General features: G+C 41.1%; 2 protein-coding genes across 4 annotated transcripts; one reads left to right on the top strand and one right to left on the bottom strand.

Annotated features, from left to right (window-relative positions):
- Window positions 1-4677: 4677 nt before the first annotated feature.
- coro2ba (coronin, actin binding protein, 2Ba) lies at window positions 4678-42142 on the top strand. 3 transcript variants are annotated; one of them, XM_035154100.2, is made up of 13 exons: window positions 4703-4748; window positions 4981-5096; window positions 29030-29230; window positions 34536-34652; window positions 35662-35811; window positions 36102-36266; window positions 36804-36920; window positions 37031-37135; window positions 37994-38090; window positions 38175-38287; window positions 38903-38993; window positions 39070-39209; window positions 39847-42142. In XM_035154100.2, exons 2-13 carry the CDS (start codon window positions 5082-5084, stop codon window positions 39979-39981), a joined length of 1446 nt encoding a protein of 481 aa, XP_035009991.1. In that variant the 5' UTR covers window positions 4703-4748; window positions 4981-5081; the 3' UTR covers window positions 39982-42142. The 3 variants fall into 3 exon arrangements, with proteins under 3 accessions (XP_047195578.1, XP_035009991.1, XP_035010000.1); XM_047339622.1 differs by having other exon boundaries at window positions 4678-5096; XM_035154109.2 differs by lacking the exons at window positions 4703-4748; window positions 4981-5096 and adding an exon at window positions 26499-26634.
- A 1438-nt stretch (window positions 42143-43580) lies between these two features.
- Window positions 43581-48420, bottom strand: anp32a (acidic (leucine-rich) nuclear phosphoprotein 32 family, member A). The gene is made up of 7 exons (XM_035154121.2): window positions 48230-48420; window positions 45966-46115; window positions 45750-45872; window positions 45448-45646; window positions 45249-45355; window positions 45087-45150; window positions 43581-44293 (listed from the first exon to the last, which is right to left on the bottom strand). Exons 1-7 carry the CDS (start codon window positions 48281-48283, stop codon window positions 44220-44222), a joined length of 771 nt encoding a protein of 256 aa, XP_035010012.1. The 5' UTR covers window positions 48284-48420; the 3' UTR covers window positions 43581-44219.
- Window positions 48421-58568: the final 10148 nt, after the last annotated feature.

Genomic DNA, 58568 nt, shown 5'->3' on the forward strand with positions numbered 1-58568 from the left:
CCCTCAGGTCATCTAAAGGCAGGTTTTCTCAGTGACACTAGAATCAAAAATGAAGTGAAGTGAAGCAGATTTTTAGTTTCTTTGGTCCCCACCTGTGAAAACTTGTTTTATTGAATCATCTTGTACGATTAATAAAACAATGAAGTGAATCCTTGAACTAAAATATTCGAAAATATGAGGCCTGGAGGCAATTTTAGGCTTTTAGAAATTTAACTGCATATCGTATTGCTGCAAATTGTTGCTGGAGGTGGTGTAGCTCTAGGGTGGTTCATCTATGGAAAACTTAACTGAATCTGAAATATCTAAATCTCTCAGATATCATATACAAATAGAGATTTAAATGTATCTATTATGGCAGATAAATGATCAGAGTACAGGGAGAAAGATGGAATATGGCAAAAGTCCCCTGCAGCCCCCTTTGCCACCAGCTCTCCATCAGAACATGTAGACTAGCTGTCATCATCATTGTCATCAGACAAATGGGTAAATCTTTTGATGAGATCATACATGCTCGACAACATGCCATACTGTTACTGTCAGCTCATTTTCTTTTGACTCAACACATCTGTCTGGAAACCTCACAGTCTGCAGCCAAACAGAACCCGTCAAAGAAGCCAGGCTCCTCGTCCAAAACGGAAAACATCTCAATACAGCCAACACATATAAGCTATTTTTGTTCACAGAAAATGAAAATGGAAACTAGAGAGATTTATTGTCACCATTACATGTAACGTTACATATTGCCAGTATATTGGGTTGTCGTGTGTGCGTGTGTGTGCGTGTGTACATAAAACTAAATGATTTCCACTTTGGAACTTGTAAAGGTTCCTGTGGCCATTCAATGACACAACTTTGTGATCGGGGATAAAAGCTGATGGAAAATGTAAAAAGCTCAAGTGGAAGACATTCAACCTAACCTAATCTTCAATATAAAAGAATAAACAAACATTTTAGTAGACAGTGCATCTAAAATATGAAATAGCTGAAATATGTTGACTTGTTTCTCTCGAGTTCACAGTTACTAAGTTGTCACCAATTACAGTATATTTGACATTCAAGTTCAACACTAAGGCATATATACCATATATGATTCTTATATATGGTGACACAATTAATCATATTTAAAGTCTACGAACCTGTGAATATGTGGGTCTGGTCAATTCACACAGGTGTCACCCAGAAAACTGACCTCGGTCAAGCTCTAACTAGAAGCCGAGTTAATACTGGAGCATTTTAAATTCACCATGAAACAGCTGGTCTTTGAAGCTAAGTGGCTAATTGTCCTTTAGCTAGGTGTCTAGTTGACTTTTAGCTAGGTGGCTAGTTTTATTTTAGCTAGGTGGCTAATGTTCCTTTACCTAGGTGTCTAGTTGACTTTTAGCTAGGTGGCTAGTTGTCTTTAAGCTAAGTGGCTAGTTGACTTTTAGCTAGGTGTCTAGTTGACTTTTAGCTAGGTGTCTAGTTGACTTTTAGCTAGGTGTCTAGTTGACCTTTAGCTAGGTGGCTAGTTTTATTTTAGCTAGGTGGCTAATGTTCCTTTACCTAGGTGTCTAGTTGACTTTTAGCTAGGTGGCTAGTTGTCTTTAAGCTAAGTGGCTAGTTGACTTTTAGCTAGGTGTCTAGTTGACTTTTAGCTAGGTGTCTAGTTGACTTTTAGCTAGGTGGCTAGTTGACTTTTAGCTAGGTGTCTAGTTGACTTTTAGCTAGGTGGCTAGTTTTATTTTAGCTAGGTGGCTAATGTTCCTTTACCTAGGTGTCTAGTTGACTTTTAGCTAGGTGGCTAGTTGTCTTTTAGCTAAGTGGCTAGTTGACTTTTAGCTAGGTGTCTAGTTGACTTTTAGCTAGGTGTCTAGTTGACTTTTAGCTAGGTGGCTAGTTGACTTTTAGCTAGGTGTCTAGTTGACCTTTAGCTAGGTGGCTAGTTTTATTTTAGCTAGGTGGCTAATGTTCCTTTACCTAGGTGTCTAGTTGACTTTTAGCTAGGTGGCTAGTTGTCTTTTAGCTAAGTGGCTAGTTGACTTTTAGCTAAGTGGCTAGTTGTCTTTTAGCTAGGTGGCTAGTTGTGGCTAGTTCTCAGAGCGAACAGGAACCAAACAGCAGTGTCACAGTTCTTCATTACTCCGAACTTCTCCTGAGGCTGATACATGATGGTTTTTAATCTCCTCCATGATGTTCTGATGTCTCTCATCCATTCTATAAGGTAAGAGATGCATAAACTTACACCTGCATCAATGAAAAAGGAATTTCCACAAACAGGGTTGTATTTTTGCACCAAGAAAGCAATTTAATATCAAATAATAAACATTCAACAACTGTAAATTAGGTGACTTAATACATTTTTACAGTTTTATTTCCAAAAGTCATTCTTCAGCCCACATTTCTAAAGACATGTAAAATCATTTTTAACAAAGAATGGATTTCCCTCTGATTCTTGAATAACTTGATATTTGTCTCTCAGTAGAAAGAAAAATAAACTGTGCAATGATGATAGTTCATTGTTTCTTTAATATAATATCCATCATACTCTGCTTGGGTTCCATAGAGGGGTGACTTTGTTTGTCTTCATTGTGTAGAATTGACACTTACTGATCATTAGTAAGAAATAAGTTCAAAATATCACAAGTGTAGATAATTTAACCGGTTAGTTTACAAGCCCTGTTAAAAAGATATAAGCATTTTTAGTAAGTTCAAATACATTGGCAATATACTGTTAGTCAAACAACATGGAGGTAACAATAGGATGTTGCCACTAGAGGGCAGCAAACTACTAATTATAATGGACTCCCCCAAGTACCTGAGATTTTGAAACGTAAACAAGTAAATTATATTCTTAATGCAAAACATAAATTACTATAGTAAACAGGAGCAGAAAGGAATCATGGCTGTTAAGCACACAGATAAAAACCAGACAGTGACCACTGTTGTTTATTGATCCGTTTATCAACCTTAATGTTGTCACCACTGACTTTCACATGAAAATTAACCAAACATCTCCTCTCCTCCCTCCTCCATGTTCTGTAAATAGGAGCATTTACTCATGGAACATTTGTGACTGTGTCTGCAGGTCTCTGGTTTGCCACCTCCACCCAGTGGAGGATGTCTGGTCCCCTCATGCCCTTTACAAGGTGTGGAATGGAAAGATTACGTACCTCCAATGTTCTGAAAACTTTAACTTAGATCATTCTCCTTCCATTTTGTAGAAATGACTAATTTGCTTATGTTCTCTTCATTTCAAGGCGCTGAAACAACATGTCTTGCCACATCTGTTAAGATAAAGGTAATTCCTTTATTTTATTTAAACATTAAACCCTCATGACATGAGTTTCTCATGATAAACTACAACCTATGATGATGATTTAAGATTTTATTAGCAATGAGGCCTGTCCAATGGACTGATGGGTTTTACCTTTTCCTAGCTTTTAGCATCAGTTGTGTATTTCAGACATCCTCGCATAGAATTTGAAGACCCTCTTCCCCATAATAAGCACAAAGGAAATCCTATTGTTCTAGACAGGAAATACTGAGAGTGGGGCCTCAGATGACTGAGGAGCAAAGTGGCCACTGAATGACAATATGGGTGTGTGTGATAAATCCACATAACTGCACTGACCTGCCAGCAGTGGATCATTTCTATCGAAGAAGAACCTCACTGTCTTTGTTGCCTTTATCAGCATGTAGAGACACACACACACACACACACACACACCCAGTATGCACCCGTGGACGCACAAAACAAAGCCAGTATTGTGGGTTGCAGCCTCTCACTCAGACACTTGACGTTACGACATTTTAACTGAGTTGGAATCTTGGTCTGTCTCCAGTAGTATGACAGAGAGATGTGAGTGTGTGACTATACTATACTATACTATACTATACTATACTATACTATACTATACTATACTATACGATACTATACGATACTATACGATACTGTACTATGAATAGATAAAGAGATTATACCTATTCAAGAGGTTTAAGGTCTAGGAACAGCATTTGCTTTTAAAATTGGAAGGTAAGTGCACAACAACAATTGTTAATACATTGAAAACATTATTTTGCGATGTACATATACAAATTGGCTAATGTGTGCACCCAATTAGACTCATATTCACCGCATTTAGTTGTGTCCCACTCATACATGTAAAGCAAAAGTCTGACCAATTTTATTAAAGCATCCATTTTATAGGTTTATTTATTGATAATTTGGCAAATTAACAACACAACTCATCACAGTTTTACTCCACTGAACGATTTATAGCATCTGTGCTAGTTTTGTCCAAGGTCAATAAAGGATATAATGAAGATTAGGGGGAAGGATAAGGAGATTAATCATCTGTATCATCGTAAATGCAGGTTTACAACTTTTACCTTTTTCTTATGTATACACATGTTTGTATCTGGGTTTCTAGATTCTGTGTAGTTTTGATGTACATTTCTAAAATCTGTCCTCCTCCCATCAATGCTTGTGTCCCTCACACAGACACACATGCATTCACACACACTGGAGGTCGTGCAGTCAGCTCAGTGCCTGAGTAGCAGACTGCGACACAGCGTCCTACTCCCTCCCTCCCTCCCTCTCTCTGGTTCTGCAGTCCTCTCCCCTCCTGTCCCAGGCAGCGCTGCTCCTCCCGCCTCCTCCTGCAGCCCTGCCTCGCTGCTCATCAATAAGCTGAATTCACTAATCATATTGCGAGAGACAGAAGCGGACAGAGAGCAGGGCAGCCAGACCTCGCGTGCATCATCAGTGTGTGAGTGTGTGTGTTTTGCGTGTGTGCAGCTGGTGAGCGAGGAGGGAGGGGTGTATCCTTGCAGGGAGCTCTTCCCTGTTGTAGTAACTGACTACGAGCCATTACTTCACTGCAGCAGCAATCACCCTCTCGGCATTAGTGAGCCAGACACACCAACCTGTCTGTCCCCTCCTCTTTTCTCTCTCTCTCTCTCTCTCTCACTCTCTCTCTCTCTCTCTCTCTGCATATTCAGCAGAGCTGTGTCCTCCTCTCCTCCTCATCACTCTGCCACTCCTGCGGCACTGCTCTCTGCTTGAAGGGGACACTGGCCTGCTCCTCACCCACTGATTCTGCATGACTGTCACAAAGGTAAGACCACTTCGGATGGAGGGGAGTGGGGGGGGCAACTTTCAGTCACGTCACCAGGGATTTGAGCCTGGAGGGGGTTATTTAAGGGCGTTATTCTCTTTTGTGTGTTTTTGTCTGTGGAGGATCAGTTTTTTGAGGGGTGTGTTGGAGTTGCCGGGTTGTCAGGATGCTGCTGCCTCAGGATGTGTGAGAATGTGTGTTGCGGTGACTGTTCCTGTTAGAAACGCAATCAGGTTCTGATGAAAATCTGTCAAATTCTGTGTTTACATGCTCTGTTTTTCGTACTTTCTGGGTATAAGGAAGTTATTTTATATTTGTAGAAGCTACATGAACTTTATTTAGATGAGACTCTGTGTTCGGAGAAGAAATTAAATGTCAGATTTGGTTTTAAAAGACCTGTTTCTTTCAAATGGCTTGACTCCATTTCAAACTCAGTTATCACATCACATGTGCAGGATTTAAACCTTGTTGTGACCTACTGTGACTTTAGCATCACTTTTTTTTGGATTTGGGATTTTGATAGTTCGCTCTAGTCATCGTAGCTTCTCCTTGATCTAAAATCAATTGGTAAAAACGCATTTGCATCTGTAACTACAGTAACATTATGGGGACTCATCGCCCATTAAAGGATGTAAAGCTTGGGTTAAAACTTGGTATTGTTATGACTATAATACATTTTCTGGGAAATGATTGAAGTCAATGCATGGTCCCCCAAATGTGGGTGTGGGTGTGGGTGTGTGGATGTGTGCGCGTGCATGTGTGTGGGTGCGTGTGCGTGTGCGTGTGCGTGCATGTGTGTGTAGAAGTCTTAAGCTGATCTTAAAATACTCATTGACCGGGTGAGTGTTTACATGAACCCATGTTTCTATTGGTGGTCGCAGTCTGTGCTTAACACTGCAGCATCCAGTTAAATCCTCTTATTCAATTAACAGAGAGAGAGAGAGAGAGAGAGAGAGAGAGAGAGAGAGAGAGAGAGAGAGAGAGAGAGAGAGAAACAGGAAGAGACAGAGGAAATTAGCACACCTGCTCCCATGTAGAGAATTAACCTGGACCAAAATAGATGACCGACTGTAGACACAGGACAAGGGCCTGTTTACTCCCAGTCACACACCTGCGACTTCCACACTAAAGTTCTGTGAATGCAGAAATGTGTAGTTTGCGTTTCTGGCCTGAACTCTTTAAAAACACTACACAATAGCACAGACAGCTGCTCTCAAAGTGCAGTTTCCCTGCCTGTGGGAGGAGTGTGCAGCTGTGTAGGTGGATGTTCTCCACTATGAGAACTGAGAGAGGGAAAGGTCAGGCGCTACCGAGCTGGCTTCGAGCCCAAGTCTAAATCTAACTGTAGACAAGGGCAGATGCACTGGAGAGAATTTCAATGAATTTGCCCATTTTTCTTTTTTTCTTTTAATTCCTACCTGCAATCATGGTAATGAGGTGAGGGGGGGAAGGAGTGAAGAAAAAAGGGGAAAGACATAAACATCCTTTGACATCTTTGCAAAAAAAAAAAAGGTATGAAAGCACATTACCCAATTGGATGTAAAAGATGATGGGTGTGTGTGTGTGTGGGGGAGAGGGTCTGGGGAACTGTTTCCGTAGCTCTGCCTGCCAACAGCAGTGAAGTCACCTTGGGGAGGGATACAGGACAAGAGGCTGCTGTGCTGACAGGGCTAAACAGCCTTCTACCCTCAGCTCACACATTCAATAGGCTGCAACAAGATTCAACAGAGACAGTCTCTACTGTGCCTACATAAAAGATCTGTATTGTCCGGTCTGACCATTTAATATTACAGTTTGGATTTACAAAAGCATATCATGTGTGTTGTGTATGTAGTTTTGGCTTATGAGCACCAACGCGTCAATTAAACGCAGAATTCTAAGAAGTCAAATCACACATCACATCAATTTTTCTGCAAATCTTCCTGGTACATTTTGTATTAATGAGTTATTTGATCCTATTAAAAAACGGGTGAAACATCGTGATTGACCATTACCCGATGCTATCGATCTTTATATAGAGTCCATAGGCTGTTGTTTGCTGTATTTCACTACATTTACACTTCTAGGGTTAACGCGTGAATATGATGTATAGCAGGTGTAGTCACGATTTGGACTTATCATGACATCTACTGAAAAACAAGAGATTCTACCACTGTAAATAAAACATTCTATTGATCAAGCAAACCTCACATTGGTGGTGGTCCTTGAAATTTGAATATTACTTTAATTTTACAACAGATTCTAATGTTTTTACAGCAGCAGTTTTCTTCTACATAAAGTATTTATTGACTTTTCTAGTCAAACAGCTCTCATGTCTGTGTTTTTATGTCTCTGGGGAAAAGTATTGCTTTTTCCCCCTTCCACCATTTCACATTTTTCAAGATACCGTAGCTGTAAAGCGTTATATTGTTTTTTGCTCATCCCTGAAGTGAATCCAGGATTAATTTTCCATTTCAGACGTTTGTTGTTGATTCATGTAAAGCTGCATATACATATAGAAGTCGTCCGTACTAACTAAAATAGATCTGGACATACAGCGGCTAATATTCTGTGAAATGTATTTGTTTCTCGCTGCAGTGGACAGATCAAGAAGAAACTTTCACTGCTGTCACAAAATGCTGTCAGAGAAAATGGGTCAGTGCCTGTTTAAACCCACGGCCTTTGCTTTCAAACATGACCCGGCAGGGCTGAGTCCTCTGTGAGATGGGACCATAAGCTGTTTAGCTTCTTAAGACCAACACTTCAGTCTACTGGCATTCATTTCTTTGGGCCTGGAGGTGTATCGCTTAAATTGCTACCAAATATCATAATACCTCAAATTGAAAGTCATAATGTGATTTGTAAGATACCAGAGGGCACTGCATCTCTAAATTTCTGGATGATGTTTTTATGAGCAGAATCTACCTCCTGTGTAACATGGAGGAGGGAGGAGAGGACGTTAAACACGGCCATAAGAAAGTGGAAGGACACTTTGTAGAGTGCATAAAAAAACAAGGCCTATTGGTCCCTTAAATTCGATCAAGCTGCACCAAATTGCAAACAGAAACCAATCTCCTAAATATGCCTGATTTAAAAATATAATCAAGATCTATTAATTATTTCCTGGGCAATCAGTGAAAATAAAAAAGGCCCAATGTCACAATATAAAAAAAAGTAAAAAATATTCCTGGATCTGCTCCCTGATTCAGATCTGCTCCAATATTATTAAAGGGTTCTTCCATCATCATTTGTTTGTCTGACAGAACATCATAGATGAAAAAAGAAAAACAAGTTGGAGAGAACGAGGATGTCATGCAACACAAGCTCTCGACTCAGTGATATTACATTGTTCACATGTTAGTACCCTCCATGACCCACATTAATACTAAATAAACCTACTGACAGTCAACAGAAAAACCTTCTTGACCTCATTTTTAAGTGCCAAACTGGTGTAATGGCCTATTTTACAACAAAAAATGACATAATGTTTATGCACTGCTTTTTGCAGCTTTGTTATATTTCCATTGACATTTAAATGTTAATTTCCACTGAAAATCAGCTTCCAGATACAGAACTTGCAGCTTGTTTGAGCTTCAGTCTAACACAGAGAATACTGTATATCTTGTGTCATTTGTACCTTATCGTGTGAATATGCAGCCTATCTACGAATGATTGATGCTTGATATCCTACGGCTGTGGCCTGGAAATAAGTAGAATATTGAACAGAAAATAAAAGACTATATTGAGACATGCAGTAGTGCTACATACAGTATGCTGTAGTGGTGTAGCAGAGAACTGCCAACACAGCGAGCACACCGGGGCACTGCGTGAGATTAATATAACTATATCTGGACACTCTGTTCCCATCTGCTTTGTGATTGCGTGTTTGTCTGTGTGTGCATGAGTGTGTGCACATGGGTGGGAGGGCACAAGTGTGAGTTGGCAGACACATTGCGTGTAGGTGGGTGGATAACTTCCATTACTACTAAATCGGCAGCGAGTAGTCGAGATCCTGTGGAACCATCAAAATAGCAAACGTGTTTATCGGCTGCCTTTTGACCTTAAACTGTGTGAATGTGTGCATAGGAAATAAATCCTGCACAAACAACAAAGCTATACAGTAAAGCTACTCAGCGTTCAGTTTGTTACATAAAAGGCCACCTCAGCATCCTCCAACAACGCAGGGGGGGGGGCAAAAGAGGCTGAGCTCTGGCATTGATCGTTGCCCTGAGTTACCTTCCTGCCAGTTTCAGCTTTGCTCTCAGTCCACAGGGCTCAGGGGAGAGGCATAATGGCCACGGCGGGATTTCTCTGTGAAAGAAACTGACCTCTCCAAAAGACGGAGGTCACGCAGCCCTCCGTCTGCCAAACAACCTTCAGCCACGGACTTAAAGCAATAAAAGCACTAAGGGGCTGAGTCCTGTTCCATAGTCAAAGCAATTTCGGAGCATTTAGCAAACTATTCAAATGTGCCATAAAGCATAACGGCAACTCGCTGGCATGGAGAGAGCTGCACAGAGCGTTTATGTGGACGGTTCTGTCGAATTAGAAAGCTGTGATTTGCGTGGCGACCCCTTAAATGGTCCAATTGTTTTTAGTTGGATTCCACAGAAAGAGCAGTGTGCCAGGTCTGGGAAGGGAGGGGGTGGGAAGAGGGACGCTGAGGGAGGAGGAGAGCGACCAAAGGGAGGAGGGGGGGGGGGACTCTGACCTTTGGAGTATCCCTTTGTTGTTTCTTTGGACACCAGCAGAAACTCCCCAGCGAACGTTAAAGGGAGTCCATACGGTGATAAATGGTGTTCCCAGAGGACACACACACACACACACACACACACACACACACACACACACACACACACACACACACACACACACACACACACACACACACACACACACACACACACACACCCTTACTTATGTCCATATGACTGCTCCTGCAAGCAACTTGTAAGGCTTAATTAATTTTCTGGCTCATAACCTTAACCTTAACCATCTGCCCTGCAACCCTAACCTCACCCTCATCCAATTTTAACTCTAAACCCCAAATTAAAAGCTCAAATAATCTGTGGAAGATGGCAGGAGCACCCAGATGTACGCCCGTTATAAAGGAATAACTCTGTAGATCTAAAACTCAGCCATCACACATGTACGTGGATGTTTTACTCCAGCAAAAAGTTTATATTTAACCCGCTTACGTGAAATCTGTATAATTCAAAGTAACCTTCCAGCTGTGTTAAGTGTGTTTGCAATTACATATCTGCAAACAACCCAATTATAAAGGACACCCATGCTGCTCTGATGTCAGGCACACATGTGGTTGGAAAAACATCTGAAAGCCATTTCAGTGTGTTTATGATATAGCTTCTGCTGTTAACTGTAAGGCCGTTAAGGCTCTTGTAGCATGAAACGATTCGGGATTCATTTTAAAGATAGGAAAGCTTTTGCAAATCTAATTTTTAAATGCTTTTAATACTGATTTTACTAGTCCAGTCAAAATAGAAAATAAAGTTTGCCGTGAAAAGGCTGCGCCCACGTACACACACAAATCTAAGCACATTTAGACACAAACTGTTCAAATCCTTTACTCGGGGCATCTTGCCCACCATAAATCCTAATTGAGTCTGATTTAGACCACTGGCCATTTGTCAAGCTTAATGTTTACCCGCACGCTCTCTCACACACAGTGACACGCAGACTGGCACATTAAACCCAGAGCTAAATCGCTAGCCTAGCAACCTAAAAACCCCACTATTCCTGGAGCAAGAGAAACAGGCCTAACACAACACTTTAGCAGATTAAGAATACTAAATCCTGGAAGAAGCTTTTTTTCTGTTTCTTATATACAGTTTAAAGGGAGCGGTGTGTGTGTTTGTATGTGTTTGTGTGTGTGTGAGAGAGAGAGAGAGAGAGTGTGAGAAAGACAGAGGGAAAAAGGGGAATAGTTGTAAGAAAGCCACAGAAAAGCATTCACCACAGGAAGACATTCAGATCTCATGAGCTCATTGCCTGTCAGAAAGCTTCCTTATGATCGCTATGTGTGTGTGTGTGTGTGTGTGTGTGTGTGTGTGTGTGTGTGTGTGTGTGTGTGTGTGTGTGTCTGCCATTTCAAATCTGTGTGAAAACCCTGAGGTCTCTTTCCAAAAGAGTTGGGAAACTCTTCTTTCCTTGTGTCACTGCATAAAATCCTCCACTGCAAAAGCATTTGCACAATCCAGACTCTTGTGTAGTAGATGACTTTCTCAACAAAGTATGTCTTCAGAATTCCCTGTGAAAAGTGCAGAGGGCAAAGATTTCTTTGTGGATTTTACTTTGGGGGAGGGAGCTGAAATTATTTGTTAACATCCTGCAGCAGAAATACAGACACAGGAGAGAGTGACAATTACCAGCATCCACTTTCCCCTCCAGCTGAGCTTAGGTACACAACCCATGGAATGTGTGTGTGTGTGTGTGGCCCAGGTATTACTCATGTTGTGGGGACATGGTCACATTGTGGAGACTTGTCTTCCTTATGGGGACAAAAAGCAAGTTCCCATAATTTAAATCCTTAATTGTTAATGTGAAGACCTGTTAGGTTAGGTTTAAATTTAGGTTAGGCTCAGGTCTAAGCAAATAGTAACTATGGTGTGTGTGTGTGTGTGTGTGTGTGTGTGTGTGTGTGTGTGTGTGTGTGTGTGTGTGTGTGTGTGTGTGTGTGTGTGTGTGTGTGTGTGTGTGTGTGTGTGTGTGTGTGCGTGCGAGCCTGTGTAAGTTGAATCAGGACATAGGATGTGCTTCCTGTTAGTGAGCCTGGGGACAAGACAATAAGTGCACTGAGACAGACTGTGTACATGCATGTGTGTATGATTGTGTGTAAGAGATGGATGCGTGGTAAAAAACTAAACCGTGTACACTGTAAAATAATCATAGTCTCGAGTAAGATTAGATAATAATTCAAGTTTCGGTTTCTTCAGGAACTTTTATTTGTATGAATTTAATTTAGCGTAAATCGTTCTAAGAAACAGAGACTGAATGATTTGTTGAGTTTCTAGTTCAATCAAACACTCGTCTGTCCTCTTTCCCTCATTGTTTGATCATTTCTTTTAATCCTTTCACCCACTCCACTGCAGTTACACATATCAGTGGGAAATCTCCAATTTGCTCTTGTCACTTGTCTCCTCTTGTTGTGTCCTTTTGGTTTTCTATCTCTATTATACCTCAAAGCTATCTGCCTTTATCTGAGTCTTTATTTTTCTCTCTCCTCTGGTCATTACGACAGCATTATAGTGACATAAGCTGCTCTATTCTCAGATTGGCTCTGGCGCCTTGAAACAGACTGAATAGCTTGAAGCAGCTGTAAAGATGAACATTAGAAATAAACAATGGCAACAGAATATTCTTCTCGTGAATTTTATTTTTATAGTTCGAGAGGTAATTACCACAATTTTAGTTTATGGACCTCGTCAGAGCAGCATTTATGACATGAGTTCACTTTAGTGGAAGATGTGTATATATGAGGTATATATGTACAGAATACAACATGTAAACATAGTTGGCAACTAAATTGTGTAATACTCAGAGATTTTTATATTATTTTCCACTCTTTACATCAATGAAACTTTTAAAGTTTAAATGCCAGAGAAGTTTCTCACTCCTGCAACACAACTCAGCAGCAACACAAACTACATTAACACAATTGTTATAAAGTTGAATAAACACCTTCTTGTTCAGTTTCAACATTATAATCTTCACGAAGTAATAAGTTACTGCAGGACTGTTGTATTAGCCTGCATTAGTTATAACTAGTGACACCTAATGAACTTTCAACTTGGTGTTTACTAACTCTCTATTCACCAAAATTATTTCTGAGGTATGGGTTCACTATTAAGTTGTAAAAAAACTAACAAGAATCGTGACTGACCATCAAACAAACCTGCAGATTAGAGAAAACGAAGGAAAATTATAAACATGGCATAAACATCCACAACAGTTTACAGACCAACTTCCCTGTTTTGTCTGCTGTAGTTTCCTTAGTTTTGACCAACTCATTGTTATCTTTTATAATTTCAGCTTTGGAATTTGAACTAAATATATCTAATATCGGACTGTTTGCGTTTCATCGTTAATGGCCCTGGTTTGGTGACGTTGACGTGACCACAGAAATTTCTCGAACACAAATTATTCATAACAGACTGGAGAAACTTAATATCCTCAGAAACCAGTCAGGCAATCAGGCTCGTGTCAGGCAGGTAAACTAAAAGTCCAAACCCCAAAAAATCCCAAAAGTTGAAACAAAAAGAACAAACCAGGAAACTGAAGCTCAGAGAAATGCAGGGATGTGAACAGACGAACTGATAAAGGAGAGTGGAGAGAACACAGGTGTGACACATTCAGGCAGGACAATCACAAAGGAGGGAAACCAAACAAAGACTGGAAGCAACGTAAGAGAGAGACACACGAGAAAAGAAGCTTTAAAATAAAACAGGAAGTAACAAAACCAAAATGTAAACAGCTAGATGAATTCAAACAAACAAATCCAAAGTCCAAACATGAGGAGGTTACTGGTCCAAAGGGAAATATCAAAATTTCACCAATTTAAAAAATGAGTCCAACACAAAGTTTAACCAAAATAAATAAAAAGACAGAAGATAGATTGATAGATGACTTTATTGATCCCCAGAAGAAGATATTGAGTCGTCATAGCAGCAAAGATATATCTAAAATCTCTAAGGCAGTCTCTCTACGGGGTCAGAATCATGACAGTAACCAGAACTGGTCGGTACAGTGCCGCTGCAGCAGAGTCTTCATTGGTTGACTCACTGAAACAGTAGCTGCCTGGTTTGGAGGATTGATGACGTGGTGTCATGGAATCTACTTGTGTAATTTGATCCCACATCACAATCACAGACTGACAGTAGCAGTGCTGTGTTGGGTTTAAATGCATATATGTATTTAAACACAACACACTATACGGCACTAATACTTTGGATTAGTATATTAATGCATTTAACTCTCTAACATACAGATGATTATATTGTCTTTGCACATATCAGGTGATACTGCAGGAAGAACTGTATTCTACACTGAACGAGACAGTGCTGAGGACCTGAGTGAACATAAGTGAGCAGTGAGTGGGGGAGTGGGGCAACGAGAGAAATCACATCCAGGGAGGAAGATACTACCACCCACTCTAACACACACACACACACACACATCGGAGTTCATCAAGGTCACATCCAGCTCTGTATTTCGCCTATGGGCACCGATAGCAGTGTAAATATAGATGTCAGTCTCTGTAGCACAAAATACTTTCCCTCCGTCGTGTGTCTTCATTCTTAGCTCTTGTCTCTACTGCTCCATGTCTTTCTTTATATTGGACATGTGTTTTAATAACCATGCAACAATTTCAAATGGAGTGAATTCAGTTCTGCTAAAAAATTCGAACAAGTTAGTCACGGTGGTTTGTTGCTCTTTAACAATCTGATGAGCCCATGATCACATAAACCATTAATACATAAGCCTCTTATAAAAGGATGCAGCATAAAGTGTGAGCTTTGAGCCTCAGATAAACCCTGGTGTGTCAGCGGTTTGTTAGATGAGTGTGGCCAAAGCAATCGGTTTCATAAATGAGGCTGGTTGCAGTTCAGTTGATGTTTAGAGAGAGATCAGTCGACAAGATGCAGATGAAACCTGGCGTCAGCTCAGACGTCAGACTTGGGACATAACTGATGCTGTGTTAAAGAAGAGGAGTGAAGAAGAGTGAGTTGTTCTAGCTGCAGCCGTGATTCCTCTCAGTTGGTTGGGGTTTCCTGCAGGGGGTCAGGAACCTGAGGGACCTCCTCAGACCAAGAGAGGAGCTAGACGCCATTCCAGAGATGTTTTAAAGATAAAAAAAAGTAGTAGTGATCTTGTGTTATGATTTTAAACATTTCTAGATATCTGTCTTGAAAATGTTGCGTAAGCAGCCGCATGACACTGCATCACTGGGGTTTGATTTATACTGGAATTCATTTCACAGAACTATTATCTGATGTTTCCTTCTGAGGAACGGCAGTATAAATGTCAATCATCCATATATTTGGAGAATTTGTTATTAATTCCAGCTGTCTGGATTTCTGGAGTCTCTCAGTGCGGTAACACAGTGGACTGTCTGTCCGACCACGCGAGGGACAAAGAGGCTTTACAAAGAACTGGACATTAGAATTCATAGAACTCCAGTCATACTTGAGCTGCATTCCCGGTTACTTGTGGAATTATTAACATTTGTGATTATTATTATTATTCACCATCACACATTGAGTGTAATACAGTATTTTTAACCCTAACCCCAATAATAAAACATATTTCCCATTCATGCAGAATTCTATGAAACATCAGTTTAAATACTTTTTCCAGGGACATTTTCATGCACCTGCAAATTCCTTTGTCTACTTTGATTACGAAGTGACCTCTTCCTTCTTCTTTAGTTTAAAGTTTGTTAAAAAGACATTTTCATAACCTTGTGTTGACTTTTTTGATTTCAAGTTCAGTGCTCAGGAAATTCCTGTGGACATAGGATGGTTGGACATAGATCTACTCTTTGCATTTTCTCGGCGTGTTATTGTTTACTGGACGAATTCACCAGCTGAGAGCCATCTGTGTCTGCATTCCTCTCCACCGTGGGTGCTGACTGCTGCTGAGAGGGTTTTCAGGGTCTACGCTGATGTGCCAGGTCATTTATTTATGTAGATGGTCCGTGGAAAGAGATGAAGTGGAAACAAGGACAGAAACACACACGTCAGAAAGACGGAGCGAAAGGGAGGGAGACGAAAACACATAAGCGCAGATTTAAGCATTGATAAAACCTTTTTCTTGTAATGTTAATATTAAGATTTTAGCATAAATCGTGTAAGGTTTGTAAATAAAACTAACCTGAGCTTGTTGTGTTTTCTAACTGGCTTTTTTTTCTTGATGAATTTCTTGTGAAGAAAAGCAAAAGTTTCACAGAGCTACATTCTCATGATCAAATCAGGGATGACATCAAAACCATTGAAGTTACATTTGACTGGTAAAAAAAAAAGAGTTGCCCATTTCTCAATTGCGTCGGTGATTCCCAGAAAAATTAATGGATTATTAAATGGGCCTAGGGTCACAGGCCCAGGGGCCCAAGGGGTCCAGGGGGTCCCTGCAGCAGATCCTCTGTATCAAACCCCTGTTACCATTTGTTATTCAGAAGTCAATCAAACAACAAACAGATGGAAAATGACCACAAAGAGGAACAAAAGTAGTTGACATAAAACAACCACAGAAGAACATGAGTTAAAATACATTCAAAACAATAAAACAGATGTAAGAGGCCACATTCTGTGGATCAACACTTGAAAAAATCAATTTGAAACATTTTAAACTTATTTTAGTTCTCTTTTGCTTTTACAATCTTCAGCGTATCCTTCTTGTTGAGAGTAATTAGACAAACTGCTCTCAGTCTTCGTCCTGTATTCGTCCTGTCGGTCACACAGGGACCGAAGCAGCTCTCACCGCTCCTCACTGTGAGGAACAGGAGCTTTGAACCTCTGTGCTCAGGGTAATAAATGCTCAGAGACGTTGTTCCACAGCGTCAGGGGCAAAAAAAGCAGTTGTGGTTTTAAATGGAAAGGTGCTGAGGGCAGCAGCAGAGAAAAGCTCGCAAAATTAACGAAGGTCCTTGTGTCATGGAAAGAGAGAATTTGAAGATTCAACATTAATCTTTATTTTCAGTCTGTGAATATCTCAGACTGCAGCGTACAGAATGACCACACACATGAATCTGCATTGAATGAAGCATGTAATTTTCATGAAGGCAGCGTTTATTGCAGGACTGTTGCATTTCTCTGCACAAGATTAAACTATGCGTACCATAATGGAACATTAATAATATAGCACATGTCTACAGATCCGGGATGATTTGAAAAACCTGGATGTATCATCACAGATTTGATAAGATTAGTCTAATCCCCAAAAACTGGATACACAGAAATAAAGAGGATGCAGATAATAAGGTAAATATGAGTATGACTCAGGAAGTGAGCAGATCAGTGGGGAGTCGATGGTGCCAATAAAGAATCCCTGCTGGAATAATATCCAAAATTAAACATCTGTGTCCACAGAGGACAGTGAAATGAGGTCTATGTTTTACAAGTGGATTTTTAACTGGGACACATCGACTTGCTGTGCTGTTGAGGTCCGATCGACAGGCTGGATCAATGCAACAGACCGGAAGGAGAAACATGATCGACCATTAAATAACGTACTTCTATACAGCTGCTATACTGTCCTGCCATGTGTGTGGTACTTATATTTTATATTAACTATATAATATACCTCCTCAACAGTGTAAAAAACGATAATAAACATATGGAGGCCCATGCAGTTATAGAGTGACAGCAGCATTAATATTGCAGTGCTGTGGTTAGTTCCTCCTGGGTGAGCTCATCAACACAGTGGCTCCTCTGAAATAGGTCAAAGTCACAACACATTAACCTTCACCCACATGTGGGAATACTGTCGTTCCAACTGTGACTTAACCAGCTCTCACATGGAGACAGAGGTGATGGCGGCCGCCTCCTTTTCTGAGTGTGAGTGTGTGATCGCATTTTCAACAGAAAGCTGACTCCAAGAATGTTATGGAGACACACAGAGAATGAAGATCTACAGGAGTGCATATTCAGTTTCTTATACAGTTGTTTTAACCACCACTGCACATCTGGGAGTGTGTTTCTCAAGCTGCTTTCAGACTAGAGTGTGAATACCTAAACCCGTCGCATCTCGAGTGGCCCAAGTTGACCCAGTTTCGAACAGAATTGTGAATTAATATTTGGGTTCAGGTTGAATTCGATCACATTAGCCGGACTATCTGCTTGATCTTTTCTACACTGCACATGTCTGTAATTGGGAAGAATGCCTGCCGGGCTCAGATTGACCTCTGCTAATTTTATTTCGGTTCAGTCGGGTTCTGAGAGAAAAGTGCGGCCCAATCTTCACTCTATTTCAGACGTGCACTTAAGTCCGGACAGTTTCCTGAACTTTTCCTTCCAGCCCTCTCTTAAGATGTTCGGAAAATGTGAACTTGTGCGATTACAGCTGGAAAATATTCAGAAAACTCAGAGCGAGCGAGCAGAATGACTGATGATGTTTCTAACACGCCAAACAGGAAGAATACAAATATGTCCAAAAAAAAGGAAAAAGAGGAGCCATATGCGTAGAAGATGCTGACAAGGATGTCGACTTAGAAAGACCAAGAGATTCAAGAGGGTTTGGTGATAAGAACCAACACTGTTGTTGATCTGCTATAAACAAAAACACTGTCCTTTCCATGTTGGTATTTATACATCATGTCCTGCCTCCTGCTGCTCTGCTCCTGCGGCGCCACCCTTTGCCTGAATGTTCCAGACATTTTCTTGTTGTTGTGAAAGGGTCTGATTCAGACGATCTCCTGCTGCTTCTTTATATGTGAAAGGCAAACTCCGGAAAAACGCCTGGACCCAGTTTTCCAGACATTTTCTGGAGTTTTTGTCTGAAAACGGCTTCAGGTAGAACAGTTAGAAATCCCTGCAACATGATGAAGAGCACTATCTCGCTCTTCATTTCATCTGTCTGATTTTAAACAGGGCATTTAACATCTCCACTCATGACCTGGCCATACATTATATCTCAGTTCTTGTTCAACCTGCTTACTTCAGTAGAAAAACCCATTAGGAGTCTTTTCTCACCCCCCTGCCCTGAATCAACAGGAACATCTGGAGTTTCCCTGCCCCCACTTCAAAGCTGGCAAAGGTGCCAGAGCTGCAATCTGTGTGTCACTGGACCTTCTTTGTTTCGTGCCAATGATGATAAACTGTGATGTACCTATCTCTCGTTTCTGTTGAAGAACTAATAGAGGGAGACAATATGTTTCGGGCCGATTTAATCCTCTCATGGCATCATGAAGAAGCTCTATCTTATGTTTGCTTTAATTCTACTAAATTTACATCATCACACTACTCATGATAAACTGATTAAGATAAGACAAATACTGGTTTGTTTTTTCCAGAGACTGAAGATATCTAGATATAATTAATATAATTATCTATAATCATAGAGCCTGTATTTACAGCACACCTTCATTGTGAATCGACCATAGTACATTAACTTGTGAGTAACCATGAGATAGATGAGAGCTGACCTTGCAAACTAATGTTATATTGATGTGTACAAGGATATCACTTATCTCATTGCCCTGCGTAACTGAATCAGGCAAATAGCCATGTAATAGGTTTTTACTCCTGGTATCCTGCCTCTGCACCCACTGTCGATCAGTTCATCTCTCAACAAGATACCTCAACATTGATCAGACGCACAATTACAGACGCACAAGGACCCTACATCTTGTGTAGCGCCACCAGTAGACCAAAATGTCCTCTGGTGCACAGGAAAAATAAGAATCCAAAAGGCAGAGATGGCATAAGATGTACTGATTCATGCTCCTCAGAGGAAGAATCCTATCAGTATCAAGCAAAATATAGCATACTGTGTCAAACATCCAAACAAAGTATTGTTTTCCTTATGTCAATGTATTTGTGGCTCCAAGACTATTAACTTTTGGCTTATTAACTTCTTCTAATACCTCTATTAGACATATCAGAAAATTTGATCTATCGTATTCTGTTCCTTTTTAGATGAATGATCATATTCTTCTATGTCTTTCCAAGCGTATCACATCAGTGATCGGAGGATCAGTATTCTTGCAGCACATATCCAAGGTTAGACAGTCGCTGTCTGGATTGGAGAAGTCCTTGGCCAGGCAGATGGTCTGGCACTTGGCTTGGCACAGTCCTCTGTCTAGGATTTGCTTTTTCACGCTATCCTTCCCTCCTGTCCCGCGAAGAGAGACAGAGTTACAGATAAAGATGGTGAGAGGACATGAGAGAGAGAGAAAGACAATGCAATGATAGATTGAGAAGTTATTCACCAGGAGCGTGATCAGTCCATCTGGTTGCTGAAGTAGTTGAGCAGGATTTCCTGGCATACAGAGTCTCTGTGGTACTGAACTTCAAAGCTTTGTGACTCGTCCAGGTTGGATGAACAAGTCGTTTTCACCAGAGTGGAAACCTGAGTAATAAATACTTACTCATAATCTTAAATATTCGAGGTGGCTGTCTTTGAACCAGTTACTTGATTGATTTATGGTTTTACGGAGAAGAGGAATAGTGGCTGGCAAGAACTTTTGAATCTTAGATCCTGGTTAGGGTTAGTTGAGCACTGTTCAGATACATATTTAGGTATTTTACGCTGCTGTCATGCGAATAAAGCTTAACATTGATTCTAGCACATGTCTAAGGAACATAGTGTAAGTGAATGTAGGGTGTGTCCAAATCCACTTTTGTTAGTTTAATAGTGGAAAAAAATGGTTTCTGCACCAGGCGTTTGTTCAAAAAGTGTTTTTCTTAGCCTCTTTATAAGTCATGGGTGTATTGTGGGTGTAACATGCAATAAACCAATCAGAGCGTCATCTCCCTTTCCCTGTAAATGCTAAGAGATGCACTTGCAATGTGGCAGATTTCTGTAATAATGGTGGACTTGCTCAGTAGTAAGAGAGCGTGTTTCCCTGCAGAGGAAACCGTTACACTTTGCTCACATGCAGACCATCTGTGGGAGTAAAAAACCTGAGAGCATGTGGTTTGTGCAGCCGCCTGCGTAGGCACATGCTACTATCTTGATTATGCACTCTTAAAATATCAGTGAAACTCTGACTTCAGACCAGGATTTTGTTTGTCAAAAGCACAATCGTCTTTCACTGCCTCAAAACAGCCCGACCGCACCTCATTTTAACACCAACCCATTGGTGCCAAGATGGGCACAAGAGCATCGGTTTAAACAGTAACGTGGAAAAAAACAACTGCGAAAATCTGGGAGTAGAAACTTATGTTGTGCAAGTCACCGCATTGTGCCATGTTTAATATAGGTGTGTCCCAGTAAGGCCTTAACTTTGTGATAATGTAGTTGAAATGTAGTTAAACCATCATTTATTTCTCTGACATAATGAATTAACCTCTTTGGCACAGACCAACTAGAACAGAACTCAGTAGAGTGCAAACCTCTGCCAAGGCCAAACAGTCTCTTCAATTCAATCAAGCTGCACCAAATTTCACACACTCATAGATATCAGTGCCCTAAATATGCTATAAATATAATTTTCATCAAAATCCATTTATTTTTCCCTGGGAAAATGGTGGAAATGTAAAAAAAAAAACCTTATCTCGCAAACTCAAAGACCGTGAAAACGATTGCGTGATCTGTCCCGTGATCCAGATCCAAAGCAAAATTTATTGGGTTCTTCCCTGAATCACATCCTTCCTCCAAGTTTCATGTTATTAGAGCCAGTTTTTGTGTAATGCTGCTAACCATCAGACAAACACACACAGCTGTTAACACTCACTGCTCAGCGATCACCTTCCTGTTTGGAAACGCAGTCTCTTAGCAAATGTGAAGTAATAGCTCCTCCCACAGAGCCGTTCCTGTGGTCTTATTTCAGTGATGGATTTCAATAATCTGATGAAAGTGCTCCTCCATCTCCTGCGTCTGCGTTTTGGACTCGTTGCCATTTAGCTTTCTCATTTTGAACCCCGGCCAGAGGGATTTCATTTTAGAGCTGATGGTTGTGGACTGTGCCATAAATCAACTTTCTTCAGAGTCGCTCCTGTCAGAGCTTGTAAGCTTCCTCCTGAACATAATTTCAATTATCTGTAGGTGTTAGCTTTGCTCTAAGAGATGTCTGCCATGTGAAATTCATTCTGTCTCTTCAAACATCACTTGTGTTACTGTATTAAAAGTAAACTTCAATACAGAAATAAAACACACAATATAACAATAGCAAGTATTACTATTTATTTACAGCTCTGAGGATGGAGCATTGACACTGATATTATTATATTTTTGACGCTACAGTTATTAAATTCCAAAAATATCAGTGTGTGTGTGTGTGTGTGTGTGTGTGTGAGTGTGTGTGTGTGTGTGTGTGTGTGTGTGTGTGTGTGTGTGTGTGTGTGTGTGTGTGTGTGTGTGTGTGTGTGTGTGTCTGCACACCGTGGAGTGCGCAGGTGGTTAAACAGAGGGGATTTAATCTCTGCCGGGTAAAAGCCTCGTCTGCTCCTCCTCCTCTCTGTCTGCTCTTTTCTTTGTTTCTTTAAATATTTCATCCTTCCAGTCGGTGCACTCGTCTCCTCCTCTCTTTTCTCTTCTTATCGTCTCGTCTCTTTCACCTTCAGCCCCTCGTTCTTCTCTTTAAGACACTGTTCACCTCTCTGTATGTGTCATTTGTCTCTTAGCTCCACACGTCCTCTGGTTTCTCTGTCTTTTCTTTTTTTCACACCTTGCGTCTACAACCCCCTTCTGTCATTTGGGGTGTGGGGCTCAGCTCAAATCATTATGCTCCAAAAAGCATGTGGCAGAAAACTCCTGGGGGGAAAGCCAAAGTGAACACATGGGAGATGATTAATTCCTTTAATTATTAAGACCTTTCTTAAGGTTTTTCTTCAAGACGACTGACCATAAGTGCAAAATAGAAAAATGTGTGTCTGATTTGTGTTTGAATGTAAAATATATTATCTGACAGGAAGAAAGATTAAGAAAATATCTAGAACTAGTTATTTGTGAACATGTATGTATGGAAGCCTGAGAAATACTACAGTATAGTGATTATATTCCCAGGATGAACACATGTCAACAAAGTATGTAGGATGGATTCCTGGATCCCCACTCCTCCATGTTCCTGCGCTCTGATAAGTGCCCTTCAGCTGCGTTTCTCGGTTTCCCGTCCTTGAGCAGCGCGCTCTTTGCACTATTACCGCTGCTTAATAGGGCCGGTTTAAAACCTGAGAGCTGCCATTAACTGCTGCATCTCCTGCCATTATCACAGAGTAATACCCGATCATCATGCAGACACACTCCCCCACTCATGCAGCACTGGATCTGGATCTGTGGTGCAAAGACGGGTAAAGGCGAAGCTCTATTGTTCATATAGACATGAGAGCTGCTGATGTTACAAACACTTTGTAATCTGAATTTTTAAAAGTGCTCAATAAATAAAGATTATTAGTATAGATTATTTTTAAGGAGGTAAGATTGAAGATCTGTAGATATTTGATCATCAAGTCACAAAGTGCTGAATTAATAGTTTGACCTTTGATAAAGTTATAACAAATCATCCCGTGGGAGCCATGCATTTTTATAACATGGCTGTAAACTGTAGTTTTGCACAACCACCTCCAGAAGAGACAGCTTGCTGGTTACAGAGCTGACGTGATTTATATTCTGACACCCAACCCTACTGTTCACTTTAATGTGACGTGTGACACCTCAGTCTTGTGTCATTAACTGTCCGATAAACTCCAGAAATAAGACAATAGACGTTAATTGGAACTGGGTGAGTTCCGGTCGCTCTGGTGACCTCTATTTTCAGCTGATTGAAATTGATGCGGGCTCAAATAAAAGATTTCACCTTACCAACATTCCTGAACTGTCCGTCTGGAAAATCAGACACAAAGCCAGATGGATTGATTTAGTGTGGGCTGCTGGAGCAGGTGTGTTAAATCTATTCTGTTCTGTTTTATTCCATGTGCCACTGACAGCTGCCTTTGCCTGCAGTGTCGGTCGTGGGTTTTATTTACTTGATTTTGACTAAGATGCTTAAGTATCAAGCATTTTTAAATTATTATTTTTTTGAAGAATGTATATATTCTAATGCCGCATGGAAACATGTAGGTGCACCTTTCAAGGAGGTCCCAACTTCTCCCTTTAGTTGCTGCTCATACTTTTGTTCTGACTTTTTCATTTTATCCGACAATGAGGCTGGGACAAAGAAGAAACCACTAAATTTTGATGCTGATCTTGGCAGATTCAGGATTTTCTTCATGGATAGGGTGTGTTTTTTTTTCAACATTTTCTTTTATTTCCCAGGGAATAATTAATGGACCTTGGCTACAATATCTGGCACATTTAGGGAACTGATATCTCTGAGCGTGTGCAGTTTGGTTTATTAAGCCTTTGTTAAATACAAGTCAAGAGCTTATGGGTCAAAGTATTGGAAAAAGACAAATATTACAAATGTCAAGGGGTTTTTTGGATGAGCTTTCTTATCCTCTGAAATCTAAACCTAGTGTCACCTCTGCTATATTGACCAAAGTTAATTTGTATGTGATACGTTGCCTATAATGCACTTTGGGTAAGATGACACTGTTGTTAATAGACTGACAGTTTGATTCCCTCTTTGAAATGAGCTGATAAAGTTTCTGTGCTGTATTATATATTCATTGGGTCACCATTTGTGCAGGATTAATGTGCTGAAGTGATGTTGATGGCTTACACTTTGCTCTGATAATCAACAACAGCACACAGCAGCTTTTATAACCACGTCCCATCAGACATCACCATGGCAGACATCACTAAAGCAGCGTAGAAAGCATTCCAGTGCTTTCAGCTGAGCTGTGACACTTCCTGTGCGAGTCCCACTTCACGCTGAGAGGACATTTCTGCCAACGGAGCCAATAGGATATCTCTCGTTTTGTTCAATCTACTTCTTGCAGTGAGGGGAAGTCATCATAAATGACTGTACAGTGTCGGTGCCAAGAGAGCGGAGGAAAAGGACGGAGCACGACACGACAACAGGGCTTCACTATGTCTGAGTGACAAGAGGCACTGTCGCCCTGAAGATTTTCTTTCTGTACTGAACATTAGCTCAGATGGTTCCACTTCCTTATTTGGCCCCAACACACAGAAAATCCTGACTGGAGTAGTTCTACTCTTTGATTTCATTTGGTGGAGACTGAATGGTCTTTTATTGTTAATACTGAGTCTGTGTGTTGTCATTGCCTGTGAACAGTTTGGGAATCGTGCGGACATTCGACTGCAGCTGAGACAACTGAAGGGAACAGTCTAGTTGCTGATAAACAGCTGTTTTTTTTATTTTAGTGATTTTTATTAAGCTTCTATCTATTCGTGAATTTTCGATGAAGTTTTTTATCTCATATCTATAAAGATGGACACCACATCCTCACTTCCTTTCACTATCCAGAAATGAAGCCAAAATTCATGGATATGAAGAATGGTGCCATGTCGCATGTTTGGAGCCAGAGTCCGCAGTAGTGGAGTCAGTCTCAACCGTCAATCATGACTTATAGCATCAAATAACTGGTTAAAACCAAACCTAAACTGTGTTTTAGAAAATGTACTGTTTAGTTTGACCTATGTCCCATTCGTTAACATGGAGCAGGCAGGATTTATGACCTATACTCCATCCAGCCACCTGAAGGCGATTGAGATGCTTTGGCTTCACTTGTATAACTATTTGTGGGGCGAATAGTTGCTGTATGGAATAAAACATATGTTTCCTTCGTCTCAATGAGACTTTTAGTGCTTCATCACATCTTTCAGTAAGAATATGTGTGCTGGTGGGTGTTTCTGTTTCAAATCTAACAAGATCAGAACGTCTCAACACATATTGCTGCTAGAACTGGGTCGGGTGTGACTCGCTTCTTCTGGGATTGTTTTGAACAGAGACAGAAAATGTGTTGCTTTTAGGAAAAAGGGTGAAACACTCGAACAGAAAGAGAAAAGATTGAGTGAGCACCAAACAGCAGGAGCAGTGTCCTGAGGCAAGATGTAAAAAAAAACTCAATAAACACACTGTCTCGAGTGGTCTGTGCCTCACAGCCACAAACTACAGTAAATGTAAACTGGTGCCAACACACAACATATGGTCGGACATGGACACAGTTACTGATACACACACATACGTGCAGAACACACCAAGCCAAGAGGTCAAGGCAAACCTCCTCCACAGTGAACCTGCAGGGCTCCATCCACATTTCAAACACACACACCATCACCAGGGGACGCAATTTTCAGTATAACACCTGCATCAGTTGTATTGACCTGAGGGGTCGTCTCAGAAACTTTGAAGCGAAAGACAGAGACGTCAGTGAGGAACCACTGGAGTGTTTCTTCAGCTCCAGTAAATCTTTAAACATGCATCTATAAAGGATAAAAACAATATCTTATAAAGACCAATCGGCCGCTTGAGATTTGTTGTTTTAAAAAATGCAGAACATTTATATTCCCATTAAAAATGTTGATTGTCTTCATGATGGAGGGGAGTGAAACACTGCTGGTGTTGCCGGGGAGAAAGGGCCCTTCTGATTCTAAACAAGCAGTGTGTGGGAAAGGAAGGAGGATGAATGGCTTCTCATCAAAAAACGTCTACTTCTGCCGGGCTGGAGCTTTGACTGTGGTGGAGGCAGAGAGACACAGAGGGCTGAGTGAAAGGCAGGATGGGAGAGAAGAGTAAGAGCAGGGAGGAGGGGAGTGCTACAGTCCTCTGGCTATCAGTACGAGTAGGAGGAGGAGAAGAGGGTGGGAAGAGTGAGTTTAAAGGAGTGAAGGGGGGGGGGGCGGCATGAGAGTGAAGGCACACACATGCCGTCTGCTCGGTTCTGTAGGGGAAGGAAGGGAGAGCGGAGATCCTGGCGGCTCAGTTAGGAAAGGAAGGTGGAGGTTTGCAAACTGAGAAGGCCGCAGGAACACTGGGAAGGTAAGAGGACATTTTCCATCAGGACATTAGTGCTGCTCAGAGTTGGGTTGAATAGTAGAAACTTGACATCAAAAAAGTTTGTTTAATGGGGAAAATATGCAAGAAAACTGTCTCTGCATAGTTAAGGTCTCATGCTGTGTTGCCCTGGAAGGAATGCACAAGTGCACAAGTCTTGTGATGTAGAAACAGTCATTTCCTCTCTTAGTTGCTGTGTTTTTGTGTATGAGCACATCACTGCTCAGTGTGTGTGTGTGTGTGTTGGCTGCAAACACTCGTGAGATTAGAAGACAACACACACACACACACACACACACACACACACACACACACACACACACACACACACACACACACACACAGACATCCTCTCTGTACCATACGCCAGCGGGCCGTGAATGAGCATCCTTGTAAAGAGAGAGAGCTCAAAGCAGATGAGTCTCCCCCGTCTCTCTCCTCTAACCGTCCCTCAGGCCACTTTCTGCTCCTCTTCTGTTCTACATTCATCCCTCAACAAGCTGCCATTATCCTGCTCAAACAGACACGGCTACAGAGCCGAGGATGTGGACCTTCATGGGACGAGGGTCGAGACAGCTCACATGGGAATCTGCTGGATGCATGGACTTATTCCGCCCGAGTACATTTCTTTCTCATGGTCAAGTTTTTTGTTTTGATCACAGAAAAGCATCAGTCACAGGAAGTGAAATCTATTGTTGAAAAAGTTGTATTTCATAAATGTATCATACTGTAGCTGGCAAATATAATTGATGTTTTTTATAAAACAATTACAAAAATAATCAAAAAATCATTTCAGCACCGTATGTGAAATTAAAAAATACAAGGATGGCATTCAGAAGAGCTCATAACTCTTTGTTGATCCACCCCCTGATCTGGATCCACACAGAAATTGAATGAGCTCTTCCCTGACCTATACCACATCCTTCCACCAAGTTTTGTCGTAATCTGTTCTGTAGTTTTTGTGTAATCTTGCTTACAAACAAACAAACAAACAGACAGAGGTGAAAACATAACCTCCTTGGTGGAGGTGAAGAATTGCTGTGGCCTTGTGAACTTAATAAACTCCACATGTGTTCGGTGCTGACGTGAGTGTTCGTCCACTGTTTCCATCTCAGTCTGGTTGTGAGATGGTCCCGAACAGGGAAGGACAATGGCAGCAGCACGGTCATCGGATGTTTGTGTGTGCATACTTACAATACCCCCTATCCGGGGAACAATACTGAATAGAGATTTGCCTGATGTCATCCAGTGTTGCTGCCACTGATCTGACATGAGTCTTAAACTCTTTTCCCCTCAGTTCGTCTCCTGAACTGAACTAAGTCTCCATCAATCGTGTCCCAGGAAACTCGTGATCAGATCCGATTTTCAGGAAATTTCTTTAAAAGTTTCCAAATTCATTAGCGAGAAATCCCCCACAACTTTCCCCTGTGGTACAAAGGTCATTTCACTTCCACTTCCTGTGGCTGAGTCAAGTTTTGAGCCAAAAGTCCAGCGCTCCTTCGATGCGTTCTCGTGGTGAAGTCCCAAACAAAAGAAGGTTCTTGAGTCGAGCGTAACCACTTCTCTTTTGTTTTGTGTGGTAGCTGCGAACAAAGGCTGCTTTTCTCTGGTGCAGGATCCGCATGGACTCAAACTGAGTGAAACAAACAGCACTTACAGTAATGTGCTCGTCAGAGATTCATCATTTTCCTTGTCTTTTTGTGATTATGCGGATGAAGGTCTTTAATATTGTCCCATTCATGAGGCCCTAACATGAAGTGTCAGAACAGTTTTCATCCTGTTTCAAATGTCTCACTCTCTGCACCAATTTGGGCGACTTCACACAACTGCATGTGTGACTGTTATCATGTCTGCACAGATGGGACAACCCACCCTGCAACTGTGGGTTTGCTCAATGTGACATTAGATTTCGCTGATTCTTTCTTTGCAGCCATCGTTGAGTAAAACATTCCCAATGTGGAACAAAAGTAGAAAATAAACTTGTTAAGCTTGTTTTTCATTCATTCTGGTGTGTTTATTAAATGTAAAAAATTGCTAATTGGTTTATTTCTACACATTTACCCGATGGTGGAGACGCAAAAGCAAATGTAGCACAGATGGCAATGGTGTTGAGACTCTAAAGTGGATGCAGAATCTAAACACAAAGGTCCTGAGGCAAATCATCAATTCATCAATCAATAGAAAATGAATGAGTCTTATCAGGTAAAATTAAAAATGCCTAAAGTTGTCTGGTTCCAACTAAAATGTGAGACTTTTCCTCTCAGGTTTATATCATTGTGTAATCTTTGGTCAATGGGTTGTTTTTGATGAAAACATGTAATAGGATGGATGGATGCTCCAATTCGAGAGAATAAATATGATTTTACGTTTTCCTCCTCAGATGTCATGGCGTCCGACCTACCGAAGCTCCAAGTTTCGAAATGTCTACGGGAAGGTAACGCACCGGGAGCACTGCTTCGACGGTGTCCCCATCACCAAGAACGTCCATGACAACCACTTCTGTGCCGTCAACTCCAAGTTCCTCGCGGTGGTCACGGAGAGTTCGGGCGGAGGCTCTTTCATCGTCATACCTGTGGTTCAGGTAACTGGTTCCCCTTATTCTCTTGAGCTGATGTTTGTTGCAATGCCAAACACTTAATTTGCTCAACGGAAGATAAACCTTAAAGCTACACATTTGAGCTTTATAGGGTAAAGTGATTAATTGTCTGTGTAAAATCTTCTGCATTTATCTGAAACAGTGGATTTGTTGTGGTGACACTGGGTTTGATGTGAAGAATCTTGGGTTAAATGCAATACGAGTTATTTTTCCACTGGTTATGATGCATTGTGGGTCTGAGAAACCAGTTGGTGCTTTGCCTCTTTAACAGAGACTCTGCCAAAGTGCTTGAAAAGCTCTTAGCTGCTGAATAGAGTCCAGTCTGTTATCAACAAGTGTTCAGTGAGAGCTCAGCTGAATTTTACTGTACGACATCATGAGCTGTTCGTGTGTGTGTGTGTGTGTGTGTGTGTGTGTGTGTGTGTGTATGTGTGTGTGTGTGTGTGTGTATCAGAGAGTTGGTGTAAAGTGCTATAATCATATCAGCCTTTTTTAATATTCAAGTTTTTAATATACTGAGGATCAGACAACATAATAAGGGCTCACGTCCATCACTTGATTACAGCATTTCCTCGGGTTTCTGCTGACTTGACGGGTTCAGAAATGGCGTTCATCATATTCAGCAGCAGAACAGATGACGGCTGCTAATGCAGAGTCCTCACGCCAAAACAATCCATCAGCAAACTTAATTGATTCCTTAAGAAGACGGTTATTTTATTTTTGAGGTGGACAGATTTTGCAGCATATAAAAGAGGTGGTGAAATGTTTGTGGGTTTTAAAATTCTGATTATCAGTCACTTCCAAACACAACACATTTAAAGTGTAATATGTTTGGGTTATAGATTAGATTTATCCAAAGGAAACCAACCTGCTGAATTTATTTCTAACTAGAAGGAGATGTGGTAAACAGATGGATGTCACCTGTCATCTATTAGCCAGAGTCAATGGCTGTCAGCTCTGTTTAAGAGATGTGATCAGAAAAGGTCCAAAAATGACAAAAGTTCAGGAACGTTTGGGGTTATCTTCAAACAAGGTTGAAAAAAATCAGTAAAACACAAAATCGAAATCAAATTTTAGTCTCATACTAGTGACTTTTTTTAAAATGGAGAGGTATGACCATAGCAGAGGTGATATGATGATGACAGCCGGCGAGACGACCATATGGTTCGCCCCAGACGCCGTCACTGGCAAGAGGAAGGACCACCGCTGGTGCAGCACCTGGCGCCCGGCCCGGCCCAGAAAATGACACACAAGGTCACAAACACTTCTTCATCACCTCCGAGGAACAGGGAGCAGTGAGTCTGCTGCTTTCTGACTCACTTACTATCTCTATAGAATTACTACTACTACTAGAATTAGTTGAGTGGTCAATCAGTTGATCAGCAGAATAACAACAGTTTTGATATTTCATCATTTCGGCGAGTTTTCAAGCTAAAATTCCAGGTAATTAGATTTCTAGCTTTTCTTTGTCTTATTTGAGTGTAGATATGATACAATACAGTAAGATATGATAATACAATAGCACAAACAAATTACCAGCACCGGGGGAAACATTGTGAGAATAAAATTAAAATACGAATAAATGAATTAAAAATAGAAACATTATATACAATAGTTATGTAGAAATACAATATATATTATTCTGTACATGTGCAAATATGAAAGGCAAATTATGTGTTTGTTTAATATGCCGCTTAAATCCAGACTCAATGTGCTTTAGCTGCAACCAAATTATTGGCAACATTAAGCACATTAAATATACCTGTTTTTGCTCTTTTTCTGTTGTTTACCAGCAGAATCTAATGTGTCCTATGATCCACAGATTCCTTTAAAGTCTTCTTAAATAATTTACTGTGCACATGTTTTATTGGTTAATATAGGTATTTATTTATTATTTTTTATAAGGGTATTTCCACCACGTGATGGATAATACTCACATTCACAAACAAGGCTGTTTCTTGGTTACAGTAATCTGACCATTTCATTTGAATTTGTCACTGAACACTGTAAACAAAGTCTCTCACTGTTCAGTGAAACAACTGCTCCAGTGACAGCGAGCGAACCAGCTGACTGTCCAAACCCTGCAAAGCACATACATGCATACATATATATATATATATATACACATCTATATGAAGCACCAGGAACATGCATTAGACCGTCAACATGATATAATGCACAGCCCTGAGAAAATTCAATTTGTCTGATTTACTGAACATGACTCAGCCCGTGTTTTCTTTTCAGTTCAGAGAGCAGCGGCCATTCATATGGGAGAATAAACCTGACACATGCTGCTGTAAATCCTCTGCTCAGATCTACAGGCTCCAACAGTGACGTCCTTAAAGAAACGGACAGCAGCACAATTAAAAAACTAGTTTCACTAAAATATGAGCAGCTCCTCAGTTCATCCATGATACAGCCACAGGAGCCACGTTATATTTTCAAAACATGAATCTTCGGATTGTTCTGAATGTTGTAGTGACACTGTGATCTCAGAGCAGCAGCAGTAGTTCACATTAGTGAGGATATACATGTATAATGGGTCAATGTGAGATGCCTGTGCAGCTGTAACATCTGTACGTCACCTGCTGGTCTCAGGAAATGAGATGCAGAGCGACAATGAGCACTGATGTTGTTTTCCTGTCACAGGCTATATTTCTCATTATTTTATTTGTGTTTTGTGGTAGATAGGTAGCATCGGAGGTGCATATGAACCATAGTTTTATTAATTTCAAGTTCCGTCATGGCTTTTTAATCCCTTATAAAACCTCTTGGGCCTCTGAACCCTGCAGTTTCCATCAGACTTCATTTTCTTCGCAGGTAATTAGTTGCAGCTAAATCAGGAGTCCCTTAGATCCAGGGTTATTAATGTGTCGAGGTCGTGTTAAAACCTTCCAGTCACCGTGTGACATCTATAGAAAAAGCATTTATCAAGATGACATGTCAATTTTTTCACATCGAAAAAGGAAGAGCTTGTTTCATACGTTCCTGATATTTAAAAACATGCATGTGTTTATGTTGAGTTTCCACACGAGCACAGTGAGAATCTTTCATGGTCCAAAGTTTCATGGAAGGAACAAGAGAGTGATGTCACAGAGCTCTCGATGCTGTGGCTTCACCATCTTCCTCTTCAAGAAATTACATCATATCTAATGTTGTTACATCTGATGAAATTATGTGACGTGTCTGAGATTCTGTTAATGGATGATGCTGATGGTTTTGTACTCTGTGTACACTCGGTCCTTGTTTTCTCTCATCGTTTCATTTCATCGGACACTATTTCCTCTGGTTTTAACATGTGCTGCTGATCTTATATCCTCTTCTCTCATCTTGCTGAACCTGCCTGTTTGGAATGAGCTGTTTGTTTGGCCTGTGGTGACTCAGGACTCAGTCCACAGAAGCCTGACGCTGCACCACCGCTGCTGCACCAAGAGCTGTTCGCCTCTTTATTCAAATTGTATTAATATTGAACTTATCACGTGTCCAAATCACTTCCTTGGGCCTTTAGTAATACACATGCCAAGTGAGAAGCTGATAAGATGAACAGTTCTCGAGATATGTGAGACAGACAGAGAGAGATTTCTATTAGATGGATAATAATGATCTTCACCAAGGAGATTATGCTTTTTGTGAATTTCTTATGCAGAGATCTTGATTATAGAAGCAAACATCTATGAACTGGTGAAATTTGGTGTGGATCTGGATGATGAGCTGGATTTTTTAGAACAAAATACATTTTCGGTGGGTGAACTTGATTCAGTTACTCTGCAGTAACAAATAATCCTTTGAGCTTTATCAGGAATTGGATATTTTATGAAATGAAATGTGTAACTTTGGTTAAGAAGAGGATTAAGGGGGCATTTATTTAACTCTCAGTTTGAAGGTTGAGGTGCAGAGATGCCGGTGATACATTTTCAAGACTTTACTGAAAATAGTAAATGATTCATTATTCATAGGAGAGTTTGTTAAAAGGCCTGAGAGTTAGTGAGTGAATCTGCAGGGTTTAGTAAGGACAGTGCTTACGTGTGCACACACACACACACACACACACTAGGCGGCTGGACGCTGAACAAATCTCTGAGGAAATAAAAAAAAAAAAAAGGGGTCAGTGGATTGAAGTCATCAAACATTCATGACATCACGACAGACGTTAAAAGGTTCCAGTCTCTGCTGTTATGAGCCAGTGCCCCTCTGTGGACTCTGTGGGTTATTGCAATAACAATGTGCCTCAGACGTCCCCGCGCAATAACCAGGTCTGTTTTTGTTTTGTTCTGCTCAGGATTTATCGAATCATCTCACTGATGTGATTTAACTGGGAGTATGTTTTATTAGTTTGTCATGTTCACATCAATATGAGCAAATTGTTTTATCTGAATAGGGGAATGCAGATTTAATAAATTCTTATCACGTATATCACTGCTTATTCGCTATCGGAGCAATATGTTCTACTACAGTTGAGTGGGATCTATGACTCAAGCTGTTTTAGCACAGACGTGGTCTTATAAATCCAAGTTTTTTACTGTATAACATTGGCAGTAGCATTAATTTGTCATCTGTGATTGATGGTGTCAACAACACACCTCATGGTTTATTATTTTGAAGTTGCTTCCATATTTCTCCATGCTGATTTAAAATCCGCTGTTCTCTCTGAAGAGCTGCTGCTCACCGCAACAGCTAATCTCATCCAAGATGCACAAATGCAACCGAAAACACTTCATTTATATTTCAGTATCAACAACGACTGCGTTTGTCTTCCAACAAGAAAACACCATCAACCAGGAGCTCTGCAATATTTACCACTGTTGTCTCTCGGAAGTAGCTTCATTTATATTTAAGTGATATCTATGTATTTGACACAAACTAAGAGTGTATTCTAACAAAATAATGAATTGCTGATTAGCTCATTTAGTACATAGACTGTGCCACAGTCTAGTGGCCGAGAAATTAATCAAAAATGCTTACAAGCTTTTTGCCTTTTTGCCAAAATGAAGTATTTCCAGTAATGCAACAAAAATCTATACATATTCACTATCGTACGTGTATAGTACAGCTACAGATACAGAGATTTATGAATGTTAGTCAACCCTGTACTCAACTTTTGGCCAGAAGACGCTCATCAAGGCCTCTTCTAATGTCGTCTCTATAATAAATATCTCTTTGCCGTTGGAGGATTTTTCTGCAGATGTTTTCAGACATCCAGTATTGATTGTGTCCAATAAAGTCTGAGATTTTTTCCAAAACAGAAAAAATAAATAAATGAAATGTTTCTGCTCCTGTCTCTGTGTTTCAGGCCGGCCGTCTGGACTCTCACTACCCAAAAGTCTGTGGTCACCAAGGCAACGTGCTGGACATCAAATGGAATCCGTTCTTTGAAAACATCATTGCATCTTGCTCCGAGGACACGTCGGTAAGTGACCCACAGGAGAATCACAGACGGTAAAGCTTTGACTTCATGACTTTGAGGATGTGGAAAATCACTGCATTTGTGAAAACCGTGAGTTTATCAGCTGCTGAGGTTGACGACCACAGGCCCTGAGGGTAAACAGGTCATCAATCCAGTATTCATTCAGTTCACTCATTCACGGGGTCACTGATTCAGACTGGACTCAGGCTTGTGATTGGATTCTGGTCGATGATGTTGTTATGGGTCAGTGCCCTGAAAATGGCAAGTGACAGACGTGAAATGACTTTGAGCAAGGCATTATTCCATTATAGGACTTACATAAATGAAATTAGACACAAAATTACATCTCCTTCACTATCACTCACATGTTACATGACCAACCATAAGAGCCCCGGTGGCCCTTTTTCTCCCAGTGCATGCACCTGTTACATGACTGAGTCCAGCAGAGTGAAAGCACCGAGTCCTGTCCAGTGCTTTCACTTGTTTAGAGGATAATCTCCTCTGCTCCAACACAGAGTCTGGAGCCTTCACTATAATCCACTCTAATCCTAATGCAACGGCCTGCATCGATAGCAAGAGGTGTCTTTGATCAGAGGGATCTATCACTGCGTCACACTGATTGTGTTTTTCAGTTCGCGGTAATAAGATGAGAAAAACGTGTTCCACAATAATTCACCTATAAACCTGTTGTATAAGAATTACAGATATATTACCGATATAGATTTTTTCAGGCTGATGTCAATATTAGGGAGTAAATATTTCCCAATACAGATATATTACACAATATAATAAACTTTCAGACAAAGTACAAATACACCCAATTATAAGAACTTAATTTAAAAAATAAATCATCATCAAGCAAACGCAGCTACCGATATGTCTGTGAAAAGGCTCATATTGTTCAGGCTCAAATGAAAGTGCTGTTAAATATTTGTGTTTTGTGTGCATGCTTTATGATTTTGCGCTGTGTATTCACATATATTGTGTGTGTGTGAACGTGTGAACGTGTCAGGTGCGAGTATGGGAGATCCCAGAGGACGGTCTGAGGCGCAACATGTCGGAGGCCGTGCTGGAGCTGTACGGTCACAGCAGACGTGTGGGTCTGATCGAGTGGCATCCCACCAGCAGCGGCATCCTCTTCAGCGCCGGCTACGACTACAAGGTAACACAACAATAACACAACAAGCTTTAATCCACACTGTGCATAGACTGACATCACCAGCACAGAGATTCAAATTCTCCCTCTGATATATTAACATACTGTTGGATATTATCAGTGTGTGTTACTGAGTTAATTTCAAGAGGAACCTTTTAAGTGCTATCAGACATTCTTCTTACTTCACCTTGGATCAGCAGAGAAACTGTTGTGTCTGTAGCACCACAACCAAACAAAGTCAGACTTCGTTCACAACCTCACAACACAATCACACAATCTTTTCCTGGCCGCATCAGATCCTGATCTGGAACCTGGAGATCGGAGAGCCGGTGAAAATGATCGACTGTCACCACGATGTCATCCTCAGCATGTCCTTCAACACGGACGGCAGCCTGCTGGCCACCAGCTGCAAGGACAAGACGCTGCGAGTCATTGAGCCGCGCTCCGGCAGAGTCCTGCAGGTCAGAGCGAGGGGACGGATGTTTGTATTGGAGTGTGCGTGGACATGAAGAACTCCTAAATATACATCTTTTTACCATGTGACCTGACTGTTAATCTGTTTATTGGCCATTACAAGTGAAATACATTTGAAGGATTTTAAATTATTTGCAACATGTAAAACTCTGACTTAAAGGTTCAGTGTGTAGAATTTAGTGACATCTAGTGGTGAAGTTGCATGTTGCAGCTGAATAACCCTCACCCTTCCAAACCTTCCAAAAAAAATTAAAAAGTTGTTTAGTTTGTCCACTTTTGAATACTGTAAAAAACATGGCGGCCTCCGTAGAGAGGACCCGTTCCTGATGTAAATATAAAGCCATTTCAGGGTAGAGAAAACAAATTCGTACAGTTTAAATGAAACACATTTTATATTCAGTTTCAATTTCTGCCACTGGATCCCTTTCACCCGATCTTACACACTGGACGTTTAACTGTGTAAAAACTGTGAGCGATCATGTTGCACTGAAGCTTTGTCTTATCTCTGCATGTTGACCCTGCAGCAAGCCAGCTGTAAGAACCACCGTGTAAACCGAGTGGTTTTCCTGGGCAACATGAAGCGGCTGCTCACCACAGGGGTTTCTCGCTGGAACACCCGGCAGATCGCTCTGTGGGATCAGGTCAGACAACGCCTCCATATGGCTCATGCCTATAATGCCAGAGTGGGGGGAGCAAGTGTGTGTGTGCGTGTGTGTGTGTGTTAATTCTGTGAGTGTGCTGCTCTTCCCAGGAGGATTTGTCGATGCCAATTGCGGAGGAGGATATAGACGGGCTCTCAGGGCTGTTGTTCCCCTTCTACGACGCTGACACACACATGCTGTACCTGGCAGGAAAGGTTAGACCTTCCCCTGACCGTGCCACAACATTGACTTTATTTTAATCTACTATAATATTTCCCATATTTACTGTTGGATACCACATGTTAAAAAGTAATATTTTTGATTTACATTTATAGGACGGCTATAAGGTCAGAAACTTAGCCCATGAAAAGTTTATGTTTTTATTCCCATTATAAATCATGTTTGAGTAACATCCTGCACATTACACCTGTAGAAAACTATATTTCTGTTTTTTTGTCTTTTGACTTTCATCAAGTATTTTACAAACACTAGCAGAAGGATGAACAGAGACAGCTGGTCCTTTGTCAAGTAGGAGTGTTCATTCAACCACATGAAGCAGTTACAAGCTGTTGTTAGTTATAAGAGATTTAATTCCTTCTTTGTCTCCTGTGCATTTCTTAAAATTGAACTTTGAATTATGGGTAAAGTAACATAAATCTGGATTATTTTCATGATCTGCTACAAATTCTGCTTGTTCAAAGATATTAACATTCCCCATAGAATATTTGTCATAAAGATCTCTGCAGTATTTCTTGAGAAAACACAAAGGTTGTTGAAAAACGCCCTAAATCTCAATGTTAAAAATACATCTCTTAATTGAATCTGTTAAAAAGTTAATTTGCTTTTCTCTGACCCAAACTGCATCTTTCCACAAAGTTTCAAGGAAATCAGTTGAGTAGTTTTAAAAAATGAAAACACAACCTCCTTGGCAGAGGTAAATATTTAAAGAAGCAAAATCCAAAGCAGCATCATTTTACTTTGGGAATCAGAGGCTCTAGTAAACTTTGAGCATTAAAATGTCTAATGTGAACAACTTGAAAGAGAAACTACTTTCATTCTCTGTGTCTCGGCAGGGGGACGGTAACATCCGTTACTTTGAGATCACCACAGAGAAGCCGTACTTGCAGTATCTAATGGAGTTCAGGTCCCCGTCTCCACAGAAGGGACTGGGTGAGTCACGTGTCCATCACTAACATGTGATCTCACACACTAAGAGCACACAGAGTCACCACATGCTTCTGTTCTCGCCCTCAGGCGTGATGCCAAAGCACGGGCTGGACGTGTCGGCCTGCGAGGTGTTCCGCTTCTACAAGCTCGTCACCCTGAAGGGTTTGATTGAGCCCATTTCAATGATCGTGCCGAGGAGGGTAAGAGTGAAATGAAATAATGGAATCAACTAATTCGTCTCTGTTCTTGTACTTATTAATTATTTATGTGGTATATTACATTTGTCCGGCACATAATGACTTTAGAACTTCCAGTATTGTGGGAGGAAATAAACAGAAATCTACTGTGAGAACAGTCTCTTGTAAATAGTTGAGAGCAAACCAGGGCAGGGGAAATTAAAACACTCAGCAGACCCCATACCTCAACCAAAAAAAGAATTGTTCTGTTTCTTTCATCAAGATCCATGTTATTCCCTGGGAAATCTGTGAACATTTCAAAATAAAATCTCGCAATGTTATAGAAAGTGATAAAAAATATATTCCTGGATCCTCCCACGAAATTGAATGGGTTCTTTCTTGGCCCATGTTCCATCCTCATGGAAATCGTTCAGACGTTTTTTGCGTAATCCTGCTGACAAACAGAGGTGACAACATGAAGACAACAGCCAAACGGAGACAAGAGGCCAGCGACTGATAAAATGAGCACTGAGGATAAAGATTGTTTTTGCAAAAGACATTATAAGTTTAGATAATCAACTATGCCAAATGTTATTGTATAAAACAATAAATCATGTGGTGTTTTCCTGGTTTTTACAGTCAGACACATACCAGGAGGACATCTACCCCATGACAGCAGGAACAGAACCGGCGCTGTCTGCCAGCGAATGGCTGAGCGGCATCGACAGAGGTAAACAACACTTCAGACGTGTGGGACTTGTGCGTCGTGTTGGTTTTTACATGCTCTGCTCCCTTTGTACAAACAGATCCAGTGTTGATGTCTCTGAAGGAAGGTTACCGCCGGCCAAACCAGTTAGTGTTCAAGGCCCCAGTGAAGGAGAAGAAGAGTGTGGTGGTGAACGGCATCGACCTGCTGGAGAACATCCCACCCAGGACAGAGAACGAGGTCTGTGGAGAACTGATGATGTCAAAGATAAACTCATTAAAACTTAATTCAATTTGCAGATATGAGCCAACATATCGGTGTCAGTACAACTTTTATTTTCCATAGGAAACAATAAATATGCATTTATATTTATTTTCTCACAAGTTCTTTATGTTTGGTCGCATTTGTGTTTTATTTTTATTTTCTGTTTATGGTTAAACTATAAAATATCAAACCTCTTTGTCATTAGGGTTTGATAACGACATCTTAGTAAACATTGATAAATGGTATCAGAATTTGTTTTACATATTGTTCAGGCTCTGGCAGCTAACGGGGATCAAAATTCAAAAGAATAAATACAAGAGAAAGAAATGTGAAAATAAAGTTTGGATAGTTTGATTCATTTTGTCATTTGATCAGGTGAACGGTTTGATAACTTATTAATAATATAAAAAATTGCTGCAGAAACATCTTGTTAGTGGACGTTAAATCAATAATTTGTCAAAGTAAATATGTTCACTCTTGACTTTGAAATCAGAAGTTCTTTAGCTTTTGATCACATCGTGAACACTGAACATATACAGTTTATATAATGTTATATGATACATAAGTGTGATATGATTTCACTAAGCTACAACATGTTGCTGTTCCTCTGCAGCTCCTGCGGATGTTCTTCCGGCAGCAGGACGAGCTCCGGCGGCTGAAGGAGGAGCTGACCACCAAGGACGTGCGAATACGCCAACTGGAGCTGGAGCTCAACAACCTGAAGAACGTTAGCCCCAACAACGTGTGACCTCGCAGCCTCCTGGACTGACACAGCTGCTTCCTTTGCCTCCGAATCTGACCTCCGACAAGCTTCTGAGCCCCCCCCACCCCACTCTGCTCTTTTGATATATCGCATTATATCATAACTTCATTCCTGCTGCCCCTGGATATATGTAGTGCACACGATTTGTTTGATATCTTAGCTGGTGCGATTCCTGGAGTATTGTAATAATGAGAAAAGGAAGTGTCGGTGGATTTTCCACCTTGACACAAAATAAACGACAGGGAAAGTTTGAAATCAAATCAAATTTGGTATCATCTGTTTTTACAAATCAATTTTGTCGAGCGTTAATGATCAGTTATTGCATATTTCTGGTGAGAGCGTCGAGATGTTTGCCTCACTTTGCCTTTTTGTCCACGCAAAAACTGGAAGATACGAAAGACTCGTCACTGGCTCCTACTCGTCTTCCCCAAGGCCTTAGACCCTGCTGCAGACACGGTCGGCTGCGAGCTGCGACGTCATCCCAAGATGGCCGACGTGACGTAGCTTCGCACCAAAACGCACGTGAAGAGTGCTCGGAGACGTGGATTGTGTTTTTCCACCGAGCTGCTTATCCCAATACATCTTTCCTCACCTGGCTGTAAATTCACACCGACACATAGTTGTATCCAAATGCAGTTTTTTACCAAGGACTGGATAGTTCATTCACTCACCATGTTTTGATCCTTTATTTAAATCGTGGGAGAGCGGCAGGGGAGAGACATGGATCCAGAGGTGTCGGACTAAACTACGAAAACTTCATCTCAAGGGAAGCTTTGCAGGCTGTCATTGGTTTTTCGGGCGAATCCTGAGGGCGATAATGTATATTTGCTTCTATTTATTTGTCACGTTCGACCTTTTTAGCCATTAACTTGTACATTTGTTTAATCTCATTGTTTTTGTACGACGTGGCGGATGTGCAGGTAATGAATGTGACGCTTGATAGATTTTGCTGAATGTTGGAATTGAACCTTGAGAGAAGGTGTGAAGATTTGCTCTTGGCTCTTCTCACAGAAAACTGTAACAATAATCACCCTTTCACATTTAATCTAAGTACGTTACTGTTACTGAGACATGTTTACTGTAGATGTGTAACTTTGCTCTAGAGACTTGAGGTCATTTGCTCCTTCTCCCCTTGTATCATCAACTTAAACTCCATCATGTTTAAACTCTTATGTTTTACCATCATTTTTTTTATTTAAGAGAAGTTGGTGGTGATTGGATGTGTTATTTCAGCGACCAGGTTCAAGCAGATACCTAAAAAAATTCTGCTGAACATCCCTGTGTGTATTTTGATCCGTGAAGCCCAGTCACATTTTGCCTGATTCTGTTCATGTTAAACAATCAGAAGCAACGGAAGCGTTATGCATTCACCTGAGAAAAGACAAATTCTGCTTTATTTTACTTTAATTTTTCAAAATAAACTCAAAATCCTCGTACTTTCCTTCAGAACAATCCAGAAGTCCTGACGTGCCTGTGTAAATCGGACAAACATAATAATGCCGTGTATATTACTTAGAGACACAAGTATCAAACCCAAACCCAATAAAAGTGGAACAAACCACACATTGTACAAGTTTCCTTCAATGTTCTCAAAGATTTTCTCTTGGGATTTTGAGGTATAGACTATCTCATATATTAAGAAAAACAGAGCAGAGATTTTTCCTCATGTGAATGTAGGACGTTTCCATAGAAAGCCACATTAATGGTAAATGTATGTTACTGCCAAGGTGAAATAAAGAGGCTGCAGTGAAAGTAGAAGGTGGAGGACGATGATGGACCAGACGGAGTCAGGGCCTCTCATGTTGTTGTAGTGAGTAATGGAATCAAATGGCTGTTTGTGGACAGGTAGGATAATGACATGTAAAAGATGTAATGGTTTTGAAATGATGATGTTGAACTGATTGGCATGTTGGCTTTGACAAACTAGTGTTAACCTTGGCACTACCTCCAAATGTGTCTGGCATTGAACCTGATGAACTTTGTAGTAAAGAAGAAAACTTTGGGCTTATATTATTGCTCAGTTTGATCTTTGTTAAAACCGCAGGTCTAATGTGCAGCGAACAGAATCACATGTCAGTCTGTGTATCCTGGATGAGAAAAGAAAAGTAAATACCTGGTGAATTAAATGAGAAATATTCTGCTCATATTCAGGTTCATCATTTGTAGTTGTGTTATTACTTTAAAAGCTTTACGTGCTCTAATGTTCAGAAACATCTGAACATTAGAGCATCTCTTTCCTCAGTGTCCATCGCTGCAGCTCCTCTTTTCATCCTTTGTCTCAAACACTTGGTTTTAGCTCCTGTCTCTTTAAGGCCCCCCCCCCTTGATAAAGCCCAGTCTACGCTGATTGGCCAGCTGACCCACTATGTTGTGATTGGTCGACCACTTCTTTTATTTCACCTGAGCTGCGTTCAGCCGAGGCAAATCGTAGCTAAACGTCTTTTTAAAATGTAAACAATGGTACAAGCCTCATCTTTCCTGGCTTATTTGCAGAGGAAATCTCAGACGTAGTTGACATGGGTTTGAATCGTGCTTATTGTATTACATTTATTACAAAATACTTACAACAAACACGTCTTCAAACACCTTCAATCGATGCAAACCTTTTAAATCAGGTGGGGTTTGTACACACATCACTGCTATGAGAGAAAACGTAGCTTCAGGTTTTATGTACATTGTTTCAAGCCAACATGTCGTTTAACACTGAAACCCTGAACACCCTGAACACTGCACAAAACCTACTGAGACTGAACGTGCCCCTGGCTTTGTTGGGGGTTGGGCCAGACTCAAATGTGGGCCACTGAGATGACGCGTGACATCACAATCATGAAGGAATATTGGCCGGATTACTGACGAGGAGTTTCAGCAGCAGAGAGGAGCTCCCTTTGGTCTTTTTACCCTCTCAGAACTTAGACATACACAAAGCCCGATATAATAGCTGAAAGAAAAACGTCAGTGTTGTTGCACAAGAAACCACAAACTTCCAAACATATATAAAAAGGGATTTATTGAAGTGGATGGGAGGGAAAAACAAAGAGAATTTGGCTGATGACAGTGGGTTTAACAGAGTGAAGAATCACTGAGGTAGGCCAAATTGACCGCTGCGTATACGAGGGAAAACAAAGTCCAAATAACCGACCGTTTTCCCCAGAGTTTACACTTTGAAACGATACATCTTCAATGCACATATGTTGCAAGTTGCAGCCTCCATTTATATATCAATTAACTTCTCTACTCTACCACCACAAATTCAAACATTGCCACCTGCGTGTCCCAGAAAAGAACATGGAAAAGCAAGAGTGAGTTCTGATGTTGAACATGTCTCTTGGTGGAAAGATCGATGCATACAAAGTTCTCTTCAAATTCAAGAAATTTCACACTGCGTATTTGAGACAAAGCAGCATTACATAATGAATATCTTATTACAATTCAAAGTTTCACCTCAGTTGTCTGTTCAATGTCTGCCGTCATCAAAGAGAATACAAAAAAATAGTATTTGGTCATTATTTACAAGAACACGTAATTTCCGAACTATCAAAGCTGAGGGTTGAAGGAGGAGGAGCTTTGACAAGGGCAGACATGTGTGTTTTTTTTTTTTTTATTGTTTTTGCTATGATTTAAAAATACGCCCAGTGAGGGTCACACACTGTGCATGTTCAGACACAAGGTTCACACCAGGACAGCAGAGTATTGGCATACTGGTGACACTACAAACACATAACTTACATTAAAAAATAAAAAATAAAAAGTACAATGCAAAAATAAGTTTAAGACGAGGAGAGGACAGCCGCACATGGAATCCAGTTGTTGACTTTAAAATGTTTTAGACATGCACTCTTTTTTTTGTTTCATTTTCTGGTTTTCTTTTGAAGGGGCGTAGGGGGTCTTCAAATACATAAGTCATCAGAAACTGGTCTTACACAAACAGTGAGAAAACAAAATGTTTCTTAAAAAGGTTTATCTTTGCTAATATTGGATATTACAAAACTCGGTGTCCACGAAGCAGTCAAAAGTGGACATTAAAGACGGGAACACGGGAGCATCAAGGGGACAGAAGTTTTACTCATTTCTCCAGACAACCCCGTCTACCTGACTGGCCAATAACAAGAAACCACTCCTACTGCAATATGAAACTGGGGGGGGGGATACATGGGGCTGCTGGGGAGTGACTGGGAGATAACAAGTTTAAAACAGTTCACAACTTAGCTTCTTCTGGAGGATTCTCAATCATCCTCGTCCTCATCCTCCTCCCCTTCTTCATCCAGCTCCCGTTTTCTCTTCTGGCCTCGCTCCTCCTCTGGAAAACAAAGTGTTTCAAGGATGAAGATGCAGGAATCAACAAAATAAAAGGTTTCCTGACAAACTACTCTGGTGTTTTCTCACATTTAAACAGACGTTAATAAGAGTATGTTTGTGTTCACACCCAAATTAAGTAACAACAAATAGATTTAATTTACCACCTGTAAATGTGTGTGTGTGTGTGTGTATCTACAGAAAATTAAGATGTCACAGTGAATTTGACCTTTGGGATATAAAATGTCATCACTTAGTTTCATTGTGTCACCGGTTTTTCACAGGGAGATATAACAGCTCCTGTTCACCTTCAATCTACAATCTACATTCACCAGTTAACCTCACATGCATGTGTTTGGATTGTGTGACTCAGGGAGAACATGCTCCACACAGAAAGACCCCGGTCGGCATTAGTCAGGTTCAAACCTCAAACGTTCCTGCTATGAGTCGACAGAGCCAACCGCTGCTCCACCGTGCCACCCTTTCACAGTACAATTTTGCTTTCCGGTTAGTAAAGAGAAAATCCTGCTTAAGAACTTAATAAAGTCCTAATGATGGTTTCATGCTTTTCTGCCGGTGCTGCTCAGCAGATTGTGGTGGTGACACGGAGGTCATGAACATGCAAACACGTAAACAACATGTGACAAAGTTCTGATGTGGACGGATATAAACAAAGCTTCCTAGTAACTACATGTAGAAAAGACCACTTTGTTTACAAGGAGACGTCACTGTGCACATTTATGTAGCATATGCTGCTAACACTTGGAGACAAATTCTGAGCCAGTAATTTTACTCACCCTCTCCCTCTCCCTCTTCATCATCGTCAGCCTCTTTGTCGTTCACGTCTTCCTCCTCTTCCTCCTTTTAAAAAAAAGAAAAAAGGTAAAGTTAGTCTCGATTATTTCAGACTCGACATTTTACATGTTACAGGATGAAAATCTCATTTATTCTCATCCTACCTCTCCGCTGACGTCGTCCTCTTCCTCTTCTTCGTTCTCCTCTTCATCTTCCTCCCCCTCTTCCTCCTCGTCTCCTGGTACTGTATCTTCATCATACTCCTCCTCATCTACATTTGAGCGAACGAATTGTTGGTTTATTATCAGCCAGCTTTAAGAGCAGCTTCCCAGCATGTGGGTATGTGTAGGACCTCGTACTCACCATCGTCCTCGTCGTCGTCGTCGTCCAAGCCCTCTGCGTAAACCTCGGCGTCAGAATCCGGCGCCTCTTTGTCGGCTTTGTCGTAGCCGTCCAGGTACGTGAGCTGGGGTAGTAGCTTGAACACGTTGTCTCTGTATTCGTTCAGGTTTGTCACTTCACAGTTAAACAGATCGAGGCTTTTCAGCGTCGCCAGTTCTTTCTGTCAGAGGAAAAAAAAGAATCAAAGTTTGAGGAATAAAACACTCGGCTGGTTTCTCTCTCTCTCTCTCTCTCTCTCCTGAATATTCCCAGGTGTCACTCACCAATGGCTCTATCGTGCTGAGGTCTTTAATCTTGTTGCCGCTGAGGTTGAGGTGTGTGAGGCTGGGGCACTTGTCGGCCAGAACTTCCAACCCTCCTGAGATCCTGTTGTCGCTGAGTTCAAGCTGTGGATCAGTGGAAATGTTCAACACCTTCAAGTCACAGTTTGTTTTGCTCGGGGGGTGGGGGGGGGGACAAAAGAAAGAAAACACACCCACCTTTTTGAGTTTGTTTAGCTTTGGCAAGTGGCCGACTGTCGTCAGTCCAACATTGATTGTGCTTAGAAATTCCAGCTCCTCAAACTCGTCTGTTAGACCCTCGATCTTTCCTTTGTTCGAGCGACAGTTGTCTAACACGAGTTCTTTGACCTGGAGAACAAAGCAAACATCTCATCAGTATCTGTCCGTTCTGGGAAAAGGTGAAAAGTCTATAAATGTGTTTGTCTATTTTCTGTTTCAAGAATAAAACATTGTTTGTTTGATTCACGATGAAAGTGTTTTGAGGAATTATAGATTTTAAAGTTATCATACTTTGGTAAATGTACTTGAAGTATGCACACATTACTGGTGTATTATTACTTGACCCGTTTTATCTTCTACTCTACTCAGAAGGCTGAACTTTATACTCAACTGTCCAGCAGGATATTAGGTAGTAAAACACTCGTCAAATGTCTGACCAACAGTTTAAATACAAATATAATTTATACTATTCACTTTACCATCACGATACAAGTAAAACTTCAAATCCTCATATATGAGAAGCAAAAATTTCCAGATATTAATGTTTGTTGATATAATCTGTGTAATTAAGTACATTTTTGAAGGGTTAATACTTGGAAGGAAGAGAATTTGTGTTGCGTGGTTATTTTTACTTAAGTAAAAAGGATCAATACTTCTTCCGTGAAGTAGTTAGTTACGGCTGATTCGACTGCGAGTTTCGCAAGAACTCAAGCTGCAGCAGTAACTAGCAGGAGGCTATCCGTGGACATTCAGTTTAAAAGCACGGTTTAAATGACAATGTTTGGAGTCTAATTTGAATGTCAGGGCTTCTGGACACTGTGGACTCAAACACTTCACCCCCCCCCTCTCCATCAGTGGTGAGTAGATGAGTGAATATTCATTATGGGGGAACTATCCCTTTAATGGGAAATCGAACATTGCATTAACATGTGCAGAGTCTGAAGTTTGCAGATGTGTACCATGTGCAGATGTTTGAGAAAATCAGCTGCAGCTCAGCGCATTGATATTTAAACAGTGTGCTCTGCGGTCACAGGTGCGCTGTTACCGGATATTTAACGAGCATCAGCCAATCAGCGACGAGGAGCGGGACTATTACGCATTAATAACGCGTAACCTGCGCACAGTTTCTACGCTGCAGGTATCGCGATGCTCCGATTTCTCCTCCCACTGCGTAAATATCACACTACGATGATTCGATGCCACAGAAACTGAGCGTTGTGGTTCCTCCGCTCGTGCGAGAGAAGAGGAGCCGGAGCTACGGGTCGCGCTCAGGGACATGTGTGAGTAGGAGGGGCGGGTAAAGACGATCAGGAGCCGAGAGCGAAAACCCCGATCAGTTGTCGGAGCTAAACCGTCGTTGAATGACCCATGTTGGGGGTGGGGTGTTGGGGGGGCGACTTCCGTTATAAACCCGGGGAGAGGAGACGTCCGTCCTCTGCGTCGTCTGCGCGGGATGTTCGCGGTGTTTGGCTTCGCCTTTGTTTCTGGGTAAAATGGCGGCTTGTCCTAGTTCTGGAAAACTGGAGCAACAACAACAACGCGGATCGACGGTTTGTTTTCAGGATTCATCGCGACGCAGAGGAACCGAGCGGTTTATAAACAAAGCCGGTGTTTGTGTCGCCTCTCCCGCGGTGTGGTCGCGGTGCCCCGGCGCCTGGAACCATCTCTCGGTCATCCGTGCGCGCTGAGGGGGCTCCGGTCCTCGGCTGCGCGGGGCTGCGGGCTAACCCCCCCGGATCACGGTGCCTGATCTCCCGCAGAAATAACCCGAGCATCCGCGGGTCCTGGACGCAGCTACCAGGCGGTGATCTTTACGCATCGCTGATCATTTCGTGACTTTGAGCATCCGCGTCCCCGCCGCGCAAAGTGCACGACTAAAAAACACGTTAACGCGGTTTTACACAGAAAGAGAAAACGCGGCTCCGAGAGCAACAACGCGGGGTTTTAAACGGGGGAAGGGGCGCGTTCGTGGATGAAAAGTTCCAAACATGGCTCCTCGCGGCGCGTCGCCTTGTTTATAACCGCGGAGCTGCAAACGGGAGCCCCGCAAAAGAAAAGTTCACCCCGCGTCCCCCCGCAGCACCTGCACCGCCGCCGGCACCGCAACCCTGCGGGGCGACGTCTCCACCGGGTTTTAACTTAGGAGGAAACTTTGTATCCGCGCACAGACGCATCATCGCACCGAAGCTCCTCCGTTAGCCGAGCGGGGAACACGGAGCAGCAGAGGCGGGAGGCCCACTTACATCAGCCGGAGTGCGGTTCCGCAGCTCCAGGTGAATCCTCTTCTTCATGTCCATCCTGGATCAGCGATGAGCGAGCCGCACTTTTCAATAATTACCGCAAATCCAAGTGTGCGTCCGCGCTCCGGAGCAGCTGCTGCCGTTCATTCAAACTTGATCCGCTCGGTGGGCGGGAGCGCGGCGCGGGATTGTCGTCACCGTCGACCAATCACAGCCGGCGCAGGAAGAGGGAGCGGATCTACAGCGACGCGGGCCAATGGCGCCGCCCCGTTGGAACTGGGTGGGGTTTTTGTTGTTGAAGTTTGGTTGTTTCAGTGAAGTTTACAAGAATAATGTGACTCTCACGGTGTTTTATAGTGAAGGAGCTCCACGAGGAGGAGAGGCCACACGTGTGTGTGTGTGTGGGGGGGGGGCATTAAAGATCCACATCACTTAGAACAGCTGTTTGCAACATCTGGATTCTCATTCACACAACTCACCCACCCCCCAATAAGATCACACTGTACTGATCCCACGCTGATGAAAGTCACAGCAGATTGATTCAGGAGGAGAGAGAATTAAAAAGACAACAGAATAAACGTAATAAATATAAAAGTACATGATATAAAACCTTTCACTCTGAGGATGTAAACTACACCTGTGCATTAAGGAGATATTAAAATAAGACGTGTCCGTGTATATTCATGTATAGATTCATAAGTAAATAGGCAGGTATGGTATACAAAAAGAATGCTATATGTATATGTATGCATATAAATGGGTATAGATTCCCCATGGTATAGACAGCAGTATATTGGACAACACCTATAAAAAGATGTGTATAAATATAAGGGTATAAAAAAAATCACAATATTGTGATTTTATGGTTGGATATCTCCAACTCTACTTACTTCTATCTGTATGTGCTTTAACTATTCACCTGTATACATCTATATATAGTAATTGTCCACCAGTGTAAATATTGTAGTTCTGCTGTAGTACTCACTCTTCTGTAAATAATACTGTCTTTGCACTTCTGCTCAGATACAAACTGCATTTCATTGGTGTTGTACTTGTACTCATGCACAATGATGATTAAGTTGTATAATAAAGGATAATGATGGTGGCAGATACCCAACAATACCACTTCTGTTCCACTTGTCAAATTCAGTGAATGATACACGATAAACTATTATCAATATTGATGAATTCATATGATTTAATCTTATATATGTATATTGATTATTTTTATTTCTCTATTTATTTATACATCTTGGACAGTTTTACATATATATAATTTTCTTCTATTTTATTTAGTTACTCATTTATTTTCGTCCATCTGCCTGGGCGTCCGACTCATTCTTGTGAACATGATATCTCAAGAATGCCTTCAGGGAATTTTTTCAAATTTGGTACAAACATTCATTCGGACTCAAAGATGAACTGATTCGATTTTGGTACCTGGAGGTCAAAGGTGAAGGTCACGGTGACCTCATGTCCCCGTGAATGTGATATATCAGGACTGCCTGTAGAGAATTTCATTACAACTGGTACAATTCATTTGGATTCAATGATGAACTGATTACTTTTCAGTGGTTAAAGTTCACAGTGACCTTAAATGAATATGGGAAAAAAAATATGTTTAAATATGTAGACAGAACCTGCGCTGGTGGGTGGAGGCGCACAACAGCAGTGTTGTATTTCTAGTTTCACTTTAAAACCAGGCTTTTTATCTCTGGCTTTCCTCAGTCTTCTTGAAGTATTTTATTATTTTATCTTCAACCTTTTCTCTCCACGTCTCTTTCAGTATCATTTTATCTCTTTTTACTGCCTTTGGTGTTTCCTCATTTCAAATTGATGAGACTTACAATAACGTTTCCTTCAGATCCTGTTAATATTGTTTAGCTCAGTGTGTGTATGTGTGTGTGTGTGTGTCATTGCTTTTATTCTGTGAAGCACTTTGTGTGTGTGTTGTTTGCTTGAAAAGTGCTGCACAATTAAAGTCTTATTGATTGATTGATTATTTAAATGATAAACACAAACCTTTTCATACTCAGTGAAACACAAATAAGAGACTGATGCAGTGATCATTCAGATGAGAAGTCAGACCCCCAGTCATAAGATAAGCTGTGTGTGTGTATGTGTGTGTGTGTGTGTGTGTGTGTGTGTGTGCGTGTGCGTGTGCGTGTGCGCGTGCGCGTGCGCGTGTGCGTGTGCGTGTGTGTGTCAGTCTGAGGCTGCAGAGGCTTCATCCACGAGGGGGAAGCAGAGTCACTGCAGCCTGGAGCCAGTGGTCGTCAGTGGGGTGAGTACATTTCCATTATCAGTCTAACTTTGATGTGAGTTTTCATATAAATAGAAACATAGATAAATGAAGGTTGATGGGGGGGGTTATCTCATCACATTGTCGCCTCAATCCACTCGATGAACAGTAACTGGTCTAATGAAGCAGCGACTGTGGCCTAAGTGAATTAAAACGTGATGCGAGGGGAAGATAATGAAATGTATCAGCCTGAGTGGAGCCAAAGAGAAGCTCATGCCAGTCGCAATCAAGGGAGAGGGAGCAACGCCTGCCTGCGTCTCCATGTGACTCTATCAGCCTGATAAATAATGTGCATATTAATGATAAGGAGACGAGCTTAACTGACAATAACGGTTTTATTACCAGCCTGTACTGCACATTGAGGCCTCATCCAACAACTAGCCTGTCTTTATTATTGATTAACCTGCTGATTACTCTGTCAATTAGATCAATTGTTCAGTCAATAAGAACCCACGGTAATATCATAAAGTATTATCAACCAATACTCCAATACCTGCAGATATACTTATATTAAGTCCTGATATATTATTTATTTGAAAGATGACCAAGGTGATTAATCAGTTCTCAAGATCAGGTACATTTTGTTTCAGTCGACTAATTGATTAACCAATTAGCTCTGGTGCACATTAACACTGTTCTTCTCTGTCAGTGTCGAGCAAACAGCACAAACCACACACATGCATCATAGTTAATGAGGCTGATCTTAACCAAGGGGAACAGCAGCCATTTAAAGCCTCAATCCATTAGGAATCTAGTATAAATGATTGAAATATCATGCAATCCATGCAAATCACTATTAAATATAACTGCTTCATGACAATTGACTGAGATCTGTAAGTTAGTGAATTCAAGTCATTACTGTTTAACATCATGTAAATCAGCAATAATAACAACAATAAACATTATACAGCACACGTCATGGATAAAAAACACCTCAAAGTGCTTCACATAAATACATCTATGATAAAACATGAACAATATAATAACATTGAATATAAAAAGCAGGTTGAGACAGAATTGAACAGGATAAAGTGGTCTTCAGGTAAAACACTTCAGGGAAAAGCAGAATATTTAATAAATGAAACTGAGATAAAACATCAGGACAAGACAACAACAAAAGAAGCATAAGAACATATCAGGAGTTTCCCCTTTTCACTGAAGCTCCATGATCATGAGTGAAATATGCATCATTCCATCAGATATTATCTACATCATTTTATAAATGTTTCCACAAAACCATCCCGACGTATTTCTCCATGAGAGAGAACATAGTTTGGAAGTGAAGTGTGAGTTTGCACAAACTGGTTGTTTGGGGTGTTTGGTGCTGAGAGAGGTAGGAGCCACCAGAGGGCGACTTCATCCTTTTCCACCACCAGATGTCGCTCTAGGACAAACTGACTGCTACAACAAACAATAAAAACATTTCAATATTCCAGCGAGTATCGATCAGGCTGCTGCAGGATCGAGGAGATTCACCCCCAGAAACAGATATAAACATTAAATTTAACCTGTCATCTGAGTCCAGTGGGAGTCGTCTTCTGCTTAGTTTTTAGATTCTAGTTTTTATCTCATTGCTGCTTCCCGGGACCTCAGTACTTAGTTTGGTTCCCTCTCATGTACCTCATGTTTTAAAATGACAATAAATCCTCTTGAATCTTGAATTGAATCCTGAATCTTGTCTTGTTTAAAGCACAATGGTCTTGAATTAGACTTTTTCTCTCAGGTTCAGCTCACAAAAGAGAAACTAACTGTCATTTCATGAAACCTTGTATATTGTTTAACAGACTAAAGATGGTTCCATGAGGCCACCGGGTGTCCTCAAACTGATGAAGTAGTTTTCTTAATTCCAACGTGTTTTTTTCCTATTTGCATGTGTTTTTTATTAACTTGCAGTGAGTTGAGCTCTCTCGGCCTCCATACTTTTGACATCAGTTGCTTGTCTTTCTCTCGACACAGTGGTTGACTTTTCTTTCTGGATTCTGACTGTGAACTTCCTGGCAGATAAACACTGGGTTGTTTGTGTAAATCTTTGTTAAGTTGCCAGAAGGACAAACATGTTGTGAGATATGTTTTGTGTGTGAATTTGCCTCATCATGCTGACTGGCATCATAAATCATGTTAGCACACATCTGTCTGAAACTAAGTTACTCATCTTACATATTGAAACAGTAGAAATGCTTCTTCAACCTCGTTGAACACACGACTAATGTCAGATTGTTTTGTTTCTAGTATCAGTTCACGCTCCACTTCCTCTGGTCTCTTATCATATCACAGATTGTATCATGTTCAAAAGAGCTTCATGAGCCCGAGGCCCTTTTCTTTCACAGGAGGATAATTTTTGTTTAGATTATTATTAGTAGCTCATCTAAATCCAAATAACTCCAAATGTATATTACTCTTGCACGCACACACACACACACACACACACACACACACACACACACACACACACACACACACACACACACACACATGCTCAATAGTCTCTCTCCATGACTTCAGAGGACATTACATTAACATACATTGATTTCCCGGGGAGACTCTTAAACATGATTAATTCTGCACAACCAATTATTAACCTGTTTTCAGTTCTTTTGATCATTCTGACATCTGCTCAGTTACATGTGTCATGTTCACACGACTCTCATGTACGTCACAGTAGGAGAAGCACAGATGTAAATAATAATAATGACGACTGAATTCCTTCTAGTTGTTTCCAGATCCCTGTGTCGTGACTACTGATCTATTTTCTTATATCTGTATGTGTGTGAATGTATTTTCCTGTTGTAAGATCTGGTCGTGTTGTTTTCCTTGTTGTTTTCTTTCTCTCTTGAAAAAGTGATCTTGATCTACATGTGACGACCTGATCACATTAAGTTCAAGCTGCACCAAATTACACACACTCGTAAACATCCCTTTCCAAAACCTGCCTGAAGAAAATCGGTTCAGTAGATTTTGTGTAATTCTGCCGACAGACAAACAAACAGAAATGAGCTTTACTTAGCGTCTTCTAGTTACTTATATATACATTTTATATAAGTTCAAGACAATTTTCCAAGGTTGCATCAAAGTCAGTATCTTCTCCTTATGTTATTCTTACAAATTTAGATTCACTTTTTATATCAAAAAAATACAATGAAGGCACCAAGGGTTAAATTTAAGTTTGAATAATAAACGTGCCAGAAATTTAAAATGATTTCAAGACATTTCTTCATGCAATCCGTGAACCACAAGAGGGCGATGTTTGCTAAGAAGAGATGGAACAGATGTGCCGCAAGGGACAATATCTGTTGTTAGTGTGTTGAACATGTGGATTAAAGGAGGAACAACTAAAGAGGAAGCTGCTAATGAGCTTTAAATACAAAAACTTAAGCACAGATTTGAAGATAAAGTATTAACATCTTCACTTGCACCTTTAAACATCACAGAACACCTTCTTTTAAACACAGTTTTTAGTCGAGCAAAGTGAAAAGTGTTTTAAACTCTTCAGCACTCAGCTGGTCTCCCTGCACTCAGCACACTGCACATTTCACATTAAAGCTTTCTCCTCGTGGTATTTATAGTTGTCGGCTGTAATTGACTCGTCTCCCATCAGCAGCTGCATGAAAATATAAAATGAAAACCTGAACCTGTTTGATTAGAGTGAAGGTTTTTTCCTCTGCAGGAGCAAACTGACAGTTTCCCTCTGAGCAGCAGCCAGATTTACAGACGCAGAACTTTAAGTTCCTCTTATGTTTTTTCTTCTGTGTCGTCCAAACTGCAGCTTTTTTCTCTGAACATCATTTTCACAGGGTTGTTTAATACGAAGCTCAGGAAATATCTCTGGTGTCAAAACTTTACCGCGTCAGGAAGAAGAAACTAGAAAACAACTGTCAGATGTTGATGCTGATAAATGATAATAATTATGAACACTGTCTGTTGATATGTGACATATATATATATATATATATATATATATATATATATTCTGAGTACAGAATGTGCAGTGAATTATATAATATAATGTTTTCTTCAGTTATTTCAGATCTGACCTTGATCTTTGTCTGATCCTGAAAGCAAAGTGTTTCCACACACTTCATAAACACCGTAATACACCTCAGACTATTCACTGCTCTTATTTTCTTTAGCTGTCGGGTTCAATTGATCAACAACTTGTCAACTTCTCATTGACAGAAACGCCAATTATAGAAATGCCAATAGATCGATTCAGCAAAAACCTGCAGAGCTGCAAGAACGAAGCAGTTTATTACGAAATAGAGCACTGAGGCCTGCAGTGTGAACTTAAGGGAACATAGTCGCTCCTTCATCTTTGTTAGTTTCCAGTTTATCCTGCCTCGTGTGTTTTCTGACCTCCGCCTGTTTTCCACTCTGCCTCGGCCCTTTTGGGTTGTTTGCTTCGCTGCCGGCTTCCCTGTGCACCGACTACTTTTTGTATTTAAAGGACTTCGATGTTACCGGTTCCCCTCTGGGTCGTGCGTTTGAATCCAACCTGGTTCCCAGTCACTTCGGCAGGGAAGCAGCACAGCTTCTGCTGGTGCACGGGCCACCACTGGTCAGTGACCTGGATAATGTGTGTGATCCCCCCCGGCTGTGTGTGCTGAAGTGTGTAAAGTGATCTCAGTGCAGGAGCAGAGACGCCTCATTGATGCCTCTTTGTTTAACTCAGTGGTGTTGGTCCATATATGAGATGAAATCAGTCTCATCCGTGTGAATTCAATCCTTTCTGAGAACCAGGGTGGCTCGTGTCATGTTGTTCTTTTATTCTGGTGCTGGAGGGCGCAGAGTTTTTGCTGTGAAGAATATTTCAGGAGCTGCTTTTCTACCTTTAAAAGAATTAGCGTCTCGTTCCTTCTGCAAAATTAAAACTGCGCTCCACGAGAACAATGGAGGCTGGAACAAAATGAGCACTCCAGACCGACAGCGTCAGTGGGCATTTATAATTCATGTTAATTGATCCTGGCAGTTTGGAGACAGTACCTTGTAATGCAACACCCATGGAGGACAGGAAGACGATAAACACACACTAATCTCCTGCAGCATGCATACTGAACAGGCTGCTTCCTGCTCACGTGACGCCGTCTTCTCACGTCAACCTGGAGCTGTGAGAAACTCAGACGCTCGGGTTTTATCCTGGATTCTGGAGTGTGATACTTATTGTTGGTGAATCACGTTGAACTCTTGCATATTTATTTTCATATCTCAAGCAGACTGGTCTCGTATGTGCAGCTACAAGCAGAATTCCTCATGTCTCACACGTTCTGTGGTGCAAAAGATTGCTCAGATGTACACAAACACAGAAATGCAGATTGTTCTCATGGGACAACTGAGTCGCTTTTAATCTTTCACTGTTGGTTTTAACTGGAAATTAACTGAGTCCATGTTTTCCCCGACACGCGAGGACAGATGAAATGTACACACTTATTTGGTCCAAGAGGAATGAGGGAGAAAAGAAGGTCAAATGCATCTGGATGTAGATGCCAGTGCTCTCAGAACGATGCTGCAATTAAAATTTAATGAGGCCTCAGCTCCAGCAGTCAGACGTTACCGTGCAGACACTCCTCAGCCTCTCTTCTGCTCACAGCTCCTAGCTTCCTTTTGCCACCACTGGTAAACCAAATGAAAAACAATATTCAGGCTATTTTAAAAAGAACTTCTGCTCCATCCAGATTGATCTCGGGGATGAGGTTTCTCTAAATTATCGATGTGAGATCCTGTTCAGATAATTGAATCCTGCTTCTATTTATTTTATCGTAGCTGAGACAGATGAGAGAGTTCATCAAGGAATGAAACAGAATTTCTAGCATAGAAACGGCTCCTTATACGTTCACTTGTGCTTCATAAATCCTGAATGAACATATTCTGCTGCATCCGTGTTCACCTGCAAATTCACAGACACACTTGAGTCTCCTCATCAGCTGCAGAGAATCAAGACTCTTCCACCAACTCTCTTCCAGATAATTGTTCACCTCTGATGATTCTGCTCTGCCCGTCTGGATTCTACCATCACCTTCCTGCCAAGCAACACCTGCTGCACCCGGTCAGCCTCCATCGCCTCTGACTCATGTTTGGACTCGACTCAGAGTCTGAGGGCTTTGGTCAGAGACTCTCATCTGCGGAATCTCTGGACTCGTTAATAAAGGTGGACGACATGACAGCTCCCCAAAAGTGAAGCCAAGGCATCTGGATCACCCCCAGGTGGCATTTCGGCAGTATATCCCACAATCCCTTCTGTGCAGGGCTGCAAATCACATCGACCCAAGATGGCAGTGTTCATACTTTATCAGTATTTCTGGATTTCTGGAAAGAAGAGGACATTCACTTAGTTAACTTATCCGACATAGTTCCAAAATTCATATGAAACTTTCTTAAAACTGCAACTTGTGTCCATCAAAGTGTCGGCTTAAGATCTAAATCCATATTTGCCGCATGCTGATCTGACGCCGTGCCCTCATGTTATGATCATTTCACACAGATCTGATGCTGGAATGTAGCAGTGGCTCCACTGGTATTACTCCACCAGTAACATGTGATAACTAGAAGGCTGCTCAGAAAGGGCAGAACTTAAAGAAAGTGAGGAAATTCCTGGACAGACATTTTTGAGTTCATGACAGACGGACGTATTAGGAAATTAATGATATTGTACCTGAGTCATGAGAAAGCTACAGTTTACCGGCAGTGAACACAGAAGAAACCATGTTCTCACATGTTGTGTGTGACTCCTCCTTAGTCGTTTGAACACTCGTTGCCTGCAGGAGGAGAAGGAACAGGCAGCTGCTGGCAGAGAAACATGTGAGACACGACTGTTTTCTCACTGCTGGAGTATTTGTTCCCCTGCCAGGGGAAAAAATGTAACAACTGCTTTATTGTTCAGGCCCAAATAAACAATTACCACGACTCAGTATGTCTGGATGGAATATTACAACATTTTTGGAAGATTGCTTTTTCATGCTGGACAGTTTGAAAAAATAGAACAGTATCAATACTGCAGAACCAGAGATATCTACCTCAGAACGCCTACATCTCCCACAATGCAACTCGACCTTAAACAGTTCTGTCAGATTCAGGCGTGTGAATCTCCAGCTGCGTTTTAATCTGAAACAGAAAGATACCGATAAAATAATGATGCAATCACCCACATTTGCTCCCTGATTGGTTCATGACTCAACTGTATATGGTGAATGCAAAGTGGACAAGGAATTACAAGTGTTGTTAATTAACAGTTCCACTCCATCGTTACTCCTCCTCAACTGCTGGGCGCTCCATCTGCTTCCTGTTTACACCAGGATGTGCATGTCCAGTGTTTGTGATTATGTGATATGAGTTTTAACACATGTTGGTTCGGACAGAGATTATTACTGATTATGACTCTGGAGCCGAAATGCTTGGTTTTGTTTTTAAATGCTGTTTTTTAAATGAGAACGTATTTTCAGCTTTTACCAACAAGGGAAACTCGGATGTCAACTTGCACATTCACTTTGATCTCTTTCACGGTAGAAGTTTGCAGAGTTTGTTCAGCGAGCGATCACAGCAGCAGGGAGGTTGTGTACGTGTACAAACCTGGAACTGATGTTGTCTAGGATGTTGTTGCAGCTGCAAAGTAACATTTCTGTAACCTGAATCAACATGTACGACAAAAAACAACACAGGGTATATGAACAATACTAATATCACCAGTACAATCTCGTGGACATTTTCTAATTCCATGCACACAGCTTTTTTGTTTTTCAATTTCAAACTTGTACTCTTCAGTTCACCAGCACTGACTCAAGTGAGGTGGTGTTTTACATTTTGTGCAGCTCCTTCTGCAGCAAAAAACACTTTGTACACATGCAGCAGACCTGGGGCCATGAACAAATACTCTTCTCCTGCTGCAAACAAATGCACCACACTACTAGCTGCATGTGTGTCAGTGACGCTGTACACCATGAAAATGAAGAACAGCAAACATAACTCACATTATGGTTTAAAGCTGGGAGGAACCTGGTGATATCGACCCAAACATCTGCATTAATTTCCTCAATCACCAAAGAACTGAGATAA

The sequence above is a fragment of the Hippoglossus stenolepis genome, chromosome 1 (genome assembly GCF_022539355.2).
Source record: "Hippoglossus stenolepis isolate QCI-W04-F060 chromosome 1, HSTE1.2, whole genome shotgun sequence".
Lineage (NCBI taxonomy): Eukaryota > Metazoa > Chordata > Actinopteri > Pleuronectiformes > Pleuronectidae > Hippoglossus > Hippoglossus stenolepis.

Excerpts from the sequence above, each read along its gene's own strand:
- coro2ba (XM_047339622.1), top strand. Across the intron at positions 34,653-35,661 it reads CTTGCTCCGAGGACACGTCG|GTGCGAGTATGGGAGATCCC; the intron begins GTAAGTGACCCA and ends TGAACGTGTCAG. Across the intron at positions 38,288-38,902 it reads CAATGATCGTGCCGAGGAGG|TCAGACACATACCAGGAGGA; the intron begins GTAAGAGTGAAA and ends TGGTTTTTACAG.
- anp32a (XM_035154121.2), bottom strand. The coding sequence starts at position 48,283 with ATGGACATGAAGAAGAGGATTCACCTGGAGCTGCGGAACCGCACTCCG. Across the intron at positions 46,116-48,229 it reads GGAACCGCACTCCGGCTGAT|GTCAAAGAACTCGTGTTAGA; the intron begins GTAAGTGGGCCT and ends TTTGTTCTCCAG. Across the intron at positions 45,356-45,447 it reads CGACGACGACGAGGACGATG|ATGAGGAGGAGTATGATGAA; the intron begins GTGAGTACGAGG and ends GCTCAAATGTAG.